This window comes from Cydia fagiglandana, chromosome 17 (assembly GCF_963556715.1).
Source record: "Cydia fagiglandana chromosome 17, ilCydFagi1.1, whole genome shotgun sequence".
In the NCBI taxonomy this organism is placed as follows: Eukaryota; Metazoa; Arthropoda; class Insecta; order Lepidoptera; family Tortricidae; genus Cydia; species Cydia fagiglandana.
This window is the reverse complement of record NC_085948.1, coordinates 6316276-6388364: the sequence shown is the minus strand read 5'-3', so window position 1 is coordinate 6388364 and position 72089 is coordinate 6316276. Positions and strand designations below refer to the sequence as shown.

Here is a 72089-nt window from a genome sequence, read left to right as displayed (position 1 = left end):
TACTATAAAACTAAAAGTGTTGTGAGAGACTACAAGCTAATTCTATCGTAAAAGCTGTATACAGGCTGTATTGTAGTAACACTTGGCACTTTTAGCTGTACAAAAGTATCTGTCAACTCCGTTTTAAAACATTAAGTGTTGTGAAACACTACAAGCTAATTTTATCGTAAAAGCTGTATACAGGCTGTATTGTAGTATCACTTGGCACTTGTAGCTGTACATTTGTACAAATGTATCTGTCAACCCCGTTTTAAAGCTATTTCTTATGGCGTAATCTTACTCTCCTATAAGAATAGTAGTTGTATAACTTCTGTCTGTAAGGGTATTATAAAACCAAATGAATAAATGGCAGCTATAGTACAGCTTTTTTCTGTATTACTGATAGAATCGCTTATAACAATCTTTTGGCGTAATTTTACACTCGTATAAGTATAGTAGTGTAATGATTTCTGAAAATAAGTGTATTATAAAACTAAAGGAATATATGACAGTTACAGTACAGGTTTTATATTTGTTATACGGATCTCTAAAGAGAATTATAACTTATGTACGGAGAACCGAAATACAGCCAAACGAATACAAATATTCTATTATAAAGCTGTTTTAATTACAAAAGCTGTAAAAGACTCTCCATTTATTACACAGCACAGCTACTAAGATTATAATGCTCTCCAACTATCATGTAGGCTGTTTAAAAATTGTCGCCATTTTACAATAAAAATAAAAACGTATTTGTAAATATAATTAAAGAAATACTTGCAAATATTTAGCAGACTAACGCCGTGTTATGATTACCAGCTAAAATAAATTGTTTAGCCTTAGAATTAATATTTATAAATATTTATGATACTCTAACCTTAAAAACAAACAGTAACTTTACCGATACGAGTATTTGATATTTTCCTTATGGTTTCTCTTTGTTATTTTGTAGGCGCGTAAATATTTTGCCAGAAAAGATACACAGGTTCACAATAAATAATAATCCGCACTTACCAATAATGTAATATTCCATTCAAGTCCTGTACTATGTACATATATATATATATATATATATACATATATATGTGTATGTATGTGTGTATTTACTTTTACTTTTGCCATCCACTATAACACTTTATTGTCGCCATTACTATATTACGAATGAACAAGATTAAGACATTTTAGTTTCTTAAATGATTATTATTCTCTTGTAATTCTTTCTTATAACTCATTTAAAACTTATATTCTTATATCGTACTTATAAGAGATTATCTGTAGTGTTAAGGTTTCCTGTTACACCGAAATATAGCTGTAATGCAGCTATTATGCAGCTTATGTATTGCTTATACAGCTACTCTACAGCTCTAATAACGCCAAAGGCTGTATAATTTGGGCCCTTTTTTTACTTATAAGGGCTGTATAAGCGCTTATACAGCCTTTGTACAGCCTAACTGTACAGCTTATAGTATACAAATAAACTTTAATACAGCTTATATACAGCTTGCAATGCTACTTGGGAGGACACGAGGTAAATTTAAACTGTTGCAGGATAATGTACTTTATCCTCGAACAATTAAAAACACCAACCAGTTCGTAGCTCATTTGCCAGTCAGTGAGGAATATGATGATAGGCAGGATGTATAAGTTCTTTGTGATATACAGTATTGTAAATCTGTCACCGACCGTATTGTCAAGTGATAGAAATGTAACAAGTGCTCCTGAATCCTGTGCATCCAGTACCGGTAAAGGTATTTTATTCTATTTTCTTAAATTTACATAAATGAAAAACAATTAAACTAAAAGTACTAAGATTTTGTTTTCCTGCTCTTTAACACACAGAGTAAAAGTTCCATGGGCTAGATTTACATATCTCCAGAAATCTCACTCACAATTACGCAAAATACTATTGCGCTACGTTATTTATTCCAATTCCTTTATTCCAGGTAACGGCTACATACCGGCTTATCCTTTGTATATATTGGGAACTATATCAATACTCTTACTTATAGTATTGATAGCATTAATAGTATACGTCTTTGTAAGGCCAAAGTTCCAGAAGTTCAATATAACCACACGGCTGGAGAATGGTGTCCGGTGCCCGACGTGTCAGACAAATTCTGATTCAAAAAGTGAAAATGATAATAACCACGCACTAAAACGAATAGAGAGTAAATCTATTACACCAAATGATTTTAACACTCTTCGCAGTCTTAAGAAACCAGAAGCTTCAAGTGATAAATCTCCAAAGTTTACCAAAAGTGTCGCTAAAGATTTATCTTATATTTTACCTAATCAGATGACGTCAATTTGTATAGAAGTATTAAAACGTACGGATGAGAATGATTTATCAAGCAGTCTTAAAAAAATAGATCAATTAGTGCATGAAGGCAAGGAAGCAATATCTTCAAAATGTGCATCAACTCCATCTTTAGATGTTTATGACACCCTTCCAAAAACCAACTATGGTAGAAAAATCAATAAACAGAGAGGTGGAAATATCAAGACTAGTGGCAAAGTAGGCAAAGGCAAACCAAAGCCAAACTGTGAAATATATGACTTTCCTAATGAACAAAATTCTTTCTACGATTTTCCGAAACGGGATGATGGTGTTAAAATTAGTGACAGTAATCCGATCTCAAATTTAGAAATATATGACTTTCCTAAAGAAAAACAATCTGTTTACCATTTTCCGAAGTCAAATGACGCTGCAATATCAGGTGATCCAAATCCAGGGATATATGACTTTCCTCCACCATCTAAACATTTTAAACCGAAATGTAAAACCCCTGACTATGATCAGACAGAGGATATTTCATTCAAGCAAATTGCTATTGAACCCGAATGTATAGATGACAGTACAGATAACATTTACATGAATGCGAATGAGTTAGAAATGTAATAAAAATATTTTGACAACAATACTTTTGCAGTTTACGTAGAAATGCAGCGCGTTAGTAAATAAATAATCTAAAATACTTAATCTTTTAATGTAGTAGTGACGTATGTAGCATCCAAATTTTAGGGTTTAAGAACACATGTTTAGTTGTATCCTCAAAGCTCAATGAAAAGAAGTAAAGAACATCAAATATGTCGGTCTACATGTACTAAATCTTATTTAGTTAGCTTTAGTTAGTTTTTTAGCATAATAAACAGTTAAAACTTTCTATGTTATTCTTTTACCGTTTTTATAATGATATTATTATTTTAATAGGTATGTAGAAGCCATCTGGTGGCCTTAGGTACATCGAAATGAAAATCTTGATTATTATTTGAAATTGCACGTCATTTATTATTCTGTATTATATAGAATAATTACGGTAATAAAAGTCCTTAATACATTAACTATGCATCGTTGGATTTCTGGAAGTCCCAATACACCAAAGGAAAACGAAAATTTATTGAATAATGTCCAATTTTATTGTTGTCGTATAATTTTTCATAAATATTATTTAAAAATAAAAGAAAACGGGTGGCAAACTGCTTCTTGCACGATCATCCCAAAGTCATGGAAAATAACGAGAGGGTATTAAGTTCAGCCCATACTTAATCAAATTTTGGTAAGTAGGCCAACCGGCAGCGGCGAGATAACTAGCGATCGAGTATTTTCTCGTACAGTCGCCATCAGATATATCGGAGCGGCCAAGGTGTTCACAATATCTTGACAATAGAGATATTTCACAGATATTTGTGAACGCCTTGGCTGCTCCGATATATCTGATGGTGACTGTTCAAGACACGTACAGCGAGCTGGATAAGTGCATGGACACAGTATTAATGCAACTGATTCATAAAGTGGCCATTTCACTTTTTTAGCTAGGTCTACACATTACCTCAATGGGTCTACATGCAGATGTACAATTTTGATATAATTTGAAATTATTTGACTAGATTTATATATCTATATCCCGTGTTTGCATAGAAAAATAGTTACTGATTAGTGATTACCAACCGGGCGATTAATATTATCAATTAAGAACAATCAAAGAAGAACAAGTAGTGAAAGTAAAGCGTATTTTTTTCCCGACGACATAAGCAAACATCGTCATATTTACCAATTACCCAAAACCGTAACAAAATAATCACCTAAATAGGTTTATATAGAATCATTCCTCGTGAAAACTGCATGGTAATCCGTTCAGTAGTTTTTGAGTTTATTGCGAATATACAGACAGACAGACGCGGCAGGGGACTTTGTTTTATAAGATATAGTGATTAATTTTTAAGATTAGGAGACCCGTATAGAAAAACTATACATAGTTGGTTTTTTAGCATTGCAAAAGGACTACGCGATCTCGACCTGTATTTTAATTGAAAACCGATTTTTAAAAATCAGTAACCATTACTTATTAGAAAGCAAAAGAATATAAATAATCGTACATGATTCATAAATTTCATAATTGTTATATATTTGCTATGACTTATTTTTCAAAAGCGTTTCTCAATAAAAAGACACGTCAAGATTGTTTACCTTTTTTCTAATGCTTAAAAAACGAACTACACTTAGTCGGCGGTGTTGGGACTGCCTTAGTATGTAAACACGTTAGTACTTACATAAAATGAGCAACCTATGACGCATCTTCGTGAGTTCCAAGCAGGTAGGTACTTTAAACACACCTATGCTAGCCTCTAGCCGCCCATACGTCAAACCTTGCCAAGCAAAATGAAACTATGATTCATTCAACACAAAGTTCAAATTAAAATGGAACAGGAGACCTTTTTATAGGTCTCTGGGCGGCTAGAGGTTAGTAAAGCTTTCAATCTTCGCAATATATACATTTAGTTTCGCACGAGGCGTCAAAAAGTCGATCTCAATACATTTGCGCAAATGTCTCCGTAAAAGTGAAACCAATCGGTAAAGTATAAATGTGGGGAAAATTGCTTTCTTTGGTAGTACTTAACACGATTTCGGGAACCTAATGGATATGTTTTCTTGGATAAGGAAAAAGTATTGCCTCGGAATTGATACAGACGTTATAACGGTTTTCAAAAACGCTTAAAATCTTTTGATGGGTGAAGTAAAATGTTACGATTGTAACATATTTTGTATCTATTTCATCAACATCAACATCATCATCTCAGCCATAAGACGTCCGCTGCTGAACATAGGCCACCCTCTTGGATCTCTCCATACGTGCCGGTTGGAAGCGACCCGCATCCAGCGTCTTCCGGCGACCTTAACAAGGTCGTCTGTCCATCTTGTGGGTGGACGTCCTACGCTGCGCTTGCTAGTCCGTGGTCTCCACTCGAGCTCTTTTCGACCCCATCGGCCATCTTCTCTGCGTGTATCTATTTACAACAAAGTATTGATGTATTTGATATTGATAGTTAAACTGCAAACGTTTGTGTATTTATTGTAAAGAGTCATAAGGAAAATGTGAAATGTGTCATCATAATACAGTTATCCTGTAACTAGTGAACTATAGTAACCATTTATTAATTGGTGTGTTAATTGTTCGCTCGTCTACGAGTTATCACAATAATATTGTCTACTTACTAGTTTGGCTAGAAGGATGTGTAAATTATTTGTGATATTCAGTATCATTTATATCTCATTGCCGTTTTGTGCTTCAATATCATGTCGACCCTGTCCTAAAATTGGTAAGTTTTCGATTTTACACACCTTTTAGACAAGATAACTAGTATGTATATCATTCATAATGAGGGTTTTATAAAGGCATATAAACAATATTGTTATGGATTTATTTGGATTACTTCTTGGAATACGTTGCCTTAATGAATAGTAAAATGTATGTTTTGGAGATTTTTTTTTCAATGTTTTAGGACAATAACTTCAAGATTGTTAACATTTTTAGATTTAAGCAGAAATAATTTGTTGTTATTAGAATGTTTTTATTAGATTCATAAATAACATCCATAACTCAAGGAACAAAATATTCGTGATGAACACACAAAAAGATGCCCTTACTTATTTGAACCCGAAACCTCCTGCTTCACAGGTAGGGTCCCTACATTATGTCTAATAAATTACAAGTCACGAATTTTGTTTCAGAATACAATAGAATACCAGCATATATCCTGTATATATTAGGATTCATGTCGATACTGCTTATTGTAGTGTTGATATCATTAATATACGTGTTATGGAAGACGAACTTCCTAAAACGCAAGCATACCACACAATCAGCAGAAAATTTCGAAGGAAGAGATGCTCAGTGCCCAACGTGTCAGAAAAAAAGAGCGGGAGGAATACATTTGGAAAAGAATACCGGTGATTTTAAAAATCAAAACGACAATGTTCAAGTTCATACTTTAAAAAGACAAGAGAGTGAAGTTATAATAACAAATGACTTCAACAATCTACGAAGTCCTAAAAAATCAGATGCTTCGGGTAATATTTCTCCAAGAATTATCAAAGGTGTTGCTAAAGATTTACCATATATATTACCGGAACAAATGACGCTAATTTGTAAAGAAGTGTTAAAACGTGCCGCTAAAAACGATTCAATAAACAGTCTTCAAAACATAGATCAATTAGTAAATGAAAGCAAACCTAAGGATGAAATAGTTTTCAAATTTGCATCAACTCCAGCTTTAGATTTGTGTGACACTCTTACAACACCCCACAGTGATAGAAAAATTCAATTTGACACGAATTGCTCTACACAGCCAGGAACTAGAACATCAAGTATTAGTAAAACGGATAAAGGTTTAAAAAGTAGAAGTAATTCAAGAGATGACAAACCAGAACCCAATTTGGAAATATACGACTTTCCTAAAGAACCAAATAACATATACGATACGTTTCCAGAGGAGAAAAGTGTAAAAGTAAAAAATGTATCAGGCTATGTAACACCATGTTTTGAAAATGAATTGTCATCTGGACATTTTGACCCCAAAGAGGAAAAGCGTAAGTATGCCGACATAAAAGATATTTCATCCGAACAAAGTACGATTAAAAATAAGTGTACAGATTACAATGAATATGACAACCCAAAGAATGAAAATGGATTAAACAAAATGTATATGAACGCAAATGACGTAAAATACAATAAAGCACATGAAGTAATATGAGAGTTGCATCTTGTATGCATCCCGGAGGAGTCATACTAATATATTTTAACTCATACTAATTTATTTTAGTGTGCGTGAGATACACGCCAATTAATGTAGTAAACGAAGCAAGTTGTTGTATGAAGACCCATGCATTAATTCCTCAGTCGATGAAATTTTGCTTGGTTATTGTATAGTATGAACTGAAACTAACATTATAAATATCCAAAAAAAAACCGGCCAAGTGCGAGTCTGACTCGCGTTTCTAGGGTTCCGTACATAATTCCGACTCACGCTTGACTACACATTTCTAATAGGTTTTCCTGTCATCTATAGGTAAAGAAGTATTTTGTGTATTTTTTTCAAAATTTTAGACCCAGTAGTTTCGGAGATACAGGGGGAATAATCATTTTTTGGCTATTTGTATTTTCTTAAATAGCTTCGAACCTATGTATTTTAAAATTAAAAAAAAAATACGTCCATCTTTGGGTTACTAATTTACATATCTGTACCAAATTTCAACTTAATTGGTCCAGTAGTTTCCGAGAAAATAGGCTGTGACAAACAGGCAGACAGACGCACGAGTGATCCTATAAGGGTTCCGTTTTTTCGTTTTGAAGTACGGAACCCTAAAAACACTCCTAAGTTAGGTATTTATACGTAAAAATACGAATCTGTTTATATATTTAACCGAGTAATTCTTCCGTCCAAAATTTTTTTACCAAATATGTTATTGGTATTTCTGCTGGGACATTTTTTTAAATATTTCATATATTGTTGCAATACGTTACATGAATATTTCCGGTGAAGACGAAAGTTTGAAAGGAGCATTATTTTGTAAAAAGATATTAACGATTTAAGACTTTAGGTATTTACTTTAATTCTATTATTATTATTCTTTGGATATTTATACAATACTTATTATTTATTGATACTTTATCATACTGTAAAGTTTTTTCTGGCTGAGGAATTACTGCGGGGTCCACTACCTTTATTTACTACACTAAATTACCAAAGCGATTGTCAAGTTCGTACGAGTATATAACAAAACCAGTTCAAAACCATAACAAATCCTTAAATCTCAATCGGACCGGAATCGGATAAGCATTGATATTTATGCATAGACACGTGTTTCATATTGTAGTCAGTTGTACTTGTAAATTTGTTGGAATAAAAAGCCCCTGATAACACATTTGAGCACGTGTATTAAGAACCGAAATGTTTGTCGTAAACCTTGTATATTATTATATAATTTAAGTTTATATTCGGGGTATGTTATGCTTAATCTTTGTAAAATAAATTAAAAATGATGTAAGATAACTAAATGAATGTATTTATTGGTGAATTATGTAAATAAATTATACATATATTGTATCCAGAAGCAATATTAATTACGTATTTTAATTTTAATATCTAAATACGAAATCCGAATCTTTGAAATGAATGGAAAATAAATTAAGATTTAATTCTCGAACTCCTTATTCCAGGATACCTACCCATTCCGCACCCTAGGGCCTAAAGGATCAAGAAGTATAAGTACTTGAAAAATAATAAATGGACATATGGGTGTTTTTTTTTTTAATACTTACCTATTTTTGTACGCCATTGTATTTATGGCGTCCGCTTCTAAGCCTAAATTTCTAAAATCATGCCGAAGATATAATAATTTTCATTAAATGTCAGCATCTACAAAGTAGGTACAGCGAGCTACAAAAGTGCTTACCCACTTTATTAATGAATTCATTATTGCAGCTGTGTATATTGGTTATCATTTTGAATTATGCCCTTAAAGTTGTTAAGTAGTTGAATTTCGTCGTAATCATATTATAGACTGTTTAAACATAGATTATAGCATTTATGGTGAATGGTCTCCATCATTCACTACATTACGCTGTATTGTTTGCGCAGTTCTAGATATTCCGTTTGATGGTCTAAACGTGAACAAGTGTGCAGAGGATTAACCTAATTGCATAATGTTCTTGCGTAAGCTAAACCAATTCGGTTGGAAATCTGGATGATATCTTTAGAAGAATAACGTCCATGGTACGTAAAAATAACGTACCATTGGTTAACATTTGAATGCAGATTTTGAAATAAGTTTTATTTAATGTCTAGGTACCGTAAAACGGGGTGAGTAGGTTTCGCGGGGAGAGTTGGGTTATGAATGGGGAGAGAAGGTTTGAGAGAGGGGTGAGAAGGGATTTTAAGGCTACTGCTACAAAAATAATGTATTCCAATTTAAAATGGCGCTATAGTAATACGCATAATAAAAAAAAACGATCCAATAATCCACGCATAATCTTCCAAAATCAACTTTGTATGAAAAACCCTCTCACCCCAAATACGAGGCACTACGGGGTGAGGTGGGTTTTCGTCTTTATCGTCAAAGTTATGAAATGGAATTACCCAAAATAAAATACAAACGTCCGAACCACTTATTATATACACCATTCAGTTTTCCCATGTAAAAATAAAATTTTATCGAGGTTTGAAAGTCAAATTTCACCCAACTCACCCCATTTTACGGTACCTTATCGGATTTGTTACACTCAGCATTAAAACTAGCAGATCAGACTACGCGCCAAAAGTATTTATTATTTACCACTCACTAACAGCGTATCAAAAAGAGATATTTCTCTATAGATAGAAAGAACCATTAACCTGTGGTCTACCAAGCTGCCAAAAAAAGCACCCATCTAAATATCTACCCCGTCCGGAGATCTCCGTCAATTAGGTATTCTGAACCCCGTATTTGTTACGGACGGAGATCTCCGGCAATTTAACCCTAATCGAAAAGCAGTTTTTTATCAATTGAATTAAAGCTGCTTTTTACCTGCCAATTATCTCGGATGCAAAAAGAAATCGCTCGTATCAAATACAATCGGCCGGAGATCTCCGGCTTGGGTAGACGACAGGTTAAAGGTTAAATTGTGACAGTTACTTTGAACACGAACTATAGAGATACATATATCTTATTTATAGAGGCCGGGTCCTTTATTTTATGGCTAGGATAAATAATATTATACGCATTATTGCTAAAATAACTATGGATAACCTTTAGTATCTCCTCGTACATTTTTCCCCCAACAGAAATGTCTGAATACCACACCAAGCAGGAGCTCTTTACCTTGCAACATTCAAGTGGCATGCATTTTTTACCTCCACAGACGCCTGAAATAAGGATAAGCAAAGGTAATTGTCAAGTTTCGTTGCTCTGACTATAATGTAGCATTTTCCGTGTCTGGCTATAACGTCCCCATAGCCGGATTGTACAATAAAATACCAATACCATCGCCCACACTATTAACTGCACATCGGTGGACCTTATGCCTTCTGTAATAAGGTCCATCAATGTACAGTTAGGAGTGTTGCTGTGTGTATGTGGCAGGCGGGCGAGGGCTGCTCGCGACGCATCCGCTCGAGCGGAAACTGAGTGACGCTGTCACTAAGTAAACAATACAGAGCACTCATTTCGGTAATGTATTATGTACGAGTATAGGTATCTATATGCTATGTGTACTAATGGGTTATGTATTATCACATAATCCAGGTTTAGTCAGCATCAATACTATCAATAGTAGTGAGGCCAAAAGTATTCTATAACAGAGATAATAAACATCTCGAAAATGTAAAACAATAAGGATGTTTCCTCTACTTCAAATAAATTATTACACACCGTGCACGAAATAAAGCACTAGATATTTATTTATTAGAAAAAACACAACTTCTATTTAATAAATCGGATTGAAATATAAAAAATAGATGAGTTGACCGTGACGTCATCGTCACTATACTCGTTTTCATATAAATTCCATATTAGCAAATCGTTTTGACAGTTCTAAAAAGAAGCTGATTTGATTAGTAGGAAAGTAGCCTATTTCATTAAAAGGTACTTTATTTGAACTATTCGATAACAGATACCATTGACGTATTGCTCGATCACCCGGACCCGAAACTGGCACCTAATCTATATTTTCTATCAAATTAGGTACTTTAACCCTTTTCCTGACAAAGTATCTCAGCAGATAAACATCCCTCTTTCTCGTTTTTTATGCCAATATTTTTTTAAGCGCAAATGAGGGACGAAGTCACGATTATGCTTTAATTTTGCCAGATGTTTGTAACGTTGTTTATAAACAACAAGTCGCACTATAACCATGATTTAATAAGTCCTAGTTCCGGAGAAAATCCCAAAGGGTGTAGTGGCGATGAGAAATGTCGCCACTAAACCCTTTGGGATTTGCCCTTTGGGACTCTGCCGTTTCAGCCCACCTGGTGCCTATTTTTATTCAACGTGACGGGTTATAGCATCTCTAGGGTCTACTGTCGTTGGTTTACTGCAAAACTAGCCCAGGTGTTATGTTTACTGCGTTGAAACATAAAGGCCTAATGCTATTGCGTCAGAAGTATAAGGTAGGTATATAGTTTTTAAAATAATTGTAATTTAAAATACGAAAACTAGGTACGTAGAAAATTCGAAATCAGAATGTAAAATACTGAATAGGCCCTACAATTTGAACTCCATTTTATGATAGTTGATATAAAATAATTCCTCATAAGTAAATAATAACTTTAAAATTTCAGCTTGAATTGTACCTAGCCTATGTTTATTTTAACTAAATCAAAGTAATATTAGTTACTTCAACTTTTAAAGCAATCAAACTACGAGGCTTTTTTATGTACCTAGGTACTTACATTAGATTATCAATTTATCAGGGTTAATAAATCTAATCAATTGAGTTTAAAATATAGCGATCGAATTTACTCCTCATAATACTGTTATTAAATACATTATAATTAAATTACCATCCACACGTAAATTTAATTCATGCTCATATATTTAAGGTTTGTGAGGGCAAAATGGACGTATATTTGTCACACAAAAAAAGAAATATTTTAAACGCAATTCTGCATAAATAAGGGACCTAAGTACTGATTAATAACAGTCCGCCGGACGGTATCGGCCTATCAGTTAGAAGAAAATTTTGGCAGTTCCGAACAACTGACAGGCCGATACCGTCCGGCGGACTGTTAATCAGTGGGCCCCTTAAGGGTTCAATAATCACAGTATACAGTGCATAGAGGTACAATAATATAGAGATGACACGGGGGAGGGGCCAAACGACCGAACGAGATGAAGTTATGGAAATTTCAGTAGGAGTAGCAGAGAAAGCGGTATTATTGCTTGTCCTTGTCACAGTCTCACTTTTTGTTTGTTCCCCACCAAAAATTTTGTATGGTTTATGGTGGGCAACAAATAACCCGACCGAATTACGTAGATTGTTTTTGGTAGGTTGTCAGGAATGTTAAAACGTGTTTTTAAAATTGTCGCTTTGCGTATGTTTTGTCCCTCAAGGAGGCACGCGTATAGCTCATCTATGTAATACTAGGTCTACGATACAGTGGAACATCGTGTCGTGTTTCGGAGGTTCCGGAGAAAACTGCTGAATCCGACAGAAGACCAGACGATTCAACGGAGCCACGCCGTTTTATCGCCTACATAGTGTTTATTTTTTTTAAGTTTATAAAAATGCATATAGGTATATGTTAGTCTGTAAGGTATTTGTAATATGGGCCACGTTGCCTGTTTTAAATTGTTAAAGCAATAAATATGTAACTAAATAAATAATGGTATTAGACCATGGAGTAGAGGTTAAGAGATTTGTAGAAATATGATTGACTAGTTAATTACCCTATTTCTTGTATAACTGAATGATCATTAACAGTCTTTTCTCATTGTTACAGACGATGACTTCCTTAGCCCCAAACGGCACACTGCCGTCCTTAGAAGATAACTCAACAGACAACGAATACACGCCGTACGGCGACCGGTTGGAGACTTACCTGGTGCCCGTGATATTCGCCATCATCTTCGTGGTCGGTGTGCTGGGGAATGGAACACTCGTCATTGTGTACGTCAGGCATAGGGGCATGAGGAACGCACCGAATACGTAAGCTTAATTTTTGTAGTATTTGAGTGGGGTACTTGAAAAACTGTGAAGACAACGAGTACACGCCGTACGACGACCGTTTGGAGACTTACCTGGTGCCCGTGATATTCGCCATCATCTTCGTGGTCGGGGTGCTGGGGAATGGAACACTCGTCATTGTGTACGTCAGGCATAGGGGTATGAGGAATGCACCGAATACGTAAGTTTAATTTTTGTAGTATTTAAGTGGGGTACTTCAAAAACTGTGAAGACAACGAATACACGCCGTACGGCGACCGTTTGGAGACTTACCTGGTGCCCGTGATATTCGCCATCATCTTCGTGGTCGGTGTGCTGGGGAATGGAACACTCGTCATTGTGTACGTCAGGCATAGGGGCATGAGGAATGCACCGAATACGTAAGTTTAATTTTTGTAGTATTTAAGTGGGGTACTTCAAAAACTGTGAAGACAACGAATACACGCCGTACGGCGACCGTTTGGAGACTTACCTGGTGCCCGTGATATTCGCCATCATCTTCGTGGTCGGGGTGCTGGGGAATGGAACACTCGTCATTGTGTACGTCAGGCATAGGGGCATGAGGAATGCACCGAATACGTAAGTTTAATTTTTGTAGTATTTAAGTGGGGTACTTGAAAAACTGTGAAGACAACGAATACACAGACATAGGGACATGAGGAATGCACCAAATACGTAAGTTTAATTTGGCTGCTATTTAACTGATCACCAGATTTAATAAAATTTAATACCAAAAAAATCTACTTTACCACCCTACTTAAAATAATGAATGATCACCAAAATTATAACACCATTTTAATGTGAAATGATTACCAATTTTAATACATTTTACTATCCTAGTAAAGGAAATGACACCAAATTAATCATTATTAACCCAAAATTTTTAAATAATTACCAAATTTCAAACCCCAATTTAATGTCAATTGATAACCAAATTTTTACATCGTGCTATCCTATTAAATAAAATGACACCAAAATAATCATTGTAAACCCAAAAATAGTAAATGACCACCAAAATTAGAACTCCATTTTAATGTAAAATTATAACCAAATTTTTAAATCTTGCTATCCTATTAAAGCAAAGCAAAATTTTCTAGTAGCATTTCGTTTCTGTATGGGTTGCAGTTCAAACCTAACCTAACCCACTTTTCTAGTAACATTTCGTTTCTGTAAGGTTCGCAGTTCAAACCTAACCTAACCCACTTTTCTAGTAACATTTCGTTTCTGTAAGGTTCGCGGTTCAAACCTAACCTAACCCACTTTTCTAGTAGCATTTCTTATCTGGAAGGGTCGCAGTTCAAACCTAACCTAACCCACTTTTCTAGTAGAATTTCGTTTCTGTGTGGGTCGGAGTTCAAACCTAACCTAACCCACTTTTCTAGTAGCGTTTTGTTTCTGTAAGGGTCACAGTTCAAACCTAACCTAACCCACTTTTCTAGTAGCATTTCGTTTCTGTAAGGGTCGCAGTTCAAACCTAACCTAACCCACTTTTCTAGTAGCATTTCTTTTCTGTAAGGGTCGCAGTTCAAACCTAACCTAACCCACTTTTCTAGTAGCAATTCGTTTCTGTAAGGGTCGCAGTGTTAACCTAGCCCACTTAACTGATAGCAGTATACAAACCTAACCTAACATACTTTTCTAGTAGCATTTCAGTATGCCTACCTAAGTTATGCGGTGCGAGGTACGGGGGTTGAGCGGGAGGGGCTAGTAATTTTGGCATCATTTTACTTTATTTGGTAATATGTATAAATTTTTTGGTATCATAGTGGTTTATTTAGGTGAAAATATCGCATTTATTTGGTCTTCAAGATTTGGTGATCATTAATGATTTTTGGTAATCATTCAATATATTTGGTATTCGAATACAATTTGAAGTGCAGTCGTAATTAAAATGGTGGTACATTTGTAATTTTAGGCCTTATTTTTTTGGTGTTCAGTAATTTTTTTTGGTAAGCATGATTTTTTTATTTAGGGTACCAAAGTATTTTTTGGTGGTCATTATATTTGTAGCCGTTTTTTAATTTTTGCTTACTTGAAAAACTGAAACTATTTCGAATTGTGACAACCATAATGTAATTAAAAAAATACTTAAAAAAATGTTTCTATAGTTCGTTTTTTTAGAATTAGAAAGAAGATAGCGATCTTGACATGTCTTTTAATTGAAAAACGCTTTTTAAAAATCAGTAATTATTACTTATGAAAGCAGAAGAATATAACTAAATGATCGTATTGGATTCATAATTGTTACATATTTGCCGTGTCTTATTTTTAAAACGTGATTTTCAATAAAAAGACACATCAAGATTGTTTACTTTATTTCTAATGCTAAAAAGAAACGAACTAAGTACATATATAATAGAATCTTATATTTGATCTCACTAGTTACTGAGATGGGCATTAATCGATTAACTTTTTAGTTAACTAATCAATCGATTAAAAATATCAATCGTCATTTTTTAATCGCGATTAATTTAGTTGCGATTAAATTAGTTGTGAGAATGTACAACTAACAACTAAATTAGTTTTAGTTTCAATCGACTAAATTTCACGGTTAAATCTATATTAAAACTATGTCACTACCCTTGCCATCTTCAGCATCTGTCGAGAGAGTTTTTTCATATGCCACAATGATGAATCTCCCTAAATAAAATAGGCTCTCAGATCATCTATTTGAAGAAAGAGTAGTATTGAAAACGAACTTAAAAAAGTAAACATATTCTATAGATTATTTTACTCGTGTTGTATTTGTTGTGAGTACTCTAATTTTTAAGTACATTTATATGATTATATTTATGAGCAAATTTTGATTATGTAGTTTATTATATGCAGAGCTTGATATATTGTATTGAATGTTATACTTTATATATAATGGGTAAAGAAAGTACATAGTAAAAAAATATTTACCAATGATTATATCCTTTATTTTTAAACCTATCACAATATTGGAAATGTGTCTGTTTTATTAATTATAAACATTTTTTTTATATTACTCACTGATTAAATTTATATTACTTATATTACTCACTGATTAAATAATAAGTAAATGTCACAAATGCAAAACATACTTCGCAAATTTTAATTGAGCATGCATAATGTTATGATGTATGTACAAACATGTTGATTATTTATAAGCTTTTTTGATTTTTTGATACTTTTTGCTTTGAATGTTTCATATACAAAGTTTGATTTATTATAACTGTGTTTTTTAATGTTTTATATCATAACATATGATATGAACATTTTATCGTATATAGAACGTTGATTTGATATTTTTTTTATTTTAATTATTATTTTTACGATTGACATTGATTAACAACAAAATACAAAGTTTTATTTATAAAATTGTGTTTTAAGTGTCAATGCACAAAGTACCCAATCTTTATTTACCCTTAGATAAGAGAAATTTTACACTCCATAAAAATGGTCAAAATATCGCAAGTAACACATGTGCTATTTCATTTTTATACATGCGTTAATAAGTCCTAATCTGCTGGCTGTCAACATAGCCATACCGAGGTTTTCCATTTAATTTGCTTCTAACATTAGTCGCGGAAAAAATAGTCTAACTAATTAGTCGATTACAAAAATTAGTTGTCCGTAATCAATCGGCAACTAATTTAGTTGCAACTAAATTAGTTGCACTCTATACAACTACGATTGATCAGTCGTCGTTTTCAATCGTCAGTCGCAATTAATTCTTTTAGTCTTAATCGTTAACCGTTAGTCGATTACATTTTGCCCATCTCGTGGGAGGAGTGGGAGTCCCACTGTTACAATTACTTTACATACCTATTTGGACGTAAAGGTACCATAAAATCCCCGTAGTGCTTTTTATTTATTAAAATTAAACTAACTTAATATTTATTTAGTGCTTGGTTTTCAAATATAGACTCACATGTGGCAAGCAGAGATAGTTCGTATCAGTAACACTTAATAGTACATTATTGTCGAGGCTCGGAAGTAGCTACTTGCAGGCTGAGGATTCGTTTTAAACGGACGACCTTGGGAGTCCGTTTAATTGAATCCGAAGCCAGCAAGTAGCCTTCCAGCCGAGTCATATATAGTGCTTTTCTCAAAAATGGTGCAAGAAATATAAATATCATAGAAATACTTTACAAAAGCAACATTCTTACGTATATTTTTTCACAGAAAAAAGCCCTTGCCGCCTTTTTATTTTTTTTAATAATAAAATAAAAGTGTATTTTTCTGCCGAAAATACGCCAACCTATTTGAGACAACTAAATAGTCGCGGTACTAATCATCTGTTTGGCTGTTTAATGGGCCTGTGCCTTCATTTGACATGGCCATTTCAACTTTTAAAAAGTTTGGAACTCGACAAATAATGGAATTTGTATGCAACATTGCAGTCCCAAAATCGAGACTGCAATGTTGTTAACTTTTTAATTTTTGACTGACCATAAACTACACACTTCGCGACCTATTTTTTAGACGGCAAAGTCGACTTTGCCGTCCATTTTTGAGAAAAATAACTGTATTGTTTAATATAGGTATCATAGAATTTAATTAATCATGTAGGTATTGTCTTGCGGGTGTGCTGAATGCAAGTTTAAATGTTATTTTAATCTTTAAATGCACATTCTGGAATACGCTTACTACTCCTATTTGCAATATCCATAAAGTGCAATATGCTTCGAAGCACCCACTAAAGATGGATAATAAAAATACAGACAACTATTAAAAGCATACAGTTTTCTGTACGAGTTTACGACAAACCGCAGGGGAGTATAAAGGTTAAATAAAACAAAATACCCTTTTACGGGTGAAACTCCGTTTGTCTTTTAGTTCATAAAATTAAAACATTCAATCCGGCTAAAGCGACAGCGTGTGTGTTTTATTTTAGTTGAAATTGTCTTGTAATTATGGGGAAGGTTTACTGTGGCATTAAAAAGTAATGTGATTTAATTAGTGATACTTTACCCTTTAGATTAGCGGTTGCTGTTATTGAGCGATTTTCGCGACCTTTTACTAATAAGGCTAGCCGGAATACGTTATACATACGTATCTATAAAAAAGTAACCATAAACTAGCCATATAAATAATAACACGTTTAATAAAAATTGGTAAAACACAGCTTCTGGGCAATATTAAATCCTGCCAACGTTAAATAAACAGACTTTTAGAATAAATACAAACGAATTCTCTGCGAAGCAATAAACTAAAGGAATGTCAAGATATTGTTCCCAGAAACTTGGGATCGAGCCCAACTTGATATCGGCTTATTTACTCCATCCTATTAGGATGTTACCGGGTTTCCCTTTGCAACAATCATTGAAATGCTTTGGGCGGATTCAACCCTGCCAGAAGAGTATTATTAATTCTGATGTAAAATAAATAATGTACAGTCAAGGAATTTAAATTCCGACCCATTTCGTACTTTGTCACAGTGACAATCAATATGAAAGCCGCTAGAGACCTCATACGGTTGTCACTGTGACAAAGTACGAAATGGGTCGGAATTTAAATTCCTTGACTGTACCGCCTGTTAGTAAAGCGAAAGTTGCACAATAATTGTGTAAAAGTTTATCACAAATTAGAAAAGTACAATTTATAAAAAATAAAAATAAAAGATTAATTAAATTAATTAAATATTAAGTACCTACCTAAGCTAAAAGTAAAACATTATAAAGTAATAAATGTATTTATTAAGATTAAGTTTGCACAACGCTTTTTTTACAAAACAGCAAACACATGTGCATTATACTACCATACTTTTTGCTTGTTAGAAGCGTTTAAAGCAGGGACCGTATAACCGGTTTTATTAAATACCTGTATATAAACTGTCAAACGAATACCGGTTAAAATGTTATACCTATATTCGAATTAGAGGTATTGCTGTCATTCCGTTTTTGTCTTTATCGCTAAACTACACTAATTGACATAATGAAATACCGGTATTCATTAATACCTCAATAATAACAGGTATTCAGTATACCGGTAATGGTTATCGTATTTAATACCGGTATTCATTGCACTTGATCAAAGAGTAACCAAAAACTTTGCGACAAGAGGTTAAAGTTTTTGTTAAGTCCTCATGCTAATATTGATCGCTGTACAAGCGAAATATTTCATAATTTATGAGCGTAGCAAGTGGTTCGAAATTGCGACCGTTTCAAAGCACGAGGTTAATGAATGAATTAATGAAAAGAATTAACCCCAGAAAACATTTCCATATGAAATATGAGCGCCGCGCCGGCGCGCCGCCGCCGCCATCAAAATTTTCGCGCCGCCGCCGTCGCCAAAATTTTCGCGTCGCCGCTGCCGACACTGCGCTATCGCCGTGGCATCGGCGTGACCTTGTTAGATACTAGAGTCTGTCTAAGCTAACTTTGCACCGATTTGAACAGAACAAAGTGAGGGAGTGTTATTATAATATAAACGTCATATTTTCATAGAAATTTGACATTAACGATGTAAATATCATCGTTCATCGTTCACACGTTGTCGTTGCAAATGCTATGCAGATTAGTTTGATCGGGAATTTATTGCTTTTATATAAGGTGCTAACAAATTAGGTACCGATATTTTAAGAGATGGTACTTTATTATATAAAAACAATTAACTTTAAATAGAAATCAAGAAAACTTTTCATATCATATTTTTGTTTTATTTACCGAACAAAAAAATAAATTAGAATTATATTAAAAAAATTAATTAAAAATAATCATTACGTGCATTTAACCACATAAAGAAAAAATACATAGAGTGCTCATGCTCACTCCATAAATCAGTTTTGGTACCAAAAATACTATTGTTTTCGTAGTCAACATCTAGTATCGAGTAACGGAATTATCAGTACTGCTACTTGACAATAGATGTTGCACCGACCGAAATGTCTAATGCTCAACAACTTTCAGCGAATATTAAACAAGGATTATCTGGAACTTATTTTCAACTCTTTCTGCTTTAATATTAGTTGTAAATAGTTGTTCAATACAATTTTCGTGAGTCGCGACATTTGAGACATCTAGTATCAAGTAGCGGTACTGATAATCCCGCTACTGGATGCTAAATGTCAACTACGAAAATAATAGTCTTTTTGGTACCAAAACTGATGTACGGAGTGAGCACTCTATGCTTACTATATTTGTCTATGATTTAACTGACAAGATGTTTAACACTTTCTGTTTTGTCAACAATTGTTTGTGTTAAATGTAATTATCATCAACGTGTCATTTCATTTATCAACGTGAAGTGGCCAGTTAAAAAGAGGACTCATTTAATTATCTCATTAACAGGGTGTTTTTACGTAGCAAATTTGTTTTCCAATTTTCTCAAAAAAACATAAAACCTAAATGTTTCATACTTAAATATATTCCAGGAGTCGAGTATTATCAGCTGTAAAAATATTGGTAGCTAATTTGTTATATTAAGTTCGGATATATAAATTTTTTGGCTAATATATATTAGACTGCATGCTTTCTCTTGTCTATGCTTAAGCTAAACATGTGGCAGTAGTTAGCGATTCGGTGGCCAGGCAATGTCAATGAATAAGAAATAGGTGATATGGAGCCTAACCTACTACGTCTATTCCAGAACATATCCTCAACAATTGCATGTAAAGGTATGAGCACGATAGTTGAAGTCACGCACACAACAACAAAATCATGTAATGACAGTGAGATTTTGAAATTAATATTCTTTTTAGGGTTCCGTATTTCGTACCAATATCAAGTTGAAGTCAACTGTAAAAAAGTTTCTTGAAGGTTTTTTTTATAGGCTTTTAATATCGTACGTTTAAGTCGCATTCACTCATTGATTCATTCATACTATTTTTGCGATTAGTAGGTACTCTGTGCGAGCAGTGTGTGTAATCATTCACCTCTCCTGGCGATACGTACATAACCCTAAATAACTATTATATTTGACTATAGCTACCCGCACTGACTTCGCACGGATAACACAAAACCTTAACAAATTGTACACCTAAACTAAAGCTTCCTCAAAAATCTTTCTATTGATAGCTGAAATCCGCATGAAAATCAGTTGAGTAGGTTTTGAGTTCATCGTGAACATACATTCATATTCATATAGTTACAGACAGACGCGGCGGGGGACTTTGTTTTATAATGTGTAGTGAATTAGTGATAGATTCAATTAACAGTAACCTCACAATATAAAGATGTTCATTGTGCTGCTTATCTACAGTTCATGGCATGAAAAACTTTTTTCCTACCATAATTCAATAAATAATCCTTGAAATTAAAAGGTTTGAATTATCTTCGCATAAACCAAGTTTTCAAGGCTACGCCGCCGATTCGCCGCCACCGCCAACCAATTTTGACCGGCGAACCGTCGCCGGCTAAATGCCTATCGGGCGGCGCTAGACGTGCGCGCCGGTCGAAAATAATTGGGCAACGGCGCGCCACCTAAAAATCCACGGCGGCGGCGTGGAATTTTTCAACTTTTCAATATTAAGACGTATAATGAAAAGTCATGCTTAACCCTTAAATCGACAAGGGAAAAAAAAATCTTAAAAACTGTGTTAGTATCATTTTTTTGGTGTTATTATCTTATTAGGTATGTGGTTGTTTATTGTAGAAAAATCATGAAAAAAATCTATTTATAATAGTTTCGAAAAAAACATAGGTATGACAAATATGTTGGATGTTGCCAGGTTCGGTGTAAATAAAAAGATACGCCGCATAATGAAAAGACGTCTAGTATTTTGGACGTTGCCGAATATACAGTACAGTACTTTATATGCATGAGGTTTTTTTTTGTCAATATCATGTTTTTTTTAAATTAATATAGAATAATTGCATTTTAATTATAAATACACTTACTGATAATGTCAACTTATAAACTAAAGTAAAACCTATTATTTTTATATTTTTCCAAAAAGTTTATAGCTCGTAGGTGGTAAAATTTTACCAGTCATTGGCGTCATTTTATTAACATTAAATCAAACTTAGCGGGGTATCGTAGGATGCAGCAACATCTGAACAATGGTATACAATAATGCATGTAATTTTATCAATATTTTCGTAAGAAATTTCTTAAATGAAATCGGGTCTGTCTCTTGATGTCTTGATGAACGCACAGGAAAAAAAATCCGTAATAATATTTTTTTATCTATTTGGTTCATTACGTTGTAATACGACAAATAATGACTTAGTATGGTGTTGGTGCGACATAAAATAGTAGAAATTCAATTATATAACCAGAAAAATTCCGTAAGTACGTAATTATTGCCATTTTTAAGTAAGTATTTTACGTCAATAATGTGAGAGTTACGTACGAGCCCTGATGCAAATGATTTCGTCTAGTTCCGCGCAACAATTTTGTTTATTTTAATAAATTTTACACATGAACATATAATGACCCAGTAATGGGAACCATAATAGCAATGTTTAATGTAGTTTATTTTGATCGTATAATAAAATTGCATGAGACTTTTATTGCTGAAAAAAAGGAGTTTTCAAAAACGTTGTCCAAATCATATTGTCCTCTCTTACAGCACTGCTGCATGCATGGGCTCGAAACAAAATTTTCAGTACATTGGCAGAGCCCTATTGCTTTCTCTGGTAATAGCCCTTTTCACATATGTTGTAATCCTACCCGTCAAAAAAAAATCATTATTTTTTTTCTTTCAGTACAAACGGTATTTCTTGTATTTGGATTTAGTTATTGCAGAGTATTACCATATAAAATTAAATTACATTAATATAAGCATTAAATATTAGTAATTTTTAAACAAAAACATTATTTTTGAACAAACGCGAGAACCTCAAAAAGTGGGGTCACCTGACGAAAACATATGCATCGGGGCTCGTAGGAAGTGGCGCCCGCAATAATTTTCAACTATTTCTTATCGGACTATAACCTATTACATATTTTAACGCTGTATAATACTGTCTTATAAAAAAATATTCGGCGCGAATTTTAAACTACCGGCGGCGGCGGCGGCGCGCGGACTCCTTATGGCGGCGGCGCGCACGTCTAATCGGCGCTCATATCTTTGAGATTATAAACTACATACATAATAAAATACAATTAAATCAACAATAAAAAAACAATTAAAAGAATCAAATGAACGCTATTAAATATTTATCCATCAAAATCATCACCTAACAGCTAATTTCACCAGCAACATGAAAACGGGCATTCTAAGATCCGAATCTTAAGTATTTACAACTTTACAAGCGGGCCGGACAATGTCCTTGACGAGTAGCGAAGGAACGAATCGTGGTACTACTACAACCGGTATTGGGACTTACTTATTACCGGTAATAGCTTTAGGAGTAAACTATCAAATAGTGGTATTTGTTGTCAATTGGCTAAACCGATAACACTATTGAATACCGGTATTCGAATACCTCTATTCGGAGCTTAAGTGATATAAATACCCAAATTCAAATTACACCGGTTATACCTCAATAATAACCTGTAGTCAGAATACCGGTAACGGTCCCTGGTTTAAAGGCTATCTTGATCTAAAGCTAATGTATCTCCGTCTTTATAAGTCTCAGAGTAATTTTGCATTGTTTAATTACGAACATTGTTTAATTCCATAAAAGTTTGGTTTTTAAAAGGACATCGAAACTTAGAAGGATATAATCGTGCAAATTCGTATAGATCGTAGATTAGCACGGATTTCCTTAATTAACAAAGCATGGGTGACAAATAGTGGTGTCACCACATTACCTACGTCAATATGGGCTCACTTAGTTTGAATCCTTTGTCCGTATGTGTTTCTGACAGTTGCATATAAGCTATTGTTATGTAGATTTCTGTGTATTGTTTGCCTTTTGTTTGTAGATTGTAAGTAATTAAAATGGTTATACCATTGGTAAAGTTTAAAATAATTAATTTGAGATCTAATTCATTGCTTGCTGACACCTATTTAAGCTGCAGAAGTTTATTGAAGTTTGAAGTTTGATAAAATACGATTAAAAAGTGACCACAGTAATTCTGTAATCACAATGATACCTGGATCTATGATCAATCAAACCATCAGGCTTTTGCAGCAAGTAAGGTGTAGGGGGGCAATTTCGACTGCGGTATAATTTCAAGTAATCGAAATATCTTCCATGTTTTACATTATTAACTAGAGTCACAGTAACAGATTGTAACATGTCGACCGAAATTCACCCCAACCGTTATAACACGTATAACATTACAAATACCTATTTAAATATTACAAAAGGCTTCATTGAATCTCTCGATGAATAGATGAATAGACTACGCCAATTAGCCATCATTGATGGCAATGATGGCCCATCAATATTGCCAGCTGTATCATGCTTCGGTTTATCTGTAACATTATTTGTAGCAAGATGTATTTATTGTTACATATTATATGAAATTGAAACTTACAAAGCAGTCATACTTACGATAATAATGACTTAATTAATCGCATGTTTATCTCAACATTTCGAACGCGACGTTACAAATACGTTTTGTTCTTAGTGGAGAGAAATTATATTTTCTAGCTAACATTTATACCAGAATATCTGTCGGCCCACAAACAACGCTCAAAAATCAATGCTTTTTGCCGCACATTTGCCGATTTGTTTTGCAGTTGTAAAGTGTCACTTTAAAAGTGAGGAAAAGTAAATACATGCTGCTTTTTTGACATCGAACTTTGTCCATAATTATGATCATTCATCATTAGGTAACTTAAGTGTTATTCTCTTGTCGGCGGAGTATTTTCCAGCTTTCCCTATCTTGCGCCAGCTCTTTTGACTTTGTGATACGACCAGACCCCTACTTTTTCTTCACTTGTTCTGTACACGACGCGCGTCCCAGTCATCAAATGTAATTAGATAAGTAAATTCATTAAGAGATAATTTAGATTAAGATCCAAATTTGTGAATAATAAAATATTACCCTATTGTCTTTTCATTACGTAGCTCTGCTTAACGAGGGGGGCAAAGTGTGGGTCGCCGAGGGCGACACACACTTTGCGCCTTTCCAATAAGTTTACTAAGATAGGCTAGAGCCTAATAAGAATAGATTAGGTAGGATAGCTTATAAGACTTGTAGGTTTAATAAAATGTATTTATAAAATAAATAAATAAGTGCCAGAGGGCCGAGGAAAGAGAGGTTCCCTAATTAGAGAGAGATAGGTAGATAGGTAACCTGCGCGCATGCGCCAATCTCTCACGATCCGCGCATGCGCGCCCCGCGGGGAGCGGGGGACGAGGCGCATAAAATAGGTGGTTATAAAAGCCGGTACATCGCCCCGCTCCGCGTCAGTCTAGAGCCAGCAGCCGACCAGGAAACAACTAAAAGAAGAAAAAGGAACCTCTCCAACCTCGACCCTCCTGCATCTAAATAAGCCAGCTGCGTGTTTCATTCCATCCTCTGCTACCTATGAGAATTCTACAGTCCACTCTCTCCCCTCCCCTGCGCACCCCCGCTGCGACACACTAAGATAGGGCCTAACACTCACATTGTTTGGTCCTCGTCGAAGCCGGATCTCTGAAGCAAGAAGACAGCAAGATGGCGAAAACAAGAAACAACCACAGCAAAGAAGATGAAGAATCGTCAGAAAAATCTCCGGGCTCCGGGGAAACAGGCACGACATCGGGCACCGGCGCTACAGGCACGACATCGGGCACCGGCGCCACCGACACCACGTCGGGCACCGGCACCACGTCAGGCACCGGCACCACGTCGGGCACCGGCACCACGTCGGGCACCGGCACCACGTCGGGCACCGGCACTACGTCGGGCACCGGCGCTACGTTGGGTTCAGCGGAGACGCTGGACACAGTTGCATCGTCGGGTACGGGCGCCATCAGGAAGACGCGTCCCAGACCAGAAAATCAACCCGGGCCGAGCAACGCCGTCCACCCCGCCGACACGTCGGGCATCAAAGCAACGCCTGCGGCCAGCCTAGCCAACACGATCGTCGAACGCAACCCCACCCAATTGATGCCACCACCGAGACAACCAGCGAAGCCCGCTCGGTCACACCGATCTAAGGCCTCCAGCAAGAGACTCCTCGCGGAGTTGGAGGCCAAGGAGAGGTTGGCCGAGCTAGAGGTGAAGCGTGTACAAGCAGAAGCCAAACTAGCAAGAATACGTCAAGAAAGAATAGAACTGGTGTCATCAAGAGAGGAGTCTGAAGAAGAGGAAGAGGACCTCGCGCCGCAGCGCATCGCCGACTGGTTCAATCGCCGACCACAACAAGCGACAGAGATAGAAGAGGCCGTCCATATAGAAGAAACGCAAGAGCCCGCCGCGCGCACTACTAGACGACGCGCGCGGCCGGATACATACGAAGACACTCGTGCGATGGACGTGTCGTCGCTAACCGCCGCCCTCACAGAAGCCATTCAAGCCAGCAAGTCCTACAAGAAGTACATACCCGACCTCTGCCGACCTTTAGTAGCCTGTGCACCGAGTGGCTACAATTTAAGGCCGCGTACAACGAGTCCGCGCCCAGTTTCTCTGCAAGTGAAAACGTCGCCCGTATAAGAAGAAGTCTGAAAGGTGTCGCCGCGGAGGCCGTCAGCGCCCTCCTAATTAGTCAGCCACATCCCGAGGACGTCATCCGAGCACTAGAAAGAAGATACGGAAGACCAGACGCTCTACTCATCAACGAACTGGAGAAGATTAAGGGACTGCCGCGCCTCACCGACAACCCGCGCGATCTGTGCATATTCGCCAGCCGGATCGCGAACACTGTGACGACTATCGAAATATTGAAGAAACCGCAATACCTCTACAACCCGGAGCTACTGCGGTCGATAGTCGACAAATGGTACGACTACGCAGCTACGAGAGAAGAGACGCCCGAGCTCAAGAAAGTTGCCGACTTTTTGAACAATGAAGCCGACAAGTGCACACCTTACGCTCCGCCTGAGAATACGACGGAGAATAAAGAAGTAAGAAGCGCAAGAAAGAAGCCCGAGCGAACGTACGCCGCCGCGGTCGAGACAAATAAGAAGCCAAAAGAAGAGAAGCCAGCGTGCCCACTATGTGAACACGCTACGCATCAACTGCCGTCGTGCCCGCAATTTATGAAGATCGACACGAACGAGCGCTGGGAGGTGGCCAAGAAAAATAATATCTGCTACCGGTGCCTCGTCAGCAAACATCGACGCTTCGCCTGCCGAGCGAAGCCTTGCGGCCAGCAAGGCTGCCCCATGAGACATCATCGCCTACTACACCACGAGAAGTCGTCACCCGCGGCCGCCGCTGCAGCCGCTGCCGAGCCACCCCCACCACACAAACCTGAAGAAGTCGTGGCCTCGGCAGTGAACCAGATCGCCTGCGCGACAGCACGAACAAGACGCGCCTACCTGAAGATAGTACCAGTCACACTACGCGGCCCGCGGGCGGAAGCAGACACATTCGCTCTACTCGACGAAGGCAGCACCGTGACAATTATCGACTCAGCGCTGGCGGACACACTCGGGCTCGACGGCCCCACCGAACCAATGTGGGTGCAGGGAGTAGGAGGGAAAGAGATGGAACACAATCAGAGCAGGAGGGTCGAGGTTTACATACGCAACAAGTACGGCGGGCAGGAGCAGCGCATATCAAACGCGCATACCGTCGGCAGTCTGGGCTTCACCACACAATCCATAGGTGTGAGCGAGATAGAAGGCTGCACACATCTCAGAGGACTCAAGCACAAGTTAACTTACCGCGGCGCAACCCCACAAATACTCATCGGTCAAGACAACTGGGAGCTAATCGTGTCGCGAGAAATAAGAAGAGGACGGCGCGATCAACTCGTCGCTTCAAGAACCCTACTAGGATGGGTACTCCACGGCTGTCGCACCACTAGAGCGGAGCCGATCGCGTACTGCTGTGCGCACCTCACGCGGGCCAAGTCAACTGAAGATATAGAAGAAACAATGAAGAAATATTTCGCTCTCGAGTCCCTAGCGATCGAGCCGAGGCGACCGAGCAGCGATCCCGAGCAACAAGCGCTCCGCATACTAGAAGAGAAGAGCCGCCGCTTACCCGACGGCAGGTTCGAGACGGGGCTACTGTGGCGCAATCAAGAAGAAACAATACCTAACAATCGCAACGACGCACTGAAGCGGCTACACACGCTCGAGAGGAAGCTGGATCGAGACGCCAACCTGAAACAACAATACAACGAGCGCGTCAACAACCTACTTACCTCAAGTTACGCCGAGCGCGCGACCACGCCACCTAGCGGAAGGACGTGGTACCTACCTCACTTCGCCGTCTGCAACCCAGAGAAGCCGAAGATAAGACTGGTCCATGATGCTGCGGCCACCTCACACGGCCGCAGCCTCAACGACATGCTACATACGGGCCCAGACTTTCTGCAATCGCTGCCCGGCGTCATCATGAAGTTTCGTCAGCACGGCATCGCAGTCTCAGCTGATCTGAAAGAGATGTTTATGCAGATCAAGATACGCGAGGAGGACCGGGACGCGCTCCGCTTCCTATGGAGGGGCGACCGCCGCGAGGGGGAACCAGAAGAATACCGCATGACTTCAGTTATATTCGGCGCGTCGTCATCGCCGTGCACCGCTCTATACATCAAAAATAGAAACGCACGAGAACACGCGACACAGTATCCGGAGGCTGCGCGAGCGATAGAGCGCAACCACTACATGGACGACTATCTCCAGAGCTTCAACACAATAGAAGAGGCGAGACAAGTAGCAAGAGACGTCGATCATGTGCACAAACAAGCCAAGTTTCAACTGCGTGGGTGGGCTACAAACGAATATGAAGCAATAAGGGACGTCGTCGGCAGCGAAGAGCGAGAGGGAAACACAGTCCCTATCGGCGGGAGCGAGATAGAAAAAACACTCGGCCTGCTGTGGGACACGAACGAAGATAGCATCCGGTTTCGCCTCAACACAAGAAGAGCTCAGCCCGAGGTGATCAATGATCTCCGGCCACCGACGAAGAGAGAAGCCCTAAGCATCATCATGTCAATATTCGACCCGCTCGGCCTAATTTCACCTATCACGACGCCGGCCAAGCGAATAATGCAGGACACGTGGCAACACAACACGGGCTGGGACGAAGCTATACCAGAAGAGCTGCGCGAGCGCTGGAGCGAGTGGCTACAACAACTGCGAGATCTAGGTACCCTAAAAATACCTAGATGCTACGACGCGACGCCTGCCACCGTACGCGACCTGCACACCTTCGTCGACGCTAGTGAAGAAGCATACGCGGCCGCCGTATACTGGAGGATGACGAGGGCCGACGGGTCAGTGAAAATAGCCCTAGCCGCCGCCAAGAGCCGCGTCACACCGAGGAAGTCTATCTCCATACCTAGACTGGAGCTACAAGCGGCCGTCCTAGGCGTACGGCTAGCAAGAACAGTGATAGAAGAGCACGACTTCGAGATCGCTTCAAAAACATACTGGAGCGACTCTCGCACGGCGCTAGCATGGATACGCGCCGAGCCTCGCACATTCAAGACGTTCGTGGCCCACAGACTCGCCGAGATAGAAGATCACACTAAGAAAAACGAGTGGAGATGGGTACCGACAGCACACAACGTAGCCGACGACGCGACCCGCGCCACCCCAGCTGACTTCGATACGAGCCACAGATGGTTCGTAGGCCCGTCGTTCCTGTACAATGAAGAATCGACTTGGCCCCGTGAGAATAAAGTCGAAGTTCCCGTGACCGGTGAAGAAAAGGAGACGTGCGCCGCGACAGCTGCCGTGCCCCTAGATAAGCACACAGCTATACCTAAGTTCGAGCGCTTCTCCAAGTGGACGCGACTACTACGAGCGACCGCGCGCGTGCTACAGTTCATCGACCTCGTGCGCCCTCGACCCCGTGAACCCGCCCGGCCCGCGACACAACTTGTCGCGGCGGCCAGGCGCAAACGAACGCGCGCAAACGAGTCACAAGACGGAGCCTGGAATAAGCGCGCCACTCACACACGCGTGCCAGGCAAGATCGCCGCCACATCGCCGCCAGAGGAGAAAAAGTACTTGGTGTTAGAAGCCAAATACCTAAGTGCCGCCGAGAAGCTGTTAATACGCGCCTCACAAGAAGATAGCTACGAGAAAGAGAGAGGGCGCATAGCGAGCGGCCGCGCGCCAGACAAGGACGACCGACTAGCCAAGCTGAGCGTATATATGGACGAAGACAACATTATACGTCTACGGGGCAGAATAGCGGCCGGCGACTTACAAGAAGAGACAGTGCGACCTATAGTGCTACACGGGAAACATCACTATACGAAGTTATATGTTTCTCACGTCCACGAACAGTTACATCACGGCGGCACCGAAATAGTGGTCAACGATCTACGACAGCGCGTGCACATAGTGAAGATAAGGCCGACAGTGAAACAAGTGATCGCCCAGTGCCCACGGTGTCGACTGCGTCGTGCGAAGCCCGCGGCGCCATCTACGGGTGACCTGCCAGCGGCGCGCCTAGCACACCACGTTAGGCCCTTCACCTACACAGGCCTAGACTACTACGGGCCGCAAGAAGTCACAGTGGGCCGCCATAGAGAGAAGAGGTACGTCGCGCTGTTCACCTGTATGACGTCGAGGGCCGTACACCTGGAGATGGTCGTCTCACTTAGCACCGACTCCGCCATCAACGCACTGCGCCGCTTTATTGCTCGGCGCGGGTGCCCTACAGAGCTGTGGAGCGACAACGGGACCGCCTTCAGAGGAGCACACCGAGAGCTGGCGGAGGCGATGAGAGACGCCGCCCACGCACGCCGCATCAACTGGCGCTTTCTTCCCCCCGCCGCCCCATTCATGGCGGGCGTGTGGGAACGTATGGTGCGCACCGTCAAGGAAGCGATGAAGGCTACGCTGCACGAGAAGTACCCGAGCGACGAGACCCTACAGACCCTACTGGCGGAGGCGGAGGCGACCGTCAACTCAAGACCGCTGACCTACGTGGCCGTTAACCCAGAGGACCCGCCGGCCCTGACCCCGAACATGATCCTGTTAGGGCCGGACTGCTACTCACCTGCACCCGGCACCTTCGAGGAGAGCGACACCAACGCGCGACAACACTGGAAGCGCGCCCAGCAGCTCGCCGACACTTTCTGGCAGCGCTGGGTCCGCGAGTACGCGCCGCTACTCCAACACCGGCGGGAGCCCTACGACGAAGGAGTCACCCCGGCCGTCGGAGACGTCGTGATCATCTGCGACTCCAACCTCCCCCGCAACACATGGCCGCGTGGGATAGTGACGCAGACGTACCCAGGCAAGGATGGCGTAGTTCGAGTCGTTGACGTCTCTACGAGCAAGGGACACGTGCTGAGGAGGCCGACCAAGACTTCGGGGAGTGTGCCCAAGAGCTACACGAGCTTATTCCACCGTCCCCATTCTACCATCGGACTTTTAGACGCACGGCCGGTTTCCATCCTTACTTGGTAGATATTCCACCAATTCGCACGAAGCGCTTTGCTTCTACTTTCCTTATGCGCACTGCCAAGGAATGGAATTCCTTGCCGGCGTCTATATTTCCGTGTTCTTATAACCCGGCAACCTTCAAATCAAGAGTGAACAGGCACCTTCTGGGCGAGCTCGCTCCATCGTAGGCCACGTCTACGCCTCGGCTAGTCTGTGGCCATGAGTAAGCCCATTCATAATAAAAAAAAAAAAAAAAGATCGTCGTGCTACCAGTAGGTTCGCGAAGCGACGGCGGGAGAAATGTACACGACGCGCGTCCCAGTCATCAAATGTAATTAGATAAGTAAATTCATTAAGAGATAATTTAGATTAAGATCCAAATTTGTGAATAATAAAATATTACCCTATTGTCTTTTCATTACGCCGAGGGCGACACACACTTTGCGCCTTTCCAATAAGTTTACTAAGATAGGCTAGAGCCTAATAAGAATAGATTAGGTAGGATAGCTTATAAGACTTGTAGGTTTAATAAAATGTATTTATAAAATAAATAAATAAGTGCCAGAGGGCCGAGGAAAGAGAGGTTCCCTAATTAGAGAGAGATAGGTAGATAGGTAACCTGCGCGCATGCGCCAATCTCTCACGATCCGCGCATGCGCGCCCCGCGGGGAGCGGGGGACGAGGCGCATAAAATAGGTGGTTATAAAAGCCGGTACATCGCCCCGCTCCGCGGGAGAGCCACTCGGAACCTCGCACGGACGCACCTCACCAGCACCTGCATATCCGCCGACGATTTTCCTGCGAAAATCGAAGCCGGAACGCGCCCGGCCCCTGCCGGAGGGGAAGCCCAGCTGCGACCTGAACCCATCCACCGATGGTCGCCCTGTCTAACAGGGTCGTCCGACGGTGACGCGTCGCGCAGGTCCCGCACACATGGACAAGAAGCCACCGAAGTCCCCCCCCGTCCCTCCGGGGCGGGTGGGTAGACAAGAAAACGGATTTTACAATCCACCCGCAGCCACAACAGTAAAACTCGCGACCCCCCCGGTCCCCTCGGATAGGGTGGGTAGTTTGAAACGCGAGTTTTACAAAGTACCCGTCGACACCAGGACTCCCGAACCCGCCCGCGGCCCCACAAAGCCGTGGCACTTCGACTTCGACGGACTCATTGAAGCCCTTGGACGCCCCCACGCACCGACCCCCCTCCCGCGGGTAGCCCCAGACCGACTTTCCCCTCGCGGGCACCTCGATCGTGACCGATCCAGGGTCGCCGGCCCGGAGAGAGTCGGTCATATACCTCCGCACATGGAGGTATATCCCCCGGCGCTCGCCCCTGGGATAGTGGAGCCGTCCCTGGAAGAAACCAAACCACAGCGCCACCTGGATGAGCGCCCGACCACTCTTCGACCTTCGGCAGTTGAGGAGGGACCGGAGCGCAGCCCGCCTGACTGCGAAGAGGATGATGATGATGATGACAACATCCCGCCGCCGCCCAAGGACCAGCAACTCCGTGCCAGCCCCGGAGTCGCCCCGCAGCCCCACAAAGGCCCTTCTAAGGGCCCCCACCACCACAACAACGACGCCGGACACACAGAGGCCCCCAAGCTGGGAACCTCTGTACCAGCACCCCCGGTTCCCGCGCCAGCACCTGCTAACGCGGACACCGGCCCCACCCACGCAACCGTCGCAGCTCCACAGCTGCGCCCGAACAAGACGACCGAGCGCGCCGCACACTCGCGTCTCTGCCACCCACTGGGCATCGCGCCGCTCCACGCACGCCCCCCGGACAACCGCCGTCAGCGCCAGCGCCCCCAGGGCGCGGGTGCCAGAAGGAGAAGAAGAAGATGCCACTCAGCGGGCACTGCGCCGCTCCACGCACGCCCTCCGGACAGCCGCCGACAGCGCCAGCTCCCCCCCCGGGACACCGGCGCAAGAAGCAGAGGGAGTCAGCCCACAGCAGCTACGAGGCCCCACAGCCACAAAGCCGCTGATAGGCTATAAAGAAGAAACTAAAGCCATGACAGGCCATCACGGCTAGCCATGGCGCAGAAGCCACCGCCCTTAGAATAAGGGCACAAAACAGACCCACCCGTAGTTACGGGTGGCGATTAGAGACCGCCAAAAATCCCCAAAAGGGATGGGAAGGCATCTCATGCCTCCCTTCGGGAGGCATGAAAGAAGCAAGCGACTAGCCCGCTCCGCGTCAGTCTAGAGCCAGCAGCCGACCAGGAAACAACTAAAAGAAGAAAAAGGAACCTCTCCAACCTCGACCCTCCTGCATCTAAATAAGCCAGCTGCGTGTTTCATTCCATCCTCTGCTACCTATGAGAATTCTACAGTCCACTCTCTCCCCTCCCCTGCGCACCCCCGCTGCGACACACTAAGATAGGGCCTAACACTCACATGTTCTAAAAAACTGCGTCTAGGTTTTTCTCTACCCAGCTTGCATCCTACCTGTCCCCCCAGGAACTTTAAAACTAAAGAAGTAGTCGTGTCGTATTAAGTGTCCAATCATTTTCCCACGTATTTTTGTCCACAGATACATATTCTCCCTGGCGCTAGCAGACTTGCTAGTGATTCTCATCTGCGTGCCGTTCGTATCCATCATTTACACGCTGGAGTCGTGGCCATGGGGCGCGCTCATCTGCCGCATTTCTGAGGCAGCCAAGGATGTCAGCATCGGAGTGTCGGTGTTCACTCTGACAGCGCTCTCGGCGGAGCGTTACTGCGCTATCGTCAACCCTTTTAGGAAATTACAGGTGCGTTGAACCATGATTGTTGCCTATTATTTCCGAACGGCTAACTTTAGTCCACAACTTACAACTATGGTCCAAATTCATGTTCCAATAAAATATGTATGTATAAGTATTTTTCAAATTATGTTGAGTATATGTAGAAGAACATTAGTGTATGTAGGCTCCAAAATAAATGTAATGCACCTGACCTTACATAAATGACGGAAAAAGGATTGATGGTGGACAAAAAATGAGATGGGAAGACGAGGGCTGGATCAGAAACGCGTGAAAAGAGTACAAATTATAAAGGCTCGCTAAGAATCAACGTTAAAAACTGGACGATAGTTGTACTTAACACGTTCGCGGACGCGGATTGCATAGCATCCGTTTTTGTACTCCTCCTGGTGACGCGCCTGCTATTGCATCCGTTATTCTTTTTAAATTTCTTCGTTGAAATGCTTATCAATCCGCTTAACCACAGTATAATATTATTCATCAACTTTTCCTCTACCAGTCACCAGAGTCAAATAATGCGTACTGCCATATTACATAGTTTTATCGAAGTTAAAAATTATCCTGTGACGTCTCCAAATTGGCCCCCCTTTCTGTGACGCGGATGCTATAGCATTCGTCTTTGTATGGCAGCTCCCTTAGTAGCCCGGCAGGTGCGTCTGGGAGTGGACACATGTAATTTGGGTCAATTTCGTGCGCGATAGCGATTTTGACGTATTTTTATAAAATCGTAATTAATGTTTTTCTTACAATTTCTTTAAGTTTTTCATTGTGTTTTAATAAACAAACGTGTTTACTTGCTGTTAATTACACTATAACAGTAAAATTTTGATAACGATTAATGTGAAAAAGTGAGGCATGAATGTGTATACCTATTATTGAAATAATTACGTTACTAGTCATAGTTTTGGTCATATAATTGTGAATTATAGCCTGTTGGCGCTCGATGATCACCTCCCACAAGGTAAGCACCTTAGGACACGCATTTGTGGTATCATTCTGTGTATATTTCATGCCTTGTATTTGGTGCAGATGCATCCGAAAAAGAATATAAAGTTGGGTGAATCATCGCTTGGCAGGAAAAGTGGTGGACGCTTTACGTCCAGAACTTAACGCGGCGGTGCGTTACAGGGAACTGAAAAAGTGTAATGCGGTACATATTGACACTTTTGAGAAGTAGTGTTGGCGTAAAATGCTGCGTATACCTTGGACAGCTAGAAGAACAAACCTCTCATTTTAAGAGAGCTCAACATTGCAACTCGGCTCTCTACAACATGCTATGAGACCCATGACTGGGCCTTTAGATTAGAGCCGGTCTCCAACGCATAATTTGTAGGTAGTATCACATAATTTGAGGTCGAATGAACAGCGAACGTGCTTGGCATGGGGCATGTATGAGATGGACTCAATATTACAATGATAAGCAAAGAGGGAACAAAACAGAAGAAGAAAATTGTTTGAAGAGGTCAGCAAATGAGTCTTTAGAGCAAAAATCGCGCCCTTAGGAAGTCAGAAGTCTCAGCCATCAAGTCCATCGAGCACGATGTATGAATGCTATAACATGCGATGTCATATAAAATCCCATCTTAACTACGTCATATGACAGACATGCTTATGCATCCGAATTGTATAGCATTTGTTGTCACATAGCGTATAAAAAATATACTTCATATTGACGCGGATTGCATAGCATTCGCCTTGCATAGCATTACGCGTCATATACAAACCTAAAAGATATATTTGTAGTGACAGGAATGCTATAACAGTCCCAATATTTCCATACAAAATTTAGGTGTCCAACTGGTGTGACTGAGCGTCCGCGAACGTGTTAAGGACTTTAGTTACCTGATTGACCCGAGACTTGTTTAGATTATTATCTAACTCCGTATTTATCCTTACCCTCGAGTTTACGCAGACGCTAACGACTATGGCTGCGGTAAACCACGTTAGGGCACTGACAGGATACGTAAAACTTGAACTTTCGGTCGGTTTCTGTATTGGAAACTATTTGAAAATAAAGGTGTTTTGTTGACGTGTGGGTTTCAATAATAAAACTACTTTAACCGAGGTGCTTATATAAATTTGATCTTATTATGGGACCTATTATATAGGTCTTACTTTAGTGTTATGTAAATTGCACGTTTTGTATCTAAAATAAAAGGAATAAAATGGATATTTGCTCTCATAACCCGGGCGAGAAACGTGATCGCATAGTTTCACTATCATTGCAAACGAGGAAATGGCTATTTTTAGAGGAGGCAAACGTGTTAGGTAAATATTGTTATGTAATGATAATACAAGCAATAAATTATAGAATTTACTTTGTAATGTTAGATTCTGAATAAATATTATATGAGTACTATGTAATAATATTCGGCGTAGGTATATACAGTGAAACCTGGATAAGTGGGATCTCAAGGGACGAGCAAATTTGTCTCACTTAAAGAGGTTTTTCACTTACCCAGGCTCCCAGTTAGCCAGGTACAAATAAATTTCTGTCTCATTTACAGAGGATTCCAATAATAGAGGTGAGAATAGAGTATATTTCAGTTATAGAGGTGGTTAATAAGGTATTTAGTAATTATCTTTAAAAATAAATAAGGTGAAATAATCGTGGTCCCTAAATATTTTTTAAGTCTGTTTAAATATTTCTTTGAATTTATTTTGAATGATTCTCCAAAGGATAGATATTTCAAAATTAAATTAAATTTGATTCGGACTTCATTGCGTATTAGAAATTTAATAAATGAAAATTTATTTTTTCGTGTTACTTATCAAAATTTCAGCTTTCGTTTCGATAGTTTTAACTACTTACATAAATTAACTAAATCAAACTTGAATTTGTTTAGAGACAATTAGGCAAATGCGGAATTTGTGGATAGACTAAGAGTTAGTAAGAATACGTAAATTGTTCAATGAAGTCCAAGTTAGAGAGGACATAGATTGACGTTATCTCAGATACAGAAGTCAATTCCCTATAAAATTCTAAAGAACAATTAGGAAAATGTAATCTTATAAATATAGTCTCAGTAAAAGAGGTAAAATACACTCTCTGTCTCAATTATAGAGGTAAATGTGACTATAAAATCACAACAACGAATCCCAGTTATAGAGGTTCGTTTTTTCTCAGTAACAGAGGTAATTCAGTGCTAAAGTGTCGGGACCGCACCATGAGTCCCAGCTATAGAGGTTTCTCACTTATCCAGGTCCCACTTAACCAGGTTTCACTGTAATTATAATCGTGTTTGAGTAATAAATTCAACAATATGTTTATTATCAAAGCATACACCCACCTATACAATCACAAACTCGAATCGTTATGTTTGCAACAAGTAGGTAAGCGTATTAAAAGATACTTTTATATGTCTACAAGATAAAGTAAACTTTGCTCGTGCAAAGCTTCTCAAAAGCTTATGTGAAGAATAAACGAAGTTGATTCAGTATCTTGAAAATTGAGTTTCAGCGGACCTACTTGATACCATATTAATTGACTAGAGACATAAGTGCCTATTCAATATTTGGGTAGTATGATAAATAATAATTATATTTGATCTTCATGCTGTTCATTATTTTTATATTCCATTTGTGAAAGACCTACGAGAGTAAGACCAGGCTAATTCTGCACAGTATCTAGAATGACGCTGACGCTCAAAATAATTAAAGTGTGCAAAAGGGAAATCATCACATATATGAACATTTCATGAGTGCGGAAGAGGCATAGGTACTACAAATTAACCTTTTCGCCGCCACGTCAATGAAGTAAAAAAATATCATCAACGCCAAGCAACAACACGTACCTATATTCAGTGTGGGGCACGAAATGTACACACACGTTGCTACTTCCACCACCACGTATCATCCGAACCATTCCTGAACGCTGACAGGAAAATGGTCCCATCGGTCAAAATAGCATCGGAAACAAAAAAAATATTTTGACATGCACGATCCTGGCTCGGTACGGTGTCAACATAAAAACGCTAAAATACTTATCCCAAGACTATAAAAATGGCGGCATAATATAACGTTCATAAGGGTACCCATAATGGTCCAGAGCACTTAATGACGCGCTCAAAGGTTGCTCGGTCTGATACTCATCTCGAGTGTCACCGTCGTGAAAACTATTCATACGGAAAATAGCGATATTGCATGACTTTATATCTAACCCAAGAGAGTAGGCCATCAAAAGCAAAACGAACTGGAACTGAGTACCTACTTATTCTGATTCTAACGATATTTTCTGCTACAGGCTAACTATTGGTACTTGCTTTTATGGAATATCATTAACTAGCTTTCTTTTGTCCGCTATTACGTCTGCGTGGAATTAATTCCAGCAGTTAGTGTAAGTATAGCGCCTGAATAAAATTTAATGGCAATAATTTTAAGCATAATATGCATAATTGCTTACACCAATTAAAAGGCAATTCATTCATTTTCTCATTTCTACCCCCCTTTTCACCCTCTTTAGGGATGACTTCCACCATAAAAACTACTTATTCTATGTCCTTCCCCGAGACTCAAACTGTCTCTAAGTAAGTGTGTCAAATTTAAACTAAATCCGTTCAGCGGTTTAAGCGTGAAGAGGTAACAGGTAGAAGAGGAGACAAAAAGACAGGAAGATAGACACACTTTCGCATTTACATTATTAAAAACAAATCATTTTCTCAAAATCTAAATACCGCTCTATCTTATTGTTGCAGCTCCGGAAGCTACCACTGGTCTGCGCAACCTTCATATGGGCAGCAGCGCTCATATTCGCCACGCCCGCCGCGGTGTTCTCCAACACGGTGACGGTGCCGATCCACAACAACATGTCCATCGTGTACTGCACACCCTATCCTCCTGGCTGGATGAACTATCACAAGTATGTACAGCTTTAAGGATGACTTACGCTTGACTGGGCTAGGCCGGTCGGAAGCTGCCTCTAGAAAGCGCAAACTTCATATGGGCAGCAGCGCTCATATTCGCCACGCCCGCCGCGGTGTTCTCCAACACGGTGACGGTGCCGATCCACAACAACATGTCCATCGTGAACTGCACACCCTATCCTCCTGGCTGGATGAACTATCACAAGTATGTACAGCTTTAAGGATGACTTACGCTTGACTGGGCTAGGCCGGTCGGAAGCTGCCTCTAGAAAGCGCAAACTTCATATGGGCAGCAGCGCTCATATTCGCCACGCCCGCCGCGGTGTTCTCCAACACGGTGACGGTGCCGATCCACAACAACATGTCCATCGTGTACTGCACACCCTATCCTCCTGGCTGGATGAACTATCACAAGTATGTACAGCTTTAAGGATGACTTACGCTTGACTGGGCTAGGCCGGTCGGAAGCTGCCTCTAGAAAGCGCAAACTTCATATGGGCAGCAGCGCTCATATTCGCCACGCCCGCCGCGGTGTTCTCCAACACGGTGACGGTGCCGATCCACAACAACATGTCCATCGTGTACTGCACACCCTATCCTCCTGGCTGGATGAACTATCACAAGTATGTACAGCTTTAAGGATGACTTACGCTTGACTGGGCTAGGCCGGTCGGAAGCTGCCTCTAGAAAGCGCAAACTTCATATGGGCAGCAGCGCTCATATTCGCCACGCCCGCCGCGGTGTTCTCCAACACGGTGACGGTGCCGATCCACAACAACATGTCCATCGTGTACTGCACACCCTATCCTCCTGGCTGGATGAACTATCACAAGTATGTACAGCTTTAAGGATGACTTACGCTTGACTGGGCTAGGCCGGTCGGAAGCTGCCTCTAGAAAGCGCAAACTTCATATGGGCAGCAGCGCTCATATTCGCCACGCCCGCCGCGGTGTTCTCCAACACGGTGACGGTGCCGATCCACAACAACATGTCCATTGTGTACTGCACACCATATCCTCCTGGGTGGATGAACTATCACAAGTATGAACTATTTATTACAGCTTTATTCTGACCGAAACGAACTTTAAGATACGTCAAGATGAATTAGATATGTTAATGTCAAATTTGACGTTTCTTTAACCCTTAATAGGGCAGAGATATAAATTTCGAAATAAAATAAGTTATGTAAGTGATTTAGATACTTATTGTGGCCACAATCAGCATGAAGCCAAAAAAATTTTTTTCAGGATCTGAGTTTTCATGAAAAATCGGGTGGTAACTATATGACCGTTACCTTTTAATGGTTTTTAGGTAGTGGTTAGTATTTTACCGTTGCCCGTTCTTGCTACATAAGGCAATACTCTCCTGACAGGTGAAACTGACTGTTTGTGTTTTAAGTTAACGTTTTCTATCAGTTTCTTAAATCTTTTACCTGTAAACGCTTCAGAAATGTCTGGGTTTATGTAAAATAGATCTGAAGACCAAAACAAGTGGCAATATTGCAATAGGCAGTGGATCGAGTCCCATCAAAACTAGTACACCAAATAACGCGCGTATTTCTGTTGTATTTGTTGGAACCCCATGGAAAGCTTTCCTTTGTATGGCGTAAGTGTATCTTTGTTCTACAATAAGTTCGCAGACCGCGTCAGGAAAAAATGGTCAAAGAAACTGACAGGTTGTGTTTTGTGAGTAAATGCTATTGGACTATCAAACTATGTGCTGGGAAATCGGAAGGCCATTCTTGAGCTGGTTATAGACGACGAAACCTAGTTAGGTCCATATTTTGAGGTATACATTGATTTATGACCGGAGGTAATATCTGCTTTGAACATGGAAAGGAAACTACGACATTTTTTATTTCATTTTGCACAACAATACCTACTGGTATTTCTTTGCTGGGTTGAGGATCAGTTGTCTCAATAGGGTTATATGAAGCAATAGGGGTCAGCACATGATTTAAAGGAGTAACAGGTCTTGTGAGTACACTATTTCCATGGTTACGTAGTAAACTAATCCCAAAATATCTTTGGAAGACCAATTAAAGGGCCCCATCACATGGTTTCTTCCCATGTTCACCAGTATCTAAAGCATTTCGTGAGGTATTTTCGCTTATTGTCACATCGTCTACCTCTATATAACCATATCTAGTATCAACACAATGATATTCGTCAGCCTCTGAACTCAAAAATTTTGATAGCCTTCGCAAAACATAGTTGTCATAATTATACTCATTAACGAAATTAGAAATGTACCCCATGTCATCATTTGAGTTACTCTCAAGGCTGGAAAGATCATTATCAATTATTTCTTGAATATCTTTGTCATTCTACTTCTTTTTTCTAAACATATTTGCTCAAAACAATTTAAAAAAATAAAATGGATCCGTACTTTTATGACCGTAACGGGCACTGGTAAAATATTTACCACCAACTTGGAGCTATCTTCCCAAACCTTGGAAATATGTATTTTAGGGTGGATAATACGTGATGAGCTAGATAAAATAACAAATTACTACATAAAAACAACAAAAACCACCTACCGGAATCTTGTTAGAACACTTTGATAACAAATATTCGCTAAACACCATAAAAATCGTTTGACTTTCAAATTTTCTGCTTAGCAGGTACAGAACCTACGTTTGACACTTCACAGTGTTGCCAATATATTTTTTTTATGAATGACAGGTTATGTATGCGTTCATAAACCTATCAAACCACCAGATAAGTCAAATTGTGTTTAATCTGTGCCTGACAGAACGAAGTGGTAAATATATGACCGGTGCCCTATTAAGGGTTAAACAAAAACGTTACTTTCGACACTGACACATCTAATCCATATAGTTTCTAAATATATTAACTGACGTATCTTAAAGTTCGAATCGGGCCGCGTTTTAGTATTTGTGGCAAATGATCCTGGATTTTAATCACAAATGCTTACTACTTTACTTTTAAAACGCAACAAATATTTTACGATGCCAATCGATCAAATTTTATGTGAGAATCATGTATATTATAATAAGCATAAAAATTAATATCAAGTCAGTGGTCATTAATCAAGTAGAAATATTTTACTGAACTTTGAAAAATTCTACTATTTAAGTACATAGCCGTACCCAAAGAGTAAAGTAAGTATAATGCCGTACCTACTAAAAGTAGTAAGGTCAGTCAAGCAACATTTCTAACGTCAACTACAGCAAACCCAATCATCCTGGATGAATGAGCAATACAATAAAATATCTTTAGAACTTGATCATTTTTCTTATGTTGTCAATATATTATCTTATTTTTATGATGTTCAAATAAAAGTCTATATAGAAGCAACTCCATTAATCAAAGATGGAGAAATGAGAATCAAAGTCTGTCGTTTCTAATGCTCCATCCCTATTGCAACTTTATTATACTTGGTTAGGAATGATTTCAGATTAGCCGGGTATTGAATTTGTGACAATGAATAGATGCTGGTCAAAATGCGAGTTTAGGTATTACAGCTCAGTGAAACTGCATTTTAAATTGACAATATTTCATCCAATTTTGTAACCAAATTTGAAACTGGCGTTATGAATCAAATGCATAATTTTGAATGCACAAGTGCTCATGTGGTTTAGAGTTTGCAAATTTTGTTTAGATGCGCTGTTAAAATTACCTTCATAAAAGTTAGATAACATTGTGGCACAATGCATTCTACCATACCTACCTCTATTTGCTTGATATTGTTTGCAACAAATACGAGTTAGTAAGGATAATAAGGCTTGAGTATTTTTTTAACGTACTAAAGTTAAAAAAAAATATTCGGCGTAGCCTGTAATTCTTTTAGGGTTGACACACTTGTCGTAAACATAGAGTTGCATAAAAAAGGCTATTAATAATAGTTAGGTATAATCTCTCTATTCAACCCGTCTCTATTTTGTTAACCTTTTCTTTGTTTTTGTGGTATGATAAAATATAATTTCTTGAAACGCAATCAATTTTAGAAAGATCAGTACCTATTGACTCATTTTTTGGCAAACAAATCTTTGATAAGTATCACCAGAAATATATATAACTCCGTATAAGATAAATAAAGTCAAAGAAAAACACATTTTGATTAATTTATACATTTTCAATTTTATTTTAAGTTTTAATCGTGTGTCAATAGATGGCAGTAAATGTACCGTGACTACAAAATTTACTTTGGCAGTAGCCCTCTATACTATTCTCTTTGGTATCACTAAGGAGCGCACCGGAAATCCAATTTCCCGCTAAATATTTTCCGTGCAATATTTATCACAGAAAGGCATCGACTTACACATTGAGCGTGAGGCAGAGTATGAAATTTAATACCATCAGAAGCTTTTCGTCTCCTACCTATCCTACAAGTGAATATTAAAGCCGTTATTTATGTTTTTTTAAAGTTCCATTTAACAGATTTTTTTTATTTGTCCCCTTAAAGATTGTTAATACACGAATCAGGGTATACTGTAGAATGAATTTTCCCGAAACTTAATGTTCATAAATTAAGCGCTAATACACATGAACATCCATAAAATAGTTGCGTACCGTTTCAGTTAAGTACATAAATAATATATTTAAGGCGCTATATAATACATTATTATATATACAAATCCCATATTTACCACGCCATCCACGCCCTCTCATCATAACCTATGTTATTAATAACAGGCGGTGGTCAAAAGGTACAAAATACATGACGACGTTCGCTGCAACAAAAAAAGAAATATATATTGCCAGTCCTTATTTTTTACCTATCTTTTCCTATCACTTTGAAATGTTCAGTGATAAATAAATGTGCTCTCCTGGCTTAATGCGCAAATATGATGGAATTTAAGCAATCTGTCATTGATCCCTCGGGCTTTTTGTGTCATATTTTATTTTTAGGGTTCCGTACCCAAAGGGTAAAACGGGACCCTATTACTAAGACTGCTGTCCGTCCGTCCATCCGTCCATCCGTCCGTCCGTCCGTCCGTCCGTCCGTCTGTCACCAGGCTGTATCTCACGAACCGTGATAGCTAGACAGTTGAAATTTTCACAGATGATGTATTTCTATTGCCGCTATAACAACAAATACTAAAAAAAATTAAAAATAAAGATTTAAGTGGGGCTCCCATACAACAAACGTGATTTTTGACCGAAGTTAAGCAACGTCGGGCGGGGTCAGTACTTGGTGACCGTTTTTTTTTGCTCTTTTTTGCATTATGGTACGGAACCCTTCGTGCGCGAGTCCGACTCGCACTTGCCAGGTTTTTTTCTATTGACGTCCTCTTTTCGTGACATTCTTTCGTCTGGCTTACCTTATAAATCAAATCACAATACCAAATAAGTCACTCGTGCTAAATCTTTAGATACATTACGTACATGAATATACTCCTTAATAACTTCAGTCCTAGGTGGATAAGAAAAAGACTCGATTTTACTTTTATAGCCTGGAATTCCTGGCCCAATAATTTGAGCAAACAAGTAGGGCGGGAAATTTAAAAAAATTTAGGCGTAAAGGTTAGTGGGCCATATAATGAATTTCGCGCCTTTCGTAAAAAATGGAAATGGTTAATCAGACCAGGGATTGGATACCGGTATTTATTGTTTGTAGTTTAAAATAATTTGAAATAAGTACAAGGTTATTTCGAAGTTTTTGCAAAAAAGCGATTCCGGTCCCTGAACCAGACCATTCGCCCTGTCTGTCTCTTACACTGTCACAAATCAAAAAATCTAATCAAATCAAAAATATTTATTTGCATAAATAAGGGTACAACTTTATTATCTGACAGCTGTCAAATAGAGAACGTTACCTTAAAGAACCATAAAGTTTTTCTATTGACATTATAATAAAACGAATATAGTCGAAATCCGATGATTCCTGAAACAAAATTCACTTTTTTATTAAGTTTCTGACAATTTTATGTCATTTTAACCAGGATCAGCACGAGCGCTTTCTATCACCATTGAAAAAAAAAGTGTCTCAAAGATTTATATACATATTACCATAGGAAAAACTTTTCATAATTTTCCTTTCTTTCACCTTTTAGGATTGAAAGATCTAGTGAATTAGTGAATGTTTAGAAAAATCAAAAAAAAATACAGAAAACTAAGCAATGAGAATTAAAAATAATCATCTACCTATGCATATTCCAACACTATGCGTGGTCGTCACTTACGCACGCACTTCGCACATAGCTAATATAAGTGCACCCACTTAACGTGGAAACACTGCAGTGGTATTATAGGTACACGAGCGTGAATGTATCTAGCTAATCCTCCACTTGTCCGTATCCGAGAGCCTGAGATTGATTCACCGCCATTGTACTGGGATCAGTCAATTTCACGCTGTTAACCCGCGAATGCCGTGAGGACCAGCGTTATAGTGGCCTACGGGCTTGATTAAATTGCAGTTTTGATGCTTAGAAAGAGAACAGCCGTATTCAAACAATAAGATACGTCAAAATACTAGATATTGAAACGATATGGATCGGACACTGACATATATATCAGTGTCATAAGTGACATTTTTGTTTGAAGAAAAGTCAATTTTGACACTTGTTTGACACTGACATATTCTATCCATATCGTTTCTATATCTATTTGACGTATCTCATTGTTCGAATACGGCTGTATATCCTAGATTTGAATGTCACATTAACACACACTAGGCTATAATAGCCTAAGCTATAGGCTTAGGATAGGCTAGTAAACTAAAAAAAATTGGGTTATCATGGCAATCAACTTTTATAGGGTTCCGTACTTCACAAGGACAAAACTGAACCCTTAAAAGATCACTCGTGTCTCTCTGTTTGTCCGTCTGTCGCAATTTGCTCAGAAACTTCTAAACCGATCGAGCTGAAAAGTACTTTTAAACATATGTAGGTTGTCAATCCAAACACAGGTGAGTAAATAAATACGAGAAAAAATTTAATAAATGAATTCTACAGGGCCCGAAGAACTCCCTTTTGTTAGGAAGAGGAGGTTATATTAAAGAGGGTAATTCGCCTTGTCACAATGACTGGTCAGAATGACTGGACTAAGTAATTGGGTCATGCATGTTAATTAGGTTCTCGTCTCTTCTGTGGTAATTTTCTGATTATACCCTTGTCCGCATTAAGTCACTTTCCATTAAACTCGTGTGATAAATCCTCACTTTATCAACTTATATGCACACTAAGCTGTTAACTATTGTCTCGAGGTGTGACAATTTTTTTTTCACCACACCAGCTCGGAAAGAATTACTTTGCACTTCAAAAACGAATAGCAAAGTTGCATTTTATCCACATGCAAAGTAATCAAATGCAAATTTTGAGTTGTTTTCTTATGTTTGCTGGTAGAATTGACTTTTAAATGATGATTTTGGTGATAAATATTTAATAACATTCATTTGGATTTGATTTTGTTTGATATTTTACATTTAATATTTGCTTCGGGTTGGTGTGGTGAAAACAACGCTCAAGATTCCATTTTTCGAACCACTCGCTACGCTTGTGGTTCAATTTTGGAATCCTTCGCTTGCTTGGGTATTAATATTAGCACGAGCGGTTAAACAACAACTTTGCCCCCTTGTAAAACAATAGTACATTACTACAGAGGCCGGGACGAAAGGGGTTGCCGGCCGAAGACATATAGACGGCCGAGCGAAGCGAGGCCGGATAGGTCTGAGCGCGGGCAACCCCATTTCCCGCCGAGGTATGTATAGTGCTTTTCTCAAACATGCAATGAAATAAATAAAATAAAAAATCCACGAAACCCAAGTTTTATATAGAAAAAACTAAAAGTAAACTACACCCAAAATATAACCAACACGTACCTATATCATTATCACGCGTATGTTTTACACGTCGTGTATTTTTACTACCCGTATATTTTCATGTATCTTTGATTTTTTCGCCTTGTATCCGTCTGACTGTCGTTTTCGTCTATAAGTTTACATAGTCTTTCATGTTGATATCATGTTTCACATACATCGTTGCTTTATGCATGGAGTAAATAAGTATAATTTCCACAGTGTTGACGAATTTGTAGTTACATTCATTTAAAATATGCCACAAAATTGTTTCTAATAAACTGTAAGCCATTTTTCTTTTTTTCTCAAATAATAAAATTGCCATAAGCAACCATATACATACATACTTCGTCTTTGACTTGGCGGCAGAGGCAGCAAGTTATATAAAATCAATTCTGCTTACGCTGCCAATTCCAACACCTACGATTACAATTAATATTAATTTCATTATTTCGTCAGAACTCATATTAAAGTAAAAAAATCAACAACGCACCATAAATCCAATAAAACAGAATGAAAATTGTTCAACTTTGCCTCCATAACAATTTAAAAAAAATAACTACGCGTGTTTGAGTAGACCTTTTTACCGCTAACGTTTAGATGAAATATTTTAAATATTTTTATTTGTGTAGTTAAATTTATAATTTAAAATAATAAAATTTGGTTAATAATGTATTATTTATTAAATTAATGTTGATTTTATACAAATAAAACTGCAAATTATAGCAAACATTGTTTTTTGTTTTTTTTTTATAGGCGTAGTGGCAGAGTGTCATTACCAAGGGCCCAACCTTTTCTGTTCTCTTTCACGACGCAGCAACTAGTATCATTTCTCTCTCCTCGCTCTTTTAAAATGCCGTTTGTCAAAAAAGGACAACCATACTGTTGACAAGGTGGACTTCAAATCAAGTGTTGCCTTTCTTGATGCGCCCAGGCTGTGTATGTGTGCGTAAAAGCGTATATGTGTGCTCTTTTAGGGATGTGAAAAGTCGATTTTAATCATGTTATATATCGATAAACGCTACACAGCGGAACGAAATAGCGATTAATTGAAGCTTCAATATCTTCGTTAAACATAAACATAATTGAAATGCTAATGGATAATGAATATATTATAATATAATAATATAATTCAATTATTGCGGAACACCTATTTTAGGAGGTATTTATGTATTTTAATTAAATATCTGAACTTTCCCTTGGTTCCCTGCTGGGGCGTGACTATAAAATTGTGATCTGATAACCACAATAAAGAATAAAAGCGTTTTTGGTCATTTTAGGTATCGTTAAGCCTTTGAAGTAAAATTAAAATTGCAAGAAATGTCGATAGTTTATCGATATGACTTTATCGACATGGCTACAGCAACGTGGGCCTCATTGTTAATCGTACACTAATCAAAAGTGGCAACAGTGACAGCTCGCTGAGACACCGTCTATATATATATTATGTCTATGGTCATTACGAACCATAAAGCAAATACTGCCTCTAGTTTTTTTTTAATGGATGAATGCCACGATGCTGTGTCACAAATATCTGTGAAATGAAAATTAAAAAAGAGGACTTTGCCGGCCTAGGCCTGCAAGATTTGTATGAAATTCCATTAACGACCTCTTGTCCTAGCCGCACCTGAAACGTCATACTTCGCAGCCTATTATAAGGAACATAACATCAATATTGCATTGCATGTTTGAGAAAATAACTATTAAATGTTTGTATAGGAAAAATATTATTTGTGAATTACGAGAAATGAGTAATGAGACCGTAAGACGTTTATTTTTTATAAACGGTTAACTAGGTTAACTGGAAGAGATTCCTCAAAGGAATAAGTTCGCCTTTGTACTTTTTACTAATTATAATTGTGATGTTCCACGGCAAAAGGTACCTTATGGCGGTCGCATAGCGCCGCAATAATATTGGAGCGGCGTTAATAAATAGCGTAAGCGCCAACCGCCATAAGGTACCTTTACCCGTGGGACGTCACAATTATGTTATTTTTAATATGTCTTTTTGTACAATAAAGAGTTTACTACTACTAGGTACCAAGACGTCTAAGGATTTAATATGAAAGCAAGCAGCTTATAGAAATCCAAAACTTTTGGTACGACTCTTTTATAATAGTTTGAGGTTCAGCATTAAGCACGAGTGGCAAACTAATAATCTCTGGACTTCTCTAGGACTCTATGCTATCGTGTGATAAAGTTTAGCATAAAAGCATAATGTGACGTAAAGTTGAGTCAAAGGCGTACCTTTAGAAGGTATTTATGACTTAAATATTTGTTAATTGCACAACTTTAAGCTTTATTAGTGTTTTAAAATGAAGTGTTTGTACAGTCAGCAACAAAAGTAGTGGATCAGACTACGCGTCTAAAGTATTTACCATTTTTAGGGTTCCGTACCCAAAGGGTAAAACGGGACCCTATTACTAAGACTTCGCTGTCCGTCCGTCCGTCTGTCACCAGGCTGTATCTCACGAACCGTGATAGCTAGACAGTTGAAATTTTCACAGATGATGTATTTCTGTTGCCGCTATAACAACAAATACTAAAAACAGAATAAAATAAAGATTTAAATGGGGTTCCCATACAACAAACGTGATTTTTGACCAAAGTTAAGCAACGTCGGGAGGGGTCAGTACTTGGATGGGTGACCGTTTTTTTTTGCTTTTTTTTGTTTTTTTTTTTGCATTATGGTACGGAACCCTTCGTGCGCGAGTCCGACTCGCACTTGCCCGGTTTTTTAATTACTAAAAAGGGGTTTTGTCTTTATTGTCTCTTCGTGTAAAACAATCAGACTAAAAAGACACTGGCACCCACTGTACCTTCTTTACAGATTGAGCGCGCGACGTGTGATATACCTATGTATGTTCTTCTTTTCTTTATATTTAAGATGATGATGATGATGATGATGATGGTGATGATGATTATGATGATGATGATGATGATGATGATGATGATGATATTTAAGAGCTGTGCTCTTATCGGTGGAGCAATCTCCAACTCGTCCGGTCCTCTGCCAACCTTCTGGTATGACACGACCTGAACCTTTTCTTTTATTTGGTTGAAATAACTTATTATCGGTCTTTCTCATTCTCTCCTTCCTTCTATTTGTCCTTCTATGAACATCATACACCTACATACATATATTCCATGACCATCATATCCTAAAGAACACTTTAGGAACATGTCGTGTCGAAATAGATGTCCAATTAGTACTCCTATGTATGTTATCTATTCTCATTATACACCTTCTTACAGATGGATGACACTAGCCAAAGCCATCATCTACTACGGTCTCCCCCTACTGGTGATTTCCTTCTTCTACTCCCTAATGGCGCAGCGGTTGTTGGCCAGCACACGAGAGATGCCGGGAGCCCTGCACGGCGGGCAGGGGGAAGCCCAGGCGAAGGCTAGGAAATCGGTTGCTTGTATGGTCCTCATTTTTGTTATAGGTGAGTTTACAGAGTTCATTGGGATTTGAACTTTTAAATAAATAACGTAATTGGCAAACCGAGAGAGTGAACAGGCACTTTCTAGGCGAGCTCGCTCCACCGTAGGCCACGTCTACGCCTCGGCTAGTCTATGGCCATGAGTAAGCCCATTCATAATAATAATAAAAATACTTATCTACTACAAGTACTCACCTGCGCCAGTTCTCGAAAATGGTCGTGCCACGCTCTATTGGGATCGATCTATCATCACTGACAGGACTATTGTAGCCAATAAGCCCGACATCGTGCTGATAGATCGATCGCAGCGCCGGACCGTGCTCGTCGACGTCACCATCCCCCATGATGAGAATCTCGTGAAGGCCGAGAAGGACAAGTCCAGCAAGTACTTAGACTTAGGTCACGAGATAACCGCCATGTGGTATGTTGACTCGACGATCATTGTTCCTATAGTCGTGTCAGCGAACGGTCTCATAGCGAAGAGTCTCGACCAACACCTAGAGAGACTGTCGCTGGGTGGTTGGATCAAGGCTCAAATGCAGAAGGCGGTAATTTTGGACACGGCGCGTATAGTACGTCGATTCCTCACTCTGCGGCCCTGACCACCGGCAGTTTGGACCCTGCCCCGCTGCCGGCGGCACCCTAGGTTAGGTTTTTATAATGTGTTTATATATTTTTGTAATATTTTGTAAGTGTTTTTATATTTTACTTTTATACTCACATTGTAAAATCCTAACTACTACTAAGAAGAGAACTAAGACCCTATTTGAATAAAGGATAAAACACTTACAACAAGTATATTGTATACAGGGTGATTCATGAGACGTGAGCAGGACTAATCCTGCACACTCAGTAACTGATAATTGATCGATCACCGTCGTATTTAGGTGAAACAAGTACACTTTTTCCTATTTTTTAACTTTTTGGTGAGGACAAATTTAATTCCCTACAATCATGGTCACCCTACAAGACCTAATTAATAAACATAAAACCTCTTTTACGAAGAAAATAAAATGTCAAACCTGAGTGAGATACGAGTTTTCAAAAGTAACCAGACCGTGATGACAGTGATGACATTCAATTTGACACAGAATATCGATAGTTTAGTATTCTAATGTTAGGGTGACCATCCATGTCGTAAATAAATTAATAACTTTCTTTTTCAACACGACTAGAAAATTAACGTTAACCTTACTAATACTGATAGGAAACAGTTGCTTATAATTTACGAAATGCGCAGTGTTAGTCCTGCTCACGTCTCCTGAATCACCCTGTATATAGGGTTAAAACTAAATAAAAAAAAAAAATAATTCTTTAAAATGCTTGTTATAAAAAAGTAAATACCTAGGTAATTAATGTTTTTTGTGAAAAATAGCTGTTTCATAAATTTTGGCCGATCACGATTAGATATCGATGTTTTCTATGGGAGAGCCAGCGTTTCTTTTTTTGCGATTTTGGGGCTGGTGAAAACTTCTATACAAATAAATAAATAAAGTAAGACACCGCTTGTCGCTTCATGTTTACACGTGCTTATCCTCAATCTCTTACAATAAGACCCTATTTCAGTACATGTATTGACTTGTTCGCTTCCTATAAAGAAATAGAGTTTGAGATCAAAACACAAGCACAATGTGAATACTTGAATTCTATTTTGTACGAGTATCTGGAATAAAAAACAAACGTGAATCGTTCTTTAATCACACTGCACTTGTATAATACTGTGGGTTGCCTCGTAATGCAATTGTTCACTAAAGAAACCAGTTGGAAACCTAACAAATGCAATTTGCAAGTGGGTGGTCTGAAGTTACTCGGTGACTCGGTGTTATTTTTCTTGGAAATGAATCAGGTTCCTTGGTACTCTTAAGTATTAAGTACCTACAGTATCTGTTGCAAAAGTTGTTGAGGGATAACACTGTTCATTATTTTACCTGTAATACTTTTTTCATTTTCATTACTTAAAACAATTGAACTGTTGAATGTGTAATCATTTCTCCATAATTATCAGATATCTGAATATGCAATTATAATGGCTCGACAATAGAGGCGATGATGATATCCGAAAGGAAACTAAGCACCGTAAAGTCAGGTAACTATAAATAGTCCTGTACTACAACTATCGTCCAGTTTTTAAGAGCCAACAGGAGTGGTCATTTCTTCATACAAACGTACTCCTCGTTTTCCTCCGTGGTTTTTGAAGCTAGAGCAATGATTTTTTCAACACAGATTAATATTGTCAATATCTGTGTCGGACTGTTTTGCTTTTTTGATATTTTTGTTTTTTAAGGCGCTAGAGCCCTTCAAAAATGGCCAAAATGGCCTAATTGACTATGCCGCAATGAGAGGCGTGGCATTCAAAACTGATATCAATTAGGCAAAAAAGCAAAACGGTCCGACACAGATAATTTCATAATCATTTAGATTTCCAAATTTGGTTACGATTGGTTAAGTTTGATTTAAGATTGGAAGATTGGAGGAAACAGAGGAGTACGAAACCTCGATTTTTGAGATTTTTACGCAGGATTTTTCGCCTTGTCCTTATCGCACTATACTTATTTACCTAAAATATTTAAAACTCAGCTCCTGTTTCGTCTTAACGTTGATTCTTAATGAGCCTTTATTATCTGTACTCGTTAAATTTTTTGGAGCTTAGATACACTAATGCTTTTTCTATATTATAAACTCATCATTATTTGAAAAATACTTATAGCTACATATTTTACTGGAACTAGAATTTGGACCGTAGTTGTAAGTTGTAGACTAGTTACCTGATTTTACGTTACATTAAGCTAACTTTACGACTACCGTTAATCATCCGCAAATCGTATAAGCCGACAATTGCCAATAACACGTAGGTAGCGAGTTATACCTACTCAATTTTATTTCCGAAACAGCACGTTTCGTTCCAAACAAGACCTTTTTCCCGCCAATTAACCTGCAAAGCCCCACAATAAATCTACCTGTCACAAAATATCCTTAACACCCGTTTTATGTAACGTTTTCCATTAAAAGGTCTCACTAACTCGATTCGTTTGTTTCCAGTGTTCTTCATTTGTTTTCTGCCATATCACGCCTTTGAGATGTGGTTCTATTTGTCCCCGACCGCTCAGAGTGACTACAATGATTGGACTCACGCTCTAAGGATAATGGGGTTCTGTTTGAGGTAAGTAATTGAGATTGATGTCCGTACTCTTCAAAGTTAAAATTAGATGAAAGAACGTTACTAACGTACCGTAACATCGGGGTACTTTGTCCCAAAATCAAGATACTTTTTACTTCTCGTTTGAGCACTTCAATTTTAATCGCATTATGACACTTTTATAGTCATAGGCATTTAATTGTGGGTATAATCAACTCATGCACATACGTAAAACTTAATAAATCAACATCTAAATATTTTTTAATTTTTCGCAAAGTTTGAGCCAAAGTTGCGCTTTCAAGCGGGTTTCTTTGGCCATCGATTTTTCATTGAGTACAACGTAACGGTTTGCAATAAAAGCGCAAAGAAACCTGTTAAAATTTATTACACAATACACATGTATATCAAATAAGGACATAGTAGTAAGATTCATTTGTTTTTATTACACTAAAAAAGCAAACTAATCAACACAAAGTAATAAATCTATTAAACATGATTTTTTTAATAAAAACTTTGCCAAAACAATCAGAAAAACCTTCTAAACTTATCGATCATAATCATTAGAAATAGTTAACGTGTATAACTATAATTATCATATGAAAAATTAGTTTTCCTATAGAATTATTTTACTAGGTAGGCACCTAGTTAACAGTCGACTGTACCTAACTAATCAGTCTTAAAAATTGATAATAATTTTATAAGATATTAAACTTATGCGGCAGATGTTCTTTATCTTTGTTTTCATTAATTCCATTACAATCTAGAGAATCTGTCTTTGAAATCTGAGCCTGTGGTTCATCCAGTGCTCCAGCACAGGACGAACCACTGGCTGCTGTTCCTGGGATCGCGATTTATAACCTGCGTCAATAGTAAATTGTCTTCTTAGTTAGCAGATTGATCTCGTGCCGTTATGAGAGCTTCAGTAGATGAAGCGAGACTATATCTGCGTCACTGTTCTCTCTGAAGGAAATGTTTTCCCATGGGTCAAAGAAACCCGAAAACGATAGCCAAAGAATACTTTGATTTTCAATAACATATACTTCTCACAATAATGTCTTAAATTCTATGATTTATATCACATTAGGATCCTAGATACATATCTGTTACGATTAATAACAATCAAACACTTAAACTTATTTGCTTTCTTTGTTTCGAGAAAAAGTTTGCACATTATAGAATCGCGTAGTTTATAGGTAACAACTTGTGACCGAAATTATGGACTGACCAATCAGCGTTGTTAACGTGAAACTGTTTCTACCCACCGCCCCATACGGTCATCTATCGATGAATAGCGCGAAATACATCGATAGGTCCTGACGTGCAGCGTGACGGGAAGTTCAATCTTTTTTTCGTTTTGGGACAAAGTAACCCCCATGGGCTAAAGTACCCCGATGTTACGGTACGTCAATCAACTTAGCTTTAGGGAACGCTGAGTTTCCCTTGTGGTTTGCCTTTTAAAGTAATTTAGTTTCTCGTTCCTTTTTAACCGACTTCTAAATCCCAAAGGAGGAGGTTATCAATTCGGTTGTATGTTTTTTATTTTTATTATTTTTTTTTTTTTTTTCTATTTTTTATGTTTGTTACTCCATATCTCCGTCATTACTGGACCGATTTTGAAAATTATTTTTTTGATTGTATGTATATGCATACAGATTGGTCCCGTTTTTGTCAAAATTCAGTTCTGATGATGGGATCCATGAGGAATCGACGGAACTCCTCAAATCTTAAAGGCATACATATGGTGATTTTTGTGTTTTTATCAACAAATCAAGCATATACATTCAAAAACGTGACATTTGATGAAGTGGAACTGCTGATGATGATCAGAACGGAACTCTTCAACGACGCATAGTTCACCTTTGGCGATTTGTCCTCTTCGTTATGTTTGCTAAGCAAGTTAAGTTTTTAAGCCACAATTTTATCAAGCTTGAGTTCTGATGATGGGATCCATGAGAAATCGAGGGAACTCCTCAAATTTTAAAGGCATGCGTATAGAGATTTTTGTATTTTCATCAGAAAATCAAGCATTTTCATTAAAAACTGTCGCATTTGATGAAGTGGAACTGCTGATGATGATCAGAACGGAACTCTTCAACGACGCATAGTTCACGTTTGGCGATTTGTCCTCTTCGTTATGTTTGTTAAGCAAGTTTAGTTTTTAAGCCACATTTCTGTCAAGCTCGAGTTCTGATGCTGGGATCCATAAGGAATCGAGGGAACTCCTCAAATCTTAAAGGCATACGTATAGAATTTTTTGTATTTTCATCATAAAATCAAGCATTTACATTAAAAACTGTCGCATTTGATGAAGTGGAACTGCTGATGATGATCAGAACAGAACTCTTCAACGACGCATAGTACATGTTTGGTGATTTCGAATTTCGATTTTGACTTGGACTGGGACCCGGACTCATACCCGGATCCGGTTCGGACCCGGACTCGGACTCGGACTCGGACCCGGACTCGGACCCGGACTCGGACCCGGACTCTGACTCAGAGACCCGGACCTTGACCCGGAAAACCCCTATGATACCTAAACTAAATAAACCGCTATGATTACCTACCATAAAATGTAGGTATAAAGTATGATGATGCCAAACCCCTCCCGCTCAAACCCCCGTACACCGCACCGCATGCGCCGTTAAGTGGGTCAGGTTAGGTTTGAACTGCGATCCTCACAGAACCGAACAAAAGTGGGTTAGGTTTGGTTAGCACTGCGGGCTTTACAGAAACGAAATGCTACTAGAAAAGTGGGTTTGATTAGGTTCGAACTATGATCCTCACAGAACCGAACTGCAATCAGAGAAGTGGGTTAGGTTAGGCTAGAACTACGACCCTTACGGAAACGAAATGCTACTAGAAAGTACTGGTTTTACCTCCTTTTCTACAGACATAGTGCACCATCTACCATAATTTTTCACCGGGCCCCATAGAAGTCGTTTTTTTTTTCTTAAAAATTATTATTATTATTGCTCATGTTTAAGAGTTTTATGAACATATTTGGCTGTGTACGTGGTTAAAGTTTATTATTAATTAAAAGAGTTGCTAAATGCGTAACTACTTTGAAATTAATATTAATGTTTGATGCAACAAATTTTCACTCATACTAGAGGAGTTGTATGAAAACTTGTAGGTGAGGGTCAAAATAATTCCCACAAAGACGGGGTTTGATTTTTTTAGTTCTAGTTTTTTAGTATTTTGATGTGTAAAACTATAATAGTTTAGTTTAGTTTTCAGTGTAGAAAATAATTTTAAACATTGAAAAATTCAGTTTTTAAGCCACCACTTTGTTTTTTATTTTTATTTTGTAAAATCAACCTCACAATCGTTTTTAGCGTGTAATTTCCTGTCATTTGATACCACACACGATTTTTAATATTTTTTTTGATTTTTCAAATTTCAAATGTCAATAAATGCGTTTTGCATGCATATATTTTGATATATTTTTAGTATGTCATAAAGATACACACAAAGAACTAAAAACATCAAACCCCGTCTTTGTGGGAATTATTTTGACCCCAAAGGCTATATCCTCTCTACTATCATTTTCTCTTGCATAATCGAAGAGTATAATTAAAAAGTTCCAAACAATTTCTGCTTAATTTTTTCATTGTGTACTAGACGCTTTTAAATTGCTGCGAAATTGACTTAATTACGCGCTTGGTTATTAATTGTTTGTCACAAGAGGCCAATTCAATTCGACGGCTTAAAAGTATTATGTCAACCAAGGCTCTTTGATTATTATTTATATCGGGTGGAACAGAACGAAAGACTTTTATGCAAACGGGGAATTGTTTTGGCTACGTACTTTATTTTGCTTAATAATCACGTTAATATTTCTCACCGTTTTTGAGTTACAGTTTTTTAAACATTAGTGCAATAATCTGTATGTTTCAACCCTAGCAAGTAGATCCTATTGCATGACATGACATGTGTCAATTTAAAATGTAAATAACTTTGTAGGGTTGTCACTGATACAAAAATATTTCATTTTAATGATTTTATTTTACAATTTAATCCAGCTTTACGATTATAATAACTTTGTTATTGATTGTAGGTCACTTAGATAACACTATCCTCTCAGCTCAGTCTCTTGAAATGTTCCACCTGTATAAAAGAAGTATCTAATAAAGTAAGACGTCTTCTATAATTATAGGCCTATTCAACCATAAGCTTAAAATACTTGACGTTAGAAAAGATTCAAAATAAATGAAGTACCAATGGGATACTTTTCTTTGATCCATTACAAATAATATCGGAGTAATACTTCAGTCAACTTTCAACAAATAAATAGGTCACATTAATAAAGAGGATCGGAGTCTCATTATTTGTAATAAGGTTCAAAGTATTACAATTCTTTCGCGCTTCATTTCCAGAACAATATTTTCTACTACTAATTGGTACTCTGAACAGTCTGAACTATTCTTAAGGTGAAAACAACTTATGTAGGTGAGAGAGGCATGAAGAAACATGGTTTTTAAAGATCAACGTGCAGTATTTCGATAGATTCTAAGTGAATTTTTTGTGAGTTAAATTTTTTTAAAGAAGGGAAATTAATGTTCTAAATGAAATTAAAAGTTTGTAAGTACATCATTCGTTCAGAAATTACTTAAATAATGCAATTGGCTATTTCAAAACTTGGCTCCTTTGTGCCACTTACTTTTGTGCCACTTTGTGCCCGTAAGTACGTTAGAAATATTTTTTACTGTCAGAACAAAAGAAAAATTAGCAAGGGTAACTCTTCTACATTTTTTTTGTTAGCCTGGTTGAGTGTCCCACTGCTGAGCAAAGGCCTCCCCTCGTTTCCTCCACTCGACCCTGTTTTTTGTAGTTTCCCGCCAATCCGGATTAAATGCGTCCAAGTCGTCGTACATATTTTATTTTTTTATTTAAAAAATAATAATCAGACAACAAGGTCCATATTACATTTACCTTACAGACTAACATACATATGTATTTTATAAACTTAAAACTAAACATTATATGCTACAAAAAACGGCGTGGCTTGGTTGAATCGGCTGCCCCTGTGTCGGACTCAACACATACACACATGCATACTTAAGGATGATTAACCTTTACCTGTTTTAAAAGTTTTCTATTCTTTAAATCCTGCTATCCAAAGATCGTCTGGAAGAGATCGCTTACAGCGATAAGACCGCCTGTTGCTACCTTTATTTACATTGTAATTCTGTTATTGTATTTTTCTTTGTGGTGCAATAAAGTGTATTTACTTTACTTATCTATTTTACGGTCTTGGGTGGGACTTGAACTCATGGCCTCTGGAGTTCAAATCTCACCCAAGACAGTAATTTTTCCACTTTTAAATTTATTCTAAACTTAGTAGCATCGTTAGCATACGTTTCTGCTTGTTAAAAAATAAAATTATCTATTTTCCTGTAGCTTCCTGAACTCATGCGTGAACCCAGTGGCCTTGTACTGCGTGAGCGGCGTGTTCCGCCAGCACTTCAACCGTTACCTCTGCTGCCGTCGAGGCACGCTCCATCCCACCTGCAGCTCCCGGCTCTCCAGGACTGCGGTCTGCGAGACCTCGTTCCGAAGCACGCACCGCCATAGGTGCAATAGGTTAGTTATTAGCCCTTTATTGGGTTGGGTTGATATTTGCCATCAGACAACTCTAAGACTTTTTTTTCTATAAACGCGTTGTTAGTTAAAAATGTTAAGTAGGGGAGGGGGGCCTAAACCGAGCACCTTAAGAGGAACTGCGAAAAAAGGATGAAAAAAATATCAGTAACACTTAACTTTAAATGCTGTTTAAAGCTGAATTTATCGTGGTTTAATTATACATACTTCAATATACTGCAAAGTTTAGGAAAACTAATAAAAATAACGAATTACGAAAACTTTACTTTTGCTCGCTTTGCCCCAGGCGGAGCTTAAAGCGGGCACAGGTTTTGGGCAAAGCGAGCACAAAGAGGGCAAAATGAGCACACTTCATTCATGCAATAACCATACAATACTTATTTGGAGATAAGGACAGAAACTACATCCATCATTTCAATAAACCTCTAATGATTTGATATAGACTTTAATCAGAGTCAAAACGTAAGAAATTTATCAATAAATGGTACTTCTTACCAAACATACAACATAGGTACTTAAAATTGTCACAGCCTTGTCAAAAATTCTTCTTCTTAAAAACATAAACTTTTCATCAAACAAACATTTATATTATCTTATATCTCTTGACATGAGTCACAGTAAAATGATTCAATACCAATATAAGTTGTGCAGTTTTCAAGTGCCTACAACTTGCAGTAAGTGGGCACATGCCCACTTTGCCTTGCCCGCTTTGCCTTTTCGACCAAACCCACACTGTACTAAACCTAACGTTCAAATATTTCGCGCACATTCATGAATATTTTACCTAAACAAAAAGCTAAATAACTGTCAATCCTTACTATAATTAACGTTTTTCAACAACGTCCTCACAAATCCACAAAACACTCGATACATACCTTGTATTTTTCATATCTGAACTTATCAAATCGCAATTTTGGTCACTATGACGCGCACGGTCATTAACAGTGGTGGTGGCCAATTGTGGCAGACAGAGCGTGGCGGGGCGGATCTCTCCACGCAGTCACACCGCTATTGCTCTTATATTTTCAAGGTGAGCACCAGTGCTCGCTTTGAGCAGTATGCTCGCTTTGGGCCCCCCTCCCCTACCTATAAGTTCGCATTGGAGAATATACTCTTACCAATCAATAGACGCATCTGTTGTCGTTGACACTTGGAAAAAAATATTCTCGCTTATAAGTAACGAATAATTAAAAAAATTAACTAGATCGTAGGTACGTGCTTGCAAATTTTTTAATTATTGCTTTACAAAATTAGTTAAAGGGTTAAATCGTATGCCGTAGTGTCACAATAAAAATTAAGTTCCAAATTGAAAACCTCAAATGTTAATAAGAGACGTTCAAAGGTTAATAGCCACATCTACCCCTTTATAATTCGGTAGCGTCAGAGACGATGAATTATTAATGCTCGTAAGGTAAGAGAAAGTTAGCAGTAAGCAGAGCAGTCTAAAAATATATTATATCAAATACGGTTCCTTCGGGAAATAAACTGCATGCGCATAAGGGCGCAAAATAACTTTAAATTATAGTCATTCGCATAGGTTTAAATCTATTCGCAGTGGGAATAATTAGCAATAAAAACCCGCGGCAATAAGTAGTTCATTTCGATTAATCATGGCTGATTTAACTCAATATATACTCGTAATTCAATTTAACTTGCAATGCCTGACAGTAATAGCTATTTTGATAAATAATCTTGGGTGCCTTTTAAAATGTAAAACGAGTAACCCTTAAAGTTGACTAATATATTTTATGACCCTATTAGCAAAAGTTTGACTAGTTGGTAATGGACTATCATAAATAATGATGTTGCTATTTTAGGTTACAGTTTATTGCCGAACATTAAATTACGGAGAGCTCAAAAAGTTGAAGATGTAGAAGTCTGAAGTTTCTAAAAATACTCAGGGGATGGGTACTATATATATTTAATATAGTACCTATCACCTACACGTATAAAAATAAAAAAAATAGTTTGAGTTACATAAATAAAAAAAACATTTTGAGATTAAACTACCAAGGCTCACTCACTTATCAGTTGCAAACTAAAAATACCTTACCGTGCATTGCATACCAACTTTGTACAGTCGCCATCAGATCATTATATCGGAGCGGCCAAGGTGTTCACAATATCTGAACACGCACTCTAAAGCCTTGACAATAGAGACGTGTTCCGATATTTGTGAGCACCTTGACCGCTCCGATATATCTGATGGCGACTGTACATTTCTGCCATCTGAGTTAATATCAATAATAAAAGTTAAAGTTCAATGATAACGAGATCAGAATGTCTCATTACGAGTGAGAAAGAGAGAGAGAAATTTCATAGTCGTAATACTTGCCAATTAGTGCAGAAGTGGTTCTAATTTAGGATCCTTGTTTATGTTAATTAAGATCTAGCGTAGCGAAGAAACAGTTTTCTTTGCATCTTTTAATTAGAGTAAATAAGAACTTACTTGAAAATACCTATACTACTATAATTTATAAATAGTAGTATTTCAGTGAACTGTACAGTACCGATTTCAACGAAAATGCCTATAATAAAATTCCATAACATATCAAGTCATATCACGACTCCTAGGCACTATATGTGGGTAGTCCCGTCAGTGCTAACATATTTATCAATAATACATACAACATGATTAATTATCCGTACAGCTACTTAAGTATATAATATAATGTATAAGTTGGGACATTTGCCGATATCTACACATGTACACATAACAGGCGCTTTGACAGAGAGGAGTATCAGTTTTCTCCTAACTAAAGGTTCTAAAATATTTGAAGCGTTGAAATACCTAAGTTTACAATATAAACGGTTAAAGATGCTTTCGTACTATAATAATTCCCTGAATAGTATGGAGTCGTATTATATCCCCGACACAAAACACCACCCAGTTTCGCCTTTTTTTTTTAAATGACCCAGGGGGAATCCTTATGGATCCCACTGGCCCGGGAGAATGTCCGACTGGTATGTCCGACTTCCAGTGACTAAACCCCCTGGGGTGTTCCGCCGCGCGCTTTGTTGACGGGGTTTCGGGAACTCGATTGTAGACCTCCGATACACCCAGTTTCGCCCTATCCTGTCTCCGTCACGTTAAATCGCTTTATTTTAACGACTTAGCGCCACTTCCACCATTCCACTAACCTGCGCTGCCAAGAACACGTATGTGTGTTCCTTTTGTACTAGAACGGGGCACCCGGCACCGAGAGGGTTAAACCTGGAATCACCATGGTTACCAGTACAATTTAACAGTGAGTTAACGGTTTAACCGTTTAACCCCGGGTTAGTGGGATCTTGCAAGTGTTACTGTATTATGCTTACAAATTGAAATAAACATACATAAACGAATGGAAACCTGCCTCCCCCTAATCGCACATAATCCACGAGTGACGAGAATGCGAAGTTAAATAACCTGTTTTGCTACGTATTTACTTTTTATGGGGTCCCTTTGTTTCCCATAAAGTTTTAAGTCATAATGTATTGTTTGTCATATTATCGTTAGTCATAAAACTGAAACCGTTAACTTTTCAGGATTTTCCTAAGGTTATTCTATAGATAGATTAGGTTAGGTTAGGTTTGTTTTATGGCAATCCTGAAAAGTTACGTGTTTCTGAGAAAAACCAATTATGACTAACGAAAATTCGGACAAACAATACATTATGACTTAAAACTATTTGGGAAACAATAGAGACCCACTTTTTATTTACCAAGTTATTTTCGTGGATACAAATTTATTTTATTCAAGCGGCATTAAATGTTAAAATTTATTCAATTGATTGCAATAAAGAGATTTGGAGCCGTTGGAAAACTAGATGAGTTATGCACAGATTTATTTAGGATTGTTATTGTGACTGAGTACAAAATTCTTATACCTACATAAAACCCTTGTTTACCATCTTATTCTCATCCAACATAATTTATTTACTAGATTTAAAGCAAAACTATGCAAATAAACGCAGTTTATTCCAGCACAAAGCGGGATCAAAGTAATATTTTACGAGATGAGTACACGCTCATCTATAAAAATAAACTAAAATAGTTTTAAAAGGATAGAAAGGAGTCTTATCCATATATATGGTAATTCTTTAACCAAATCCCTTGAAGTTTTACATGAGCATAAGCTTTTGTTAAGAAATAAATTGTTGTAAATTTTCATCGGACAAATAAGGTGATCAGGATTAGTGCTACTGATGTTTTTTTTTTATAATCCGGTTTTCTGTACCTACCTGGCGACCTAGCCAAGGTGAAAATCGCTTGCGCTTCGCCATCGAATCGCTTTGTGCCTCTCTATCACTCTTCAAAATTAGTGTGACAGTGATAGATGCGTTTCGTTCGCTACGGAGCGTTAAAGCTCGACCACGACATCACGCGACTGGTGACAGCGGCAGCGACAACCATAGATGGGAACGAAAGGACCGATCGCTGTCTCGCTCTAACGTATGATTATCGCTGCTGCCGTCGCAAGTCGCTCAAAGTCATGGCCGAGCCGTTAGCTATTGGCATGTTGTCTACGGGGCCTGTTGTATCTTACTTTGTCTCTTCTCCCCCCGCCCATGTATGTTGTATATTAGGTACTTAGCTTAAAATAAACTAACTAAATCTATGGATGGTTATGGTCTGAAATAAATGATTATTTAATTTAAACTCATTGCCATTGGCACTTAACTTATTTCTTTACATTCCTCAGTAATGCCCTATCAACGTTTGCAGGAATCCAACAGAAAGCGTTGTGATATCCAACTACGACTACGGAAGCACTAAGAAGAAGACCATCATGAGCAGAAACAGCAGCGATGGTGTCACCATCATGAGCATCAGAGACACCAGCGACTTTCTGACCGGCGATGACAAGTGTATCAATAGATAGGTCAGATTCCGGGACGCTTTTGAAGAAGTGTGAAAAAAAGACAAAATTAAATGTGCAGCTTAGTGTGATGTGAGCTATTTAGCAGTGTATTATAAAATAGAACCTTGCTAGTTAAGGCTTACAGTGTCGTAATGGCATTTTAAAAATGAACCTTGCTAGTTGAGGCTTAAGGTTGATGTCAGATGTGGAGTTATCGGTATGTGTTACTGGAGTAACACATTTTGACGTTGTTAATAATGCTAAAGCGTTTTACAAATATGTATATGTAGATAACATATTATCTTAGCAAATACGATCATGACAGTTTGTCAGAATAAATATATATTTTTTAATTATTTCTGTTATGAGTTATGACCATGAGGAGCCGCTGTCGTGATGGCCTAAATTTGTAAAAAAAAGGTATATGTATATTTATTGATATTTTATGTAGGTACATAATATTCACCCACATGTCTTGAGTGCATTTGTGTTGAGTATTGTTTTGGAACTATGGAGATTGTAAGCTTTGAGCTTTGAATATAGTTCATCTGTGTCACTTGAATTTATATTTCCATGTTTCCAAGTTGATTTTGGAATCAGAGATTTTAAGGTTAATAACCTGCAACAGAAAAAATAAATAAAACAAACTTGAAATAGAAACCAAAGCCCAATTTACACGCCGCGATATCTTGATCCATCTAAATGGGGCTTAAAGTCAATGGCAATCAAAACGACAATGGCAATCAAAACGATGGGGCGATTTGAATTTTATAATCTTATTGTTATTAAACCGGTATGGATATGGCATTTATAAAAGTTTCTTTTTATTGTAAAATTTGAATCGTCCTCCTGGTTTTTGTGAAAATTTCAATACATACGTGCAATTTGCAAAACCTTTATTTTGTATTTTGCTCTGGTGACTCAATACATGGATTATGATAGACTAAAAATGCAAAAATCAAATTACATGCACCTATAAAATATTTTACAAACACAATTAAATATCTTTTTGTATGGCTGTGGATAAAAAAAATCTAAGATGTAAATTTAGAACAATGAATTTAAGAATAGAATTTTAATGTAAGATTACATCAAAAATATGTAACAAATCTATTGTAAATACATATTTTAAAAGACCAAAGATCTAACAGAGAAAGTATGAATGTTGATGATTGTGTACATTTTATAATAAATATTTATTGTGTAAATCTGCTTTCGATTTGTAATTTTTTGGCAAAGCCGAATAATGTCCTAGTGGTTGGTAGCTAATACCAAAATCAACTTTTATACAGCATGTTTGCAACGTCTGGCGGTGTAGCATAAGTTGCGTTTTCGCGCGCGAGTCCATACATGAAGTCGCGCTTGATGTATGGTATGGACTATATGGAGTCGCGCGCGAGAACGCAACGTCCGCTTCGGAATCGCTTAAAATATGTAATAAATAAGCGAAAATTAAAAACAATATAATTAGTACTATTGCGGGGTGAACTCAAGAGTAAACCTTGTTCCTTGTATTATTTTAGACATCCTCAGGAAATCTTACTTTACTCAAAGGTTTCGAAAGTACGATTAAGAAGCATGAATATGTACTATCAAGGTTTTATCACTCCCTTTCCTGTAACATACCTACTTCAATTACTATTGTCTTTGTACAGAAATTATCATGTTTATTGTTACGATGTAAAAAGGATGTAAAGAATCTTCAAATTAAATCGACGTCTTTGAGCATTTTATTTTATTTCTAACTATATTTTGGTACCTACCTAAAATATTCCTGTCTTCGCGTAGTGACACTGTGAGTGTAGTGTGCTTGGACAGACCAACGAGTGCGAACACAGTGAACGCGTCCGGTGGTATAGTTCGTAGTTTTGTAACAGAGCCCGGCGGCTAATCCTATTGTCTATTGTTAAGCAGAGATGGGCATTAATCGATTAACTTTTTAATCGACTAATCAATCGATTAAAAAAGTTAATCGTCAAAATTAATCGGCGATTAATTTAATCGCGATTAATTTAGTCGACCTAACATACGATTGAAATTGAATTAATCTTAATATTAATCGATTAAATTTCTCGATTAACTCTCGATTGAAAGTAGACAGGTGGTCATTTTTGTATGTAACTAAAAATCAAAACTTCTTGCGTACACATTAAAAACCATTCCAGTGTTATAAATGTGCTTCAATAATATAAGATGGTTACATTGGTTACTATAATAATGCGGATAACTTAGCGCGGCATCTCTATAGTTCGTTTTTTTAGCATTAGAAAGAACTTGCAAGAAGGTAAGCGATCTTGAAATGTCTTTTAATTGAAAAACGCTTTTTAAAAATCAGTAACTATTACTTACGAAAGCAGAAGAATATAGATGATCGTATTAGATTCATAATTGTTTCATATTTGCCGTAACTTATTTTTAAAATGTGTTTTTCAATTAAAAGACACATCAAGATTGTTTACCTAATTTCTAATGCTAAAAAAAACTAACTATAGGTAAGGGTTTAGGGCTTGTAGCGCAGGTATAAAAATTAGAAAGAGAACGACGTATGTGTATGAAAGAGCAAACACATTACTTACCTCTTATCAGTTGTTTTCTATAAGGTTTCAACTTGTCAATGCAGTAATTACTTACAATGTGATTTTGGGCACATTTTTCGGGGTTTGTAATAATTTTATATTTCAAGAATTTATCATAGGAATATCACAAATAGTATACCTTTCTGATGGCAGTAAGATTTTTCCTATATCTCTTACTAGTATGTAATTATATATTTACATAAAATATGATTTAGCCTATGCAACTTCCAACACTGATTTCGCACTTTCGCAGTAAAAATCGATGCTATATTTTTTTTACCATTTTTCCTAGAATCAGGAAACAATTATGTGATACATATATTAATTTCCGGCAAAAACACAAAATCATGCATTTAAGGGTTAAACACCTGGGTAAGTTGAGAAACTAATAACACGTGGCATATAATACAGTGACATAAAATACTAAGCATACGTACTCTTTGTCGGTTTGTTTTATTGTTTACACAGGACTAGAAATTGCAAAATAGATAACAATCCGTTTATCCATAATTTGCCATTGTTATACGACCTTAAGAACTGTCAACATAACCCGAGATAAGAACAACCTTTAACAAAAAAAATTGCCTACAGAGCTTAAAATGCCATTATTATATTTTCGTCAGCCGGTCTATATAATTCGCACAATAGTAAGTACCTTTCGAGAGCAAATGCACGTGTTTGTTTAAAAAAATGATAATTTTGCTTTAGGTATGCCTATAGCGATTTCAGTATTTTATTGATAACAAAATGGGACGAACTCTAAAACATCCCTTTTCAAACAAAAACAAAATTCGAAGACGGTCGAAATTAATAGTCTCCAAGTGAACATACATAAAAATTCGTCTGTTACTTATATTATTTATAAATGTTTCAGACGAATTAAAGTCGGTTAAAAAGACCATATTTATTGCTAAAATTAATCGAGAGAAAATTAATCGAACTAATTAATCGATAAAAAAAATTAATCGCCGGTAATTAGTCGACGATTAATTTAATCGTGACAATATTAGTCGGAGCTTTTCGACTAAAATTAATTAATCGTCACTTTTAATCGTTGCTCGCGATTAAGTCGGTTAATTTTAATCGTTAATCGTCAGTCGATTACATTTTGCCCAACTCTGTTGTTAAGTAAAACCGCACGTACTACTTACCTGCAAAAAAGGGTCATACTCATTCTATTTGGCACCTGGGCGCGGGCTAGTCCAACGCTCAAAAAACCAGTGTAGGTGCGCTCTCCGATAACGCGCCTTTGTTACGCATCTCGATGACACATTTTAGACTGGTTCTATAGTGTTCGACTCGCCGGCACTCAGTAACCGAATTACGCAGGTTTTTATGCAGGTGGTTGTGGCACGTGGCACGAGCGGTTTTACTTAACAATAGACAATAGGATTAGCTCGGGCTCAACTGAGCTATGATTGAAACTTTTGTAACTACAAAACTACGAACTATAACGTTGAAAGTGAACGTTACCTATAGTTCGTAGTTTTGTAACTACAAAACTACGAACTATAACGTTGAAAGTGAACGGAGCCAACGTGCACGAATGAGGGTAGACCGAGCACGGTCTACACAACTTTGACACCCACCCGCTATCATCCGTGAACAAGATGCATGTAACTGCGTCGAAATATCGGGAGCTCGAAAACTATACAAAAGGTAGACACGGTTCATATCCCGGTCGATATGTCTAGTAACGACAGGCAAATGTGTAGGTAACAACCGGCTTAAGACTACTTACACTAATATTAATAAAAGACATCATCAATGAATCCATTCCCATCAAATTATTTACGAACTCCGCGGTTTTATCTCATTTTAAAAACTTTGCCAGTTACCCCGACCATTGGGAAGAGTAAATTGAATTCTATTTTCATCCAAGATACCGGCAAGTTTTTTTAGCAAGTTTTAAACGGAGATGAAATTTAATATTTCTTTGGAAACGAGTGATGATAGTAAAATGCTTATTAATTAAATATCTGTGCATTAAGTTGAAGACTGATATTTAATTATATACCTTTTAGTGGGCTGATAAACTTAAATACTGTGACCATATTTATATTATAATCAGCTTTATAATTATTACCACCAATTGTATAAAAATTAAAGCCTCCATACATACTGCTTTCTTAAATAATTTTCTGATTTTCAAGTAGGTAATGCATAAATTAAAATGGATATGTGACCCATCATATATTATTTAAATCAAAACAGCATCATATTTTATATTGCTGAATAAGCTACGCTGCGCGTGTAAATCCACACGAACTGATACCTATTTACATCATGGTCACGCTAAACAAAGGCAAAACCCGACCGCGTATCAAAGTTTATTCAATGCGTTATATTATAACATTATACTAACCCTTGAACTTTGATGCACTACAAGTATGACTCACACAGCTATTTATAATAGGTATAAACGCTATATCAAAGGCCATAACGCAAAATGCCATTATAGCTTTATAAATTGATCTCGTTTTGATCCAGTCAAATATGTACTAACGCCAATATAAGATAAGAAATTGCCGTAGGGATATCCAATCTTAACTTTACGAGTATATCGCGAAACCATTACGTTACCGAACCATCGAAGATTAGATTATATCCCTCTAAACTGCTATTCAAACATAGCGCGCTAAACTTAAACACCAAGAAACGAGAGTCTGATCCAAACAAAGCCGGTAGATTCGTGGAATTATCATCAAACATGAACAACTAAATAAATATGGATAAACATGTTAAATGTTACATAGTATCTCGATCAACTCACTGACACTTCTTTTTTTTTTTTAGTTCTAACATACACAATAAACAAATTTACATATTTGAAATTTCGCCAAACTGCGGAACAGTTTGTTGGCGAATAAAAACATTCTTTTCTTAACCTATTGTGTGCGCTTACATAAATTACATAACTTAAAATAATACACTATAAATCTACTTATAAATATATATATCTAGTTCTACTACTACTGACTTACGGCCCCGACACTATCATTAGCAATGACATGAAATTTCATGACGCTCCAGCGTTTGGTCCATTCAGGTTATGACATACCTAAATCTCCCCACACACTTATCAGTATTTCTATCAGTATTTTCATCATTACCTTTCACGGGGAATTTTAAGTTATTATTTTCCTAACCGTTCTTAGTTATGTTGTAGTGTACGTTTTGAAGAACACAAAACCAGGACATTATTCAATCATCGATTCAAATATTTCTAACCTGTCGTAATTATACTATGTACTGTGGCAACTCTATGCCCGATGAGCCAGAAAAATGCAGAAAAAGAAATAGTTAATTAAAAAGAATATTTATTTATTTCAACCTTTTCGTGCGTGCGTGCGCCATGACTGTGTGAAAGATTGGTAGTTAAAAAATGTATCCAAATAATTTTTTTTATTCTTACCACGAACCGGGAATCAAACTATTCTTAAAGTACAATCAGCATCATATAGTAGGTAGCATCCAAAGTACCTATTCAAATAGTTCAATTAATATGTATATTTGGTTAAGAAAAAAGGTACCTGATATGTAGGGATTGCAATCCGGTCCGGCGGATCCGGCAAAATTCACATTCGGATCCGGTAAAGTGAATCAAAGCGCTAAAATATAAAATAACAACTTAAAACACTGCTAAAATTTAAAAGTTCTCGCCAATATTCGAATTTTCTCGCTCGCAAACAGCAACACAACAACTTGTTTGTTAGTTGACGCCAGTCTTCTAGCCGACGAAATATGTGTAGTCGTAGCGTTGAGATTTCCGTGCACCGTAAGTGGGCATTTCTCAGGAGGGCCGTTTTTATGTGTCCGGGGCAGTAATTGATTGAATTTACTGTTCAATAAATCTGAATTAATTTAGGCATGATCTTCAGCTTATATTCTGTCTGGGACACTATCAAATTATTTATTTATTATTTATATAATACAAGAAAAAGAAATTCAAATGCCAAAAATGATGTTCGGTGGGCGTGTCCCGCACCCAGATTTTATGAATCAAAAAATTATTACTCAAGATGGGGCATTAGATCGGAGTTATTATGGGTATTCACGCGTAGGGTATTAGTTAGCTTATCATATTCTTTATATCACAATAATGTGTTTGCTCAACACATTGAATAATACCAAATTTACGATGTGTCCCGGGCTAGTGACTGATATCGGTGTAATTTGCAAAACATGTCAGTACTCCTTCAAAGTTGTAGACCAGGAACTCAGTGTCTCAAACATAGTATGCTTTAGTTGTGCCTTAACCGTTGAATAAAGTAGAGGTACAGTCACAGTACAATAAAGTGATTTTTTAAACGTTTCTCCGTCCTTCGCTGGGTTTGGTCCTATGTTTTTTTGAGATCGGTGGTGCAATTTACTCCGAAAATTTTATTGCAATTATCGTTATGTAAGTGATTAAGAAGTCATCGAAAGTACGTAAATCCACCATTATTACATCTCTTCTGTATCGTTCATGCTATTTCTGTAATTGCTAAAAAGCGATTAATTTTGATATCGCTGGTGTTGATTTCCCTGGTTTCGGTGGATTTTTTGACCACCGATATCAAAAAAGTGATCACTGAATTCAAATCCTGCTTTGTAAATTAGTTTGTTGTACTAATTTATCATGTCTAACAAGTGAAAGATACGTTGTACAAACGTAAAATTATGTTTGTAAGTAAATTATGTCATAGTAGGTACACAAAATCACTAGTTGGGTAATTCCATGATAACTTACGTTACAATTAGAACTTTTCATTGCAAAACAAATGTATTTTTTGAGTACATTAATAAACAATCCGAATTCTTTTTTGTACGTTTAAATACAACATCGGACCGCCCTTTTTGTTTAATTTAACATCAGCAAAAACCAAACAATACACACACACATAAGTTCACACTAAAATGTAGTGGTAACTCGTGTTACACGAAATGGACACATCGTTTTGAGACCTTACTGTAATTGAATATTTCTCTGATATTTACGATCAATTAGGTTTTGTTTCAATGAAAACTGTTAAGTCAGTAATCAAAGTATTGTAATGTGGTAAGAAATAATAATAAACATTACAAGCAAAAATTTTAAAAATATTTTAGTATGGTAACTTGCGTTACCTAGAAATAGTAACTTTTGTTACTTCTAATTATACTATTTAAGTACGCATAGGTACTAACTTAAACATAATGAAAATTAAAAAAAAATAGACGATTGTTCTCGTACTTCTCCTCCGTAATATTTTTATCGTTTTATTCTTCGATATTATTGGTTATAAGACTCTTTTGGAGTTTATTATCCTTCCAGAACACTTTGTGACACTTCGACACTCCTGGAATAGCTGGAGCCTTTGAAAAGCATTCTTCTAGTTTCAGAAGTTCTGCTCTTGCTTCAATTTCCTCCGTTGGAACTACTGCCACTTTTACCGCCGAGTCTTTAGCAGCTGAAGCAAACTGCTCAGCATTTAATACATTTGCTTTCCTTTTCAAGACCTTTCCACGTACAAGCCTTTTTAATGCTCCTCCGATTCCATCAACCGGGCCTTTACCATGCGAGGTGGCAAAGTAGTTCCAAATCAGGTGAAGGTTGTGCTTTTTTTCCAGCTGTTGAATACATTCGATAACAAATTTGTTTTTAAACTGGGAAGCTGGGCCGTCCGACCACAACTGCACTTCCTTGACGTCTGTTGGTAAATCGTCTAGTATTCGGTCGATGTAAACCATTGCTGTCTTTTTATTATGATGACGATCATCAGACACAAGAACAATTGGATGTTGTTTACCTGTCATCCATAAAGATACTGTAAACAAAGTAACTTGAGGCTGCACCCAGTGAAAACTCTGCACTTCATCCTGAGC

At 38.0% G+C, this 72089-nt stretch overlaps 2 protein-coding genes across 2 annotated transcripts; both read left to right on the top strand.

Moving 5' to 3' along the window:
* Window positions 1–5324: 5324 nt before the first annotated feature.
* LOC134672695 (uncharacterized) lies at window positions 5325–8421 on the top strand. Its single transcript, XM_063530648.1, has 2 exons — window positions 5325–5577; window positions 5990–8421. Exons 1-2 carry the CDS (start codon window positions 5490–5492, stop codon window positions 7009–7011), a joined length of 1110 nt encoding a protein of 369 aa, XP_063386718.1. The 5' UTR covers window positions 5325–5489; the 3' UTR covers window positions 7012–8421.
* A 4317-nt stretch (window positions 8422–12738) lies between these two features.
* LOC134672405 (neuropeptide CCHamide-2 receptor-like) lies at window positions 12739–65392 on the top strand. The gene is made up of 7 exons (XM_063530288.1): window positions 12739–12941; window positions 33807–34026; window positions 38712–38875; window positions 49896–50089; window positions 53126–53246; window positions 58623–58805; window positions 63531–65392. Exons 1-7 carry the CDS (start codon window positions 12739–12741, stop codon window positions 63685–63687), a joined length of 1242 nt encoding a protein of 413 aa, XP_063386358.1. The 3' UTR covers window positions 63688–65392.
* The last annotated feature ends 6697 nt before the right edge of the window (window positions 65393–72089 follow it).

Excerpts from the sequence above, each read along its gene's own strand:
- LOC134672695 (XM_063530648.1), top strand. The coding sequence starts at position 5,490 with ATGTGTAAATTATTTGTGATATTCAGTATCATTTATATCTCATTGCCG. Across the intron at positions 5,578-5,989 it reads TCGACCCTGTCCTAAAATTG|AATACAATAGAATACCAGCA; the intron begins GTAAGTTTTCGA and ends ATTTTGTTTCAG.
- LOC134672405 (XM_063530288.1), top strand. The coding sequence starts at position 12,739 with ATGACTTCCTTAGCCCCAAACGGCACACTGCCGTCCTTAGAAGATAAC. Across the intron at positions 38,876-49,895 it reads GGCTGGATGAACTATCACAA|ATGGATGACACTAGCCAAAG; the intron begins GTATGTACAGCT and ends ACCTTCTTACAG. Across the intron at positions 53,247-58,622 it reads ATAATGGGGTTCTGTTTGAG|CTTCCTGAACTCATGCGTGA; the intron begins GTAAGTAATTGA and ends ATTTTCCTGTAG.